The sequence below is a fragment of the Paroedura picta genome, chromosome 3 (genome assembly GCF_049243985.1).
Source record: "Paroedura picta isolate Pp20150507F chromosome 3, Ppicta_v3.0, whole genome shotgun sequence".
Classification (NCBI taxonomy): Eukaryota; Metazoa; Chordata; class Lepidosauria; order Squamata; family Gekkonidae; genus Paroedura; species Paroedura picta.
In genome coordinates this window covers 25,692,321-25,764,409 of record NC_135371.1, presented here as the reverse complement: position 1 = coordinate 25,764,409, position 72,089 = coordinate 25,692,321, and the positions used below count along the sequence as shown (strand labels likewise).

The following is a 72,089-nucleotide window of genomic DNA, read 5'->3' as shown; positions in this document are numbered from 1 at the left end:
ATATGGAAACAGATCTGCATATAAAGGCTTTGCAAGAACCATTTCTGCTTCTTGGCTGGTTAGAGAGTTGGGCTGCTTCTCCTCCTCTGTAGTGACTTCGTTTTGATCGCCTTGCCAACTCTGAGCCCAGTTCTGAAGTAGTCATTGTTACAGTGATTTGTGGTGGATGGTGTTGCCTTGGAGTGAGGATAGGTGGCAGTGGTGGCATCTAACTTAGATGGTTTTATGCACAGTTAGAGAAATCTATGGAAACAACCTCTATTAGCCACCATAGTGAGATTGACCAACTCCAGAAACAATGCACCATAGAACACCAGAACCTGGGGTCAAACAATAGAGGAGAAATTATGTCCTTTTTGTAAACTTCCCAGTGATATCTAAGTGACCATTGTTGCAGGCAGAATTCACAACTAGATCATCTGTTATGGTCTTATCTTACAGGACTTCCCTTGTGTCCTTTACACTCAGGCTGTGGGGAAAGACAAAGGTGGCTGAGAAAGGTAGATGGAAAATATTTTCATCTCTTGTGTTGTCATCTGAGACCTCCATGGTTTATATTGGTATGGCTTATGGTGACAGCTGACCCATAGAGTCACCAGGTGTCAGACATGACTGAATGGCTAACATAATCTTCATTTATGTGCTATGGACTGGGTCCATTCCACACAACTTAACTGTAGCTGAAGTCTTACAGTTTGTAAATGCTATTATTTTAGCGTTCCACATGATGTTGTCAACAAACTGTAAAACTCCCGTCAAACTCCAGCAACATTTGGAATTTTATAGCGATTAGGGGGGAATCCCAAAAAGTGGATTCCCCCAAAAGAAGTACGTCTTCTGAGCACAATCCGCAACACATCAGCAAAAGACATGTGCGTTCTCAAAATAGCGGTAGAAAGAATGTCCCTCCCTAGCTCCCGCCCCCAAGCTTCCAGAGAGGAGATCGCCATTCCTCCCCCCCATAAACCGTCGAAAACAACGAATAAGCAAGCGCGAGGCTTCTTCAGCTGAAGTTCCTTCACAAGCAATTCAGAAGTGCTTAACAGTAAAACAGAGCTCCCTTCTGCAATTGTCTTTAAACTTTCCAAGCACAATACAGCCCCCTGTTCGACCCTATCTGTAATTTCAGCCAGAAATTGCACCCGAGGGGGAAAAAAATTTTTTTTTACTTGAAGAGCATGTAAAAGATTAAGCGCAAGTTCCAATGCAAGTGAAAAAGGTCTTTCTGAGACAATGAATGAACTAATACTCATTGCTACTGTTGTTTTTGGGTTAAAAAAACTGTTTTTAAAGGGAAAGGGGCTTTTCAGGAGCATGAACACAACAGTTCATTGGCTGTTCTGTTTGACTGATGGCCAGGGATGGGCAGAAGCATGGAAAAATTCGCCTCCTTTGTTTCGATTCCGGCGAGACCGGAAACCTGTGTGTAATAAATACGCTACTGAGACTTCAATATTCTACTAAAATTGCAGGTGTGCGGAATGACGAAATTCCACTATTAATTATAGTGTTTCTGCATACTGCAAACATTTGGCAACACTGGTCATTGTGCGGAATGGACTCTAGTGGTCATCAGGGTAGAGTGAAAGAAGGAAATGTGGAACAAAGGATGGGGCCTGCTGGAAGTCTCCACAGAGAGTCCAGCACAGTGGGCAGTAAGTAAAGGATCCTACTAGCAAAGTATTTGGGGACCTTTTTGTACACTGGGTGTTTCAGCCCTTCTGGATCAGCATTGGGTCTTGGAGGGAAAGTTTGAATTTGATTGGGCAGTTCGGATTTAACTGCCAGGTGGGATAGTTATAAGAAGTGGAGATTTTGCTCACTGTCTTATAAGATGCAAAGATGTAGAAATGACAGTTCAGATCATTTATTTAGAGGACAAAGGACCCAGAATGCCTGATGGCTATGTCTGGGAAGGCTGATAGCTGTACGACACAGGCGATTTACCAGGTGGATCCTGCTGTGCATTAGGCTATAATAAAAGAAAAGCTTTTTACAAAAATGCAAGTTTAAAAAAACTTTGAGGCAACTGAGAGGAAAAAACGGCCTCACCTTCACAAAATAGGAGAGAAAGAAGTAATAATGACAGATTTGCCATTATTCTGTAGAAGATAATTTTTCCAGGGGAAATGGAGTGGCTGTTTTTCAAGCCATAGTGCATTCTGCCCGCTAAAGAATCTCCACGTTGCAAGCAAATGGGAATAAAGGGTGCTTTTGTACAGGCCCCTCAAAAAAGTCCCCCAAACATCTGTAAGGGGCAAAAGGGCCCTACCCAAAGGAGGGAGGGAACCAGATCACAGGTCTGCCAGGTTCTGCCCTGCTATCTTCTCTGGGACTTTGCTAGGGGAATTTGAGGAACAAAAAACACACCCAAAACAAGTACCTTGCTGCTGCTAGTATTAAGCACCCAAACACTAAAAACTGCACAGAATTTTGTTGTTGTTGTTTTTTTTTGGGGGGGGGGTGTTTTTTGTAATGGGAGCCAGTTTGGTGTAGTGGTTAGGAGTGCAGACTTCAAATCTGGCAAGCCGGGTTCGATTCTGCACTCACCCACATGGAGTCAGCTGGGTGACCTTCAGCTTACCACAGCACTGATAAAACTGTTCTGACTGAGCAGTGATATCAGGGCTCTCTCAGCCTCACCCACCTCACAGGGTGCCTGTTGTGGGGAGAGGAAAGGGAAGGTGACTGTAAGCCGATTTGAGCCCCCTTCGGGTAGAGAAAAGTGGCACATAAGAACCAACTCTTCTTCTTCTTCTTCTTCTTCTTCTTCTTCTTCTTCTTCTTCTTCTTCTTCTTCTCCAGACTAAAGAGTTCAGTTCCTCTGGAGAAAATGGCTTATTTGGAGGGTGCACTCCATAGCATTATGGTCCCTTCCTGGCCCAAATATCACTCCCTCCTAGCTCCACCCCCATAGTCTCCAGGAATTTCTTCACCCAGAGCTGGCAACCTTAATCCTATGGTACAGTAATCTTCCTGGAGGATTGAAACATGTGATAATAATCACCCATGAGAGGAACATTTTTCTGCATTCATGTAATCCTATAATAATCTGTGTTTGTTCAATTGCTTTTTAGCTGGTTATTCATGTTAATTTAGCAGAATGTACAAAGCGTTTTAGATAAATAATTGCAGCAAGTGAATCAGGAAGTAATTTAAACTGTCCCCCTCCTCACAACATGCACATATATATTCCCCCCTCTCTCTTTCTCTCTCTTTCTCTCTCTCTCTCTTGCACTCTGACAAATAGATCTTTTAAGTAGTTTTAATAGTATCTCTTTAATATTGCCATCAAAATTCACCAGAGTTCAAGAGCAGAGCAAATTTACATCTGTTAAAATAATGGAATTGACATTGATATTACATCATAGCTATTTTAAATATAATCATTCTTCATAACACCACCTTCCATGTCAGGGCTCGCAAAGAAAGGGCTTGATCCTGCTTCCATCAAAGTCAACAGCAAAGTCCCCCTTTCATTTCTGTGAGGACGGGATTGAGACCTAAATGTGGGGAGCAGAGCTGGCCTCACCTTGACTCTTTGGGCTTGACATTATTCACTGTTGCACTAAGGGATGTTAATTCCCTCTGCTTCAAGTAGATGGATTTCCTTGTTTTGGGTGATTCGTCCATTGAGTCAAAAGATCGCAGCAGTCCCGCTTCTGTCTATAAAAATACACAAGGCCACATATATTAGATTCCCCTCGGAAGAGAGAAGGATTGTTGAGATTTACCTTATCAGGATTTGGGGGGAGGTGATTGTCGAACCCTTGGATTGGCGACTGTTAGAGCATTTGGGTAGATGGTGAGCCAACTTTATACTGGCATTGCCAGTCGGCTCTTTGTCTGGGCAATTATTATTATATTTAATAATGCAGGAACTAGAAAAAAACAGCCAATTGGAACTATTTAGTGTCCCTTGACCCTGTGGCTCTCCCTTCTGACCTCCCTCAGCACTGTTCATGTGTGCATAGCCTCCTCTTTTGACCTCACTTAGTTCTCAACAGGTCCCACAACTGGCTAGGTGGATCTAGCCTGAGTTCTGTCCCTTGGTGAGGATGGATCCACTACTTTTTAAAAATAGATTTGTGCTTTCCAGAGAGTTGGCAACTGTATGTGCATGAAAACTGCAACTGAGGGATATGAGCACGAGCACAAGCAGTGCTAAGAGCACCAAGTGTATCAACAAGCAGTGTCAGCTGAGCCAGAGTGAGACAAAAGTGTAGGGCTCCTTTTGGGCTTTCCTGGGCTCTTGCTTACTACACCCCCCCACACACAACTAAAGTCAGAAACCCTACTTTAGTCTCCTGCCTTTCTTTCTACAATTGCTTAACTGCCCCTTATTTAATATCTACCGTAATATCAATTTGTGTGTGCGTGCGCGCGCATGCACGCGTGCATGTGCATGTGCATGCGCATGCCATCAAATGGCTTCTGATTTATGGCAACCCTTTGAGTTAATGATATTCAAAAGATATATCACTAACAGCCCTGCTCAGGTCTTGCAAACTGAGGGCCTTGGCTTCCTTGACTGAATCAATCCATCTCATGTTGGGCCTTCCTCTTTTCCTGCTGCCTTCAACTTTCCCTAATGGTATTGTCTTTCACACTGGTCTTGTCTTCTCATAACATGATCAAAGTGTGATAGCCTCAGTTTGGTCATCCTGGCTTCTAGGTAGAGTTCAGACTTGATTTGATCTAGAACCCACTTATTTGCTTTTTGGGGTGACCCATGATATCTGCAAAACTCCCCTCCAACATGATATTTCAAAGGAATAAAAGGCTGTTTCAGTGTATCTTAAGAGGTGTGCATGCACACCAAAGCTTATACCCAGAATTAAACTTTGTTGGTCTTCAAGGCGCCACTGGACTCAAACTTTGTTCTGTTGCTTCAGACCAACCCATCTGAATCTAGCTTTCTTCCTGTCAGCTTTTTTCATTGCCCAAATTTCACACTTATGGATTAATGACCTTGGTCAGCAGCAATGCATCATTACATTTAAGGATCTTTTAAACACATGATGCTGCCTTATACTGAATCAGACCATCACTCCGTTAAACTCAGTCTTGTCTCCTTAGATTGACAGTAGCTCTCCAGGGTCTCAGCCAGATGTCTTTCACATCACCTGATCCTTTAAACTAGAGATGCAGGAGTTTGAACTAGGGACCTTCTGCATGCCAAGCAGATGCTCTGCCAATGAGCCACAGCCCTTCCTGGCTGCCCTTACCATTGTCAATTGCCTTCTGATTTTTTGGTTGCATTCTCCCTTTGGGTTGATGACTGAATCAAGGAATAGAAAATCTCTAACCATTTCAATTTCTTCATCATCAGAGAGAGTTCCAAATTAGCCTCTTTAACGTTTATAAGTTTATTTAGGAAATTTTTGCCACCTGTTCAGGGACCTGCCTGAGGCAACTCACAAAATAAAAAAACAATAAAACCAAGGCATTAAAATATATGAATTGAAATCCAGCATTAAAAGCAAGGTTCGGCATGAAAACACAGGCCATTGACAGCTTAAAATAATGGGTGTGAGACTAAAATAGTCTTAAGAGATCAATTCTGGCCCTGCTGGTGGACTTCCTGATGGCAACATGGTTTCTCTTATGTTCCTTAATTAAAAGCCTGGGTGGAGAGAAATGTTGTGGCCTGGCAACTTAAGGAAAGAAATGCAGATGCCAGGTGAGTCTGAAGCTTTCTGTAAGTGAGGAGTCACTACCGAAAAAGCCCTATCTGTCACCTCTAAGGACAGAGACACGGAGAGCACAGCTTGTGAGGCAGAACTTAACTGGTGGGCTGAATACAATGGGAGGAAGCAGTCCTTCAGGTACCCTAGCTCCAAACCATTTAGGACTTTAAAGATAAGCATTAGTACTTTGAATTGTGCCCAGAAACATATAGGCAGTCAGTGCAGGTCCTACTGTGCATATATTAAGAAATTATTCTTTAAAAAGATTTCCCTCCTTTTGCACTTTGGTCTCTTTAATATGGAAAAAGATGTAGATAACTGGCTCTGATGAGTTCAGATTACCAATTTCCTGTATTAAGTTTCTAAACGTCTTTCCAGTCCTCCACCAGAAACACCTGCTTTCATGGTTATTTAGGAAACCATTTATTCTCGATGGTGGAGAAAGTCTTTTCAGGGCTAAAATGGAATGGGATTATGGTATATGGTTAAGGATATAAGGCACCATCTCTACTTTTTGGCTGCATCAGTGAATTTCTTGTTGCCATTCTTAGGCACAATGATCCATCTGGCCAGACTGAATATAAATCCTAGAATCTGAGACTTCTGCTTCTCTGAAATTTCTGCTTCATATATTTCAACCAGTGTGATGTAGCATTTAGAATGCTGGACCAGGGAGATCCGAGTTGAAATTGCTACTGAGCCATGAAACTCATTGGCTGAGCTTGGGCTAGTATTTTTCTCTCCCAGGCTAGATTTGTGTGAGTATTAAATGAAAGACAGATTGAACAGAATAGAAGGATAAAAATGTAATGTGTTGAAGTGCATGCCTTAGATTTGGATCCAGATCTAGCCATAGACAGCACCAGCTTGTCCCTAACAGGAATCAGGTTGTCATCTTGATTCAAGGATGTAACCCTCTGTGCAGCAGTCTGGATTCCTTGGGAAACACTCATGCACTACAGATAGTAAATGAAGTTAATTCCACTGTGCTAGTAATCCATGTGCTACACTGACCTCAACAAGGTGCTTTCAACTGAATATGTTTTTCCAATTCCATCACTAAGTCTTATTCTGCACACCAACCTCCCTGAGTAAGCCTAAGGACAGTTTTTATGACTTCTTGTTGGGTGTCCAGCTCTCCATTTTTTATTACAGCTGTTGATATCCACCCAAAATCTCCTTTGGAAATCTGGATGAACCTCAAAAGCAGCTCCCGTAGCTGTAACGTTCAATTAGTTGTAGTCAGAAGTAGAAATTGTGAAAACATCTACATGTGCTGTAGTAGATGGAATTGTATAGAGCACACATAGAAGAAGAAGAAGAGTTGGTTTTTATATGCCAAGCGGCTTACAATCACCTTCCCTTTCCTCTCCCCACAACAGACACCCTGTGGGGTGGGTGAGACTGAGAGAGCCCTGATATTACTGCTAGGTCAGAACAGTTTTATCAGTGCCATGGCAAGCCCAAGGTCACCCAGCTGGTTGCATGTGGGGGAGTACAGAGTCGAACCTGGCTCCCCAGATTAGAAGTCTGCACTCCTAACCACTACACCAAGCTGGCTCTTAGGGATAGGCAAGACACAAGTGTAGGGAGGAAACTGGGTAAACTTTACCAGAAATGTTGGGATATATGGGACCTCTGCATGAGGTCCTGGCAAGATTGCTGTTGGGTTGAGTGCCAAGAAGGAGAGGCATATAACCAACAGTATACGAGTGATGGCCATGCTGGCCTCCAGCCATGCTTGATTGCTGCTAACTCCACTTTGGAGGTGCAATTTTACATCACTGTGTAGAATCAGACCGAATTAATGTTACTGCAGAAATAAAGATTTTTGTTCTTTCATAACTGATGACATTGTATGTATGGGGGTTTATGGGAGAAAACTATTATAGGAAGCATATGAGGATCCTTTCAGCTGATCCGAGAGAGGCTGTACAAACCTTCAACAGCTATCTGGAGGCAGCTTTGCAGTTGATGCAAGCTAATAAGCTGAAGGTTAATCTTGACAAGACAGAGGCGCTACTGGTGGGTGGAAGGTCTGGTCTGAGATTGGATACAGGCCTGCTGCTAGATAAGTAAGTGGTAACTGTTGCCAGGAGTGCCTTTTACCAGCTTCAACTAGTTAGGGAGGTGTGGACTTCCCTGGGCAGAAAAGGTCTGTAGTGCATGCCCTAGTTATCTCTAGATTACCGCAATGTGCTCTGTGTGAGGCTGTCCTTGAAAAGTGCTTGGAGACTTCAATTATCATGGAATGCTGTGGCCAGAGAGTTGTCTGGAGTGGGTCATAGGGACTACATCATTCCAATTTTGGCCTATCCACATTAGCTTTTCATCTGCTTTGGGGACAATACTGGTGTTGACCCTTAAAGCCCTCTAGGGTTTGAGACCATCATACATGAGGGATAGCCTATTCCCTTACACAATCTACACAACCATTGTGGTCATCTGATGTCCTGCTTTGACTGCACTTGCCTCCTGAGATTAGATGAGTGGCAATCCAGGAGAGGTCCTTTAAATGTCTCTCCCCCCCCCCCCACACACACACACACACCCACTTGCTCAGGCAGTAGAGACACTCTTCATTGCCTGAGAAGGCAGGGGAGAGATAGGCATGTGCGGTGGGAGGGGGAATTTGGACCGGTTAGGAGTTGGCAGAATCTGAACCAGTGAAGGGTAGTTTGGGTGATTTGAATTCCGCTCTAATCGATTCCAGCCAAATCCAAAACAGTCCAATTTTTTTTCCTGAGCACATGCCTTCATTGGAAATCTCTTGTTGGGGAGCCTTGTCCGTCCCCTACTGTTGCCATATTCTACTAGCCGATGAAGTTTTTGTTTTGTTTTGTTTTGCTTCATTTAGGTGTCCCCTCTTATCTGCCCAAGGTGTTTATCATTGTTTTATGTTTTTGTACATATTTCCACTCTGGTTTTAAGTGTTTTAATGATTTTTGTTGTTTTAATGGTTTTTAAGATGTCACTTTATCATGTTTGTTTTTAGATGTTAACTGCCTTGGTAGCTCTTGCAAGGGCAGCAATGCAGAGCATAATTTTTGTGAAATAAATAAATCCATGAGAAAGCGTCCTCTCTGAATTTCCATCTTTCAGAAGCATTATCAGTTCTGCTGATGGGGATCCATCCAGTCATTTGCAGCTTTCATATATGACTGGCCCAGGGATGCCAGTGCCATTTTGCTCCATGACTGATAGATGCAGGCAGTGTCACCATGGACTCTTGTGCAAAAGCTATGCCCTCAGTTCATTGATTTATTTATTTTTAAAATGGGGAGAGTAGACATACCAAACAGTTGTTGTTGGTGATGGTGGTGGAAAGTACCATCAAAACGTAGCTGATGTATGATGACCCCCATAAGGGTTTCAAGGCAAGAGACAAACAGAGATGGGTTGAATTTCCTGCCCCAAGCGTAGCAACCCTGGTATACCTTGATGGTCTCCATCCAAGTGCTAACCTGGGCCAACCTTGCTTATCTTCTGAGATCTCATGGGATCAAGCTAGCCTTGGCCATCCAGGCCAGGGCACCAGCTAGTGACACCAAAATAATCAGCATGCCAGAAAGGTCAACTTTAAGATTGTGCAGCCTCTAACCTAAAGCTGATCACACATATCTTGGTGGTTGTAGTATCCGTTCAATTACAACAGCACTTATATGTTCACCATGGGCCTATGGGCCTGGTATGTTTGATGGATAATTTAAATGCATTTCTGCTTTTGCTGTCCATCCAGCAACACATTTTAGACCCCAAATCATTTGCAAAGTGAAAACAAAAGTCAATGGAAAACATTATAATTAATATTTTAATTTACAACTCATTAAATATCGGTGAAATATCATGACAGGGTACGAGTGCTGATAGAACATGACACTTGGTAAATAAATAGTTAATCTTCCCCCGCCACCCCCCCAGCAAAGGAATCATTTTAAAAAGCTATTAAACTAAAGAGAATGAGCATAGTTTTCTAGTAATGACTTCTCTTCTTCAAAATGAAATTGGTAAAAATCCCTGATTGCAGATCTATATCCCCAAAGGCCCAGGAGTTTGGGGACTTGCTGGGTGGGGGGAAGTAGTCATCTCTGCTTTAAGTCTCATCTTGGCATGCTTGTATAGTTGGTCTATTTACAGGTGGGGTTGCCTGCGAGTTTCTTTTTTAATTTAACATCTCGTCATTTTTGCTATGATGCTTCAAACACCGTTCTTCCCTTTGCTTAATTTATACATTGATATATGTATACACACATATGCTAAAGATAAGTTCAATTTTATTCATAAGCTCACATAATGATTCGGGCTGTGATTGTTAATAAAAATGCATTTCTAACCATCAAATTTGAGTCTATTATTCTAAGTTAATTGCATTTGCCCTAAAGAGACTTGAAACTGGCTGTCAGCCTATTTGTGTCAGTTTCATTTTATTCGTCAGTCAATCTTGTCGTTCCCTTTTTTTCACATCCCATATATTGATCAAATAGATTTGTTAGCATGCCTCTGCCGCTTTGAGGGGAGAAAAGTTTATGTTATCCATCAGACTTATTTGATTACTGTATTAGTTTGCATATTATCTTAATTGATATTTCACTCGAAAATAAATGCCTTTTCGGATGGTCCCATATGGTTAATATTAAATCGCCTAGTCCCTTGGATGTGTGGACGTGGGGGGCGGGGAGCCACAACAAATAAATGTAGCCAGTATCATTGTTTAAAGAACTGGTTAAAGGTTAAGAAACAATGGGAGGACCTGCAAGATATATGTGGGGGATCCGATCTTTAGGAGCTCTAAAGGGGGTCTGCGGAAATTCTGACATGGCATGATACTGAGGGGGGGGGGGGTCCAGACTGTCTAACTCCTCTTCTTTCCAGACTATGGCCTATTATGCATGGAGTGGAAGGTCCGCATTCAGGGTGGAATGGCGGCGACTAAAATCACCAATTATGCACGCCGCAGGCAGCAACCGGGCGCAGAGTCAATGTATGCCGCTGAAAAAGCTGTGTTAACGAAATGCGGAAGAAAGCGGAGCTTCCCGGGCGACCAGGGCGCAACCAGAAGTAGCTCCGGATTGGCGTGCATAATCAGCTGCTATGGGTTTTGCCGCCGTTGCTTTCCGTCCCGTGCGTAAGCAGTTTGCTTTGCTTCTTCCTCCTCCGCGTTCTCCATACCGCCATTTCAGCGGCTGTGCATAATAGGCCTATATGAGGTAGAGTCCCCATAATAGTAGTAAAGGAGGCTAACGGTATGGGTAGTGATGTCACTTCTGGAAGCATTGCAGGGGGTGTGGCCAGTGGACATCACTTCTGGGGGCAGTCAAAGTCTGACTGTTTTTTTCAGGAGCTCCTCCATAGATGAAAAGTTTAAAAGGGCTGGCCTAATCCATCATTATTAAAGTCATTTTCTCCCGAAAACATACCTGCTCCCTTAAATAGCTTTTGATTTTGCAATCCACCTTGGATCTCAGCCAGCTTGGGAGAGCTGGATTTATGTAATGGTTATGAGCAGCAGCTCAAGCTGGTAAGCCAGTTGATTCCCAACTCCTCCACGTGCAGCCAGTTGGATGACCTTGGGATAGTCACAGTCCTGTTAGGGCTGTTCTCACAGAGCAGTCCTGCCAGAGCTCTCTCAGCCCCACTTACCTCACATGCTGTCTGCTGTGGGGAGAGGAAGGGAAGGCGATGGTAAGCCACTTTGAAACTCCTTTGGGTAGTGAAAAGCAGGGCATAAAAAACAACTCTTCTTCTTCTTCTTCTTCTTCTTCTTCTTCTTCTTCTTCTTCTTCTTCTTCTTCTTCTTCTTCTTCTTCTTCCTAAAGGAGTAAGTAGATATTCATCACTGTAGCTTCTATTGAGTTTAAATTACAAAGCTACTTCAGACGTTACAATTTTCATATGCATTTCTAAAATGAGAATGCAAAAACATGTTTGCCTTGACGGATATCATTAAGTACACTCAAGAAGAAGCTGAGACTGGCAGTGGCCCATCCTGTACATATTTGCTGCCAAACCTGACTCTCTTGTTTAGTGTGTATGACAAGGCCACAGTATGTAGCCAAATTTGAGAATAAAAATCTAAAAGAGAATGCGTTGGCAAGATTTGACTCAAAAGACAGGTACAGTTGACTGTAAGATGTTGTTACAAGATGCTGAAATTTAGTAAGGGACACAAGGCCAAAAGAAGTCCTCGACAACTTGCTTTGGAGAAAGAAGATTACTGCAATCCTAAATGGGACTACTTGGATGTAAGTCCCATCAGACTTACTCCCAGGAAAGCATTCTTAGGATTGCAGCCTGGCACATACTTAACTAGCTAAGGATAAGGTAGTTCCTCACTTACCAAAATGGCTTAAGGAGTTTCTGAAACATATGTCTAGTGAAAAGGGCATTTCCCTAGAATTACAGTGGGTTAAAACTTCACTATATGAACAAAGGCCATATGCAGGTGAAATAGGTAGGGAAATTGACCCATGCTGAACGGGGAATGGGCTGATATTTTACTGTCCACCATCTTGTTATGCTAGGATAGGGAAGGTAACTGTAAGCCGCTTTGAGCCTCCTTCGGATAAAGCGGCATATAAGAACCAACTCTTCTTCTTCTTCTTCTTCTTCTTCTATGTTATTATTCTATTACGTTTTAGAGGGTATTTTAGGGGATTTTATTGTATTTTATTGATCTTGTAAATGGCTGCGAGACATTTGAGAGCAGCAGTATATAAATATAAATAAAAAATATAGAGGTAATAATGCAAAAGGGAAAAGAAGGGGCTAAATAACAATTATATTGTAATCAGCTAATAAATATCTAATTCTCTTATCTATACACTATTAACCATCATTGGCCCCACCTGTGGGCATCTAAATCTGTGGATCAGCCTAGGTGGAGGCTAGAAAGATTTTTCTGCAAGCTTGGGAGACACCCTAGGTTGGCAGGAACTCCCCAAATCTTAGTAAAATATATTGAGTGGCTTAAATTGCCCTCCAATAAAAAAAGCATTGTCTTACACCCACAATACACTTATTACCATTGGAGCAGAGGGTAGCCACCACTACAGGGAATCAATCTGGGTCAGGTTCCTTGCCCAGCCATGGAGATCGAGCACTCTAGGGGCTGTTCTGGGCACTTTGGTCACCACTCCAGGCACAGCTGCTGCAGTGGAGCACTCCAGGAGCTGCTCCCAGATATGGTTGCTGTTGCCACCAGGTGTAGGGTGAGTGGCAGTTCCCAGCAGCCTCCACTGCTGCAGCAAAGCCCAAAGCCTGTTCTTGGAGTCCTCTGGAGGGAGCAGCTGGGGGGGAGCAGTGACTGGAAGCTGCACAGGGTTTACTGAAGCCACTGTCAGCAATGATAGAGGCAAGAAGCCTTACCAGGCCTAAGGATGATAGGGGGGAAGCTCTGGCAGGCCATTGCTGATTGAGTGTGGCTACAGCCCTAAGGATAGCAGCAGAGATGGGGGGGAGGTTCACTTTCCACAAGCATTGTAGGTCCTCACTTTTTATGGTTTATTATCCTAACCTAGCAAATTCAGTCAAAATTTCACATAATCAATGATCTGAGTGTTTGGTCTTGTGTTCTGAAGCCATATTTTTTAGTTTTCCTGTTAATATCAGCTTGATCTGCAGCAAATATCAGGTGATGTTATTTACCTCCATGTCATGAAAAGCTATAATTGCCCATTTCCACACATTAAGTCTCCATTAAAGGACAGGAGTCCCAAGTAGGTATAGATTAAATAGATTGGTTCAGAGTAGTTCAGCAGTGAAATAGGCTGCATAAACAGGTGGTGAGCCCCCTCTCATTGGCAGATTTCAAGGTGGACAGATACTTATCATGATGCTTTAGGCAGATCCTGCATTGAGCAGGGGGGTTGGACTAGATAGCCTATATGGACCCTTCCAACCCTCTGATTTTATGGTTCATATTATGCCTTGGTGCACTCATTTACAAGTATATTTTTGCAGTACTTGTCTGTAGTTATTTATGCTCCAGTTTCTAAAAGATACTTCAGCTTGCAAAGTCCCAATAAAGGTCTCTTCTTTTTGTTTAATAGCATTACTATGGGGAACATTGCTTTCCCCCCATAATTCACTTTTTTCCCCCATAACAATTTATTCTTCTTTTTTCTCTTAAAAAAAGAATTCCTCTTTAATTTCTCTTTGATTTATTTTTTTACAGTTTTCTGTTATAACATGTAGTGTACTCCTTTTATGAATTCAGCCCTTATTTGGGAAGAAGAAGAAGAAGAAGAAGAAGAAGAAGAAGAAGAAGAAGAAGAAGAAGAAGAAGAAGAAGAAGAGTTGGTTCTTATATGCTGCTTTTCCCTACCCGAAGGAGGCTCAAAGCGGCTTACAGTCGCCTTCCCATTCCTCTCCCCACAACAGACACCCTGTGAGGTGGGTGAGGCTGAGAGAGCCCTGATATCACTGCCCGGTCAGAACAGTTTTATCAGTGCCATGGCGAGCCCAAGGTCACCCAGCTGGTTGCATGTGGGGGAGTGCAGAATCGAACCTGGCATGCCAGATTAGAAGTCCGCACTCCTAACCACTACACCAAACTGTAGTAGACATTGCCTACCTCTAAGTATGTGCAGAGTGAAATCCTGAAATTTTGCAAAGCCTCTTTTCCTGTCCCTTCTCTCTTTGAATTTCTCTTTTAATTCAAAACAGACCCTAAGCTCCTAAAAAAGAAGAAGAAGTCAATTGTACAGTTTCAGGGAGAAAGTCAATAAAGAGGAATTCAGAATTTCTCTTTATGTTATTGGTTAGGTCTTGCCACTCTTAGCAGCATTTCCACAGCAAGTGTAGCTTTGCTTCAAGTCCAATGTGATAGAGGTGGAGAACATTTGAATATTTGGCAACATTCTTTTTTCAAAAACCAGAAACAACACCATGGAGTTTCTTCTCCTTTCATGGCTTTGGTATTCATTCAGAAAATCCTGTCATAACATTTCAGATAAATCCCCCGTAGTTTCATGCATGATTTCATAAAACTCACTTTTATCTCCAAAACCACCAAACAACACAAAATTGATGTGGATTTGTGTGTGTGTGATGTTTAATTTAGAGACCAAGCTTTGGGTAAAGGTGCTCCTGCTTGGATTAACTAATATAAATTCTAATTAAGAACAGGTGCAGAGAAACAGTACATCCCTCGGTCTTCCATAAGAACAAAGGAAAAGGGGGGGGGAGAGAGATGATTGCTCCATAAAAGATATTTCAAAGACCTCCCACAAAAGAGCTGGCCAAATTAAAAAAAAATCCTGGTAAAGAGGCATGAGAAACAAACTGTTATACAACTGAGTCCTTAACAGACCTTCACAAGGCATTCACATGAAGCAAGGGTTTCTCCTCCCTTTGGAAGGCACAAACATGAAACAGTTCCAACATAACTGAGCATAAAATCAGAAGGCAAGAGAAAAATATCCTTCATCTTTGCGATCTGAAAATGCCATGTTTCCAGCAAAAGTGGCAACAAGAAAACTTGTCAAAAGTTTTTGTCAAAACTAACCTTGGTCTTTCCTAACTCTTTGAAAGCCAATATTAGAATTATTTCCATCCCATGACACATTAAAATGACCTGCTACACAAGGGAGGAGTATCTGGTGATCCCATTTTGTTTCCCTTAATTCATCTTTCCACAGGTTGGCACCACAGAGGGTGAATTTTGGGGGTAGAGACAAGCTCTTCAGCATCATATGTGTAAAATATGTGTAAAATCACTTCTGGAGCAAAACCAGAAGTTCAACCATATTGTTTGGGGGGAATCTTAGAGCACTCCATCAAAATCACTCCTGGTTTTGCACCAGAAGTGACACAACCCGCACCCCCCATTTTCCCTGGCTACCCTCTCCAAAAATTAGGAAGTCTTCTGAAACAGCTAAAGATCTGCCATCTGTTGACTCCACAGTCAGCTGCTAGGCAGATTTACATTACCAGTGCTCATTGGCACTTTGGGAATAGGATATTCGGATAAATGTGCTGCTGAGAGCAGAAATTACATCATAGAATCATAGAGTTGGAAGGGGCCATACAGGCCATCTAGTCCAACCCCCTGCTCAACGCAGGATCAGCCCTAAGCATCCTAAAGCATGACAGACTCTGTTCAGATATAGTACAAAACCATGACATTTTAACTATTGTACCTCTGTGAAATTGGGACTTAGCTTGCAGGTGATCACTTAGATCCTCATCTGCCTCAACAAATGACATCTCTGTAACTGGAGAGCACATGAGGTCATTTCTCAGTGACAAGTATCAAGACAGGAATCTATTAACACATCACCAAAAATGGTAAGGAAGACTTCAAACCATGGTTTCCGATTCAGGTAGGTTCTAAAATAGCCAATTGATCCTAAAATAGCCATAATTAATGAATTGGTCCTCATTTAGACCATCACCATACTTGGTTTAATGAAACCGTAATTTCACATCACATCTGGATTGAGCTATAATGTGCAATATACTTCATAGACAGCTGTATATCTCATGCCTCAGGTCAAGTTTAAAATTTGTCACATAACCTTATTCAATGGGCCATTTCGCACGGCTTCAAAGTAGCAGGATGGTTGCCAATTGGAAACGCTACAAATTTGCCATAACCCACGACGTCGTACACAATCTGCAACAGTCCTGCAACCGACCCGCAAAAAGCGCTTCGTTGTAGCGCTTCTAGGGGAATCCAGAAAAGTGGATTCACCCTCCGGATAGCGATACACTCCTGCAACCAATCTGCGACAATAGCGCCACAGACTTGTGCGTTACCATTGTTGCGGTTTCTTCAAAGTCCCTCCTCCCGAGCCTTTCCTCCTAACCTCCGGCGAACTGTCCGCCATTTTTTTTCTCCGAGCGAGCGGGGATCTACGAGGCAACGAGACAGCGACTGGCTTTCAAGCACGATCACTTTCTGAAATTCTGCCCGGACACCACAATAGTTTTTCAAAAGCACAGTGGCACACACCGTCACGTTCCAAACATTTGCCCAAAGCTTAAAACCCCGTCTACCTTCGGCCAGTACTAGCGGAGTCAACGTACGGGGATCATTTTTAAAAACTTTCCTCTGAGCGTGCCAACGAACGTTCGCCGCTCGCAGTCTCCTGTTTAGATTACTGGGGTTCAATAGATATGATTCGAGGTGATACCATGAGGGGCGGTTTATGTGTAGTGGATCTTTGTGTGGTTCCGGGTGCGTGGTTGTGCTTGGGTGCGGACAACCCCTTCCATCGGCGGCTAGACCTCCGGCAAGCGGAGTCGCCGTCCGCCGTTCATTTTAAAAAACTTTCCGCTGAGCGTGCCAACGAACGTTCACCGCTCGCAGTCTCCAGTTTAGCTTAGAGGGGTTCAATAGAACCCCTTCCATCGGCGGCTAGACCTCCGGCAAGCGGAGTCGCCGTCCACCGTTCATTTTAAAAAACTTTCCGCTGAGCGTGCCAACGAACGTTCGCCAGTTACATGTCATTGATTTATGCTTTGGTTGGTGAATATTATTGGGGAACTGTCGCGTACCGCTGCAGTTGCTCTCGGTTTTACACCGGCATGCGTTTTTGTAATGGCGGACATTTCACTAAAATGGCTCCCGCTGCATGTTCAAACTGCTCTTCCCGCGTGTGGACGAATCAGCGCATGCGAGAAGTCAAACAAAAGGCGCTAATCTGGCCATTAGGAGCAGATCCTGTTCCCGCGCGAGGAGTTTTGAACGTGACATGTGACCTAATGTGGCCAATGTGCGTGTCCCCTACTGCCCTCTACCAATCAGGAGCCGGCTAGTCCCTTTGTCTTTGTGTGCGGGAAGGTATATGATCCGTTGCACCCTGCACCTCGCACCACCATTTTGCTCAGCTACTAGCGAAAGCACCATGGAATCCTCTTCGCAAGCCTCGTCCGTCCCTGCAACCGGCCGTGGCCCAACTTGGAGGGACGCGGAGATCAGGGACCTGATCGCGATTTTCTCGGAAGAGAAAATCCAGGACGCCTTCCAGTCCTCGCACAGGAATAGGGAGGTCTTCGAGCAAGTGGCCATAAAAATGCGTGCCCTGGGCCACAACAGGACCGGCCTTGAATGCCGGTCGAAAACCAAAACGATGTGGGCGGAGTACATGAGAGCCGTGAACCATAATAAGGGTTCCGGCAACGAAAAGGTGACCTCCCCCTACTTTGAGGAGCAGCGCCAGCTGTACGGCGACGGGGAAGGAGCCGGCAGGCCGAAGCGCGTCGGGAGGAGCCTTAAGGTGGTTCGGAAGCCGGCTGCCCCGGTCGAGGAACCACCCGCTGAGGAGGATCCCGGCGAGGGCACCTCATCCAGCTTTCGGCCTCCACCACCCGTCCAGCAACGAGCCGCGGAATTGGTCACAGTGGACCTGATGGCCATCGCTCCTGGGGAGCCAGAGGAGGTTCCTGAGCAAACGCCCCTTGCCTCCGGTAAGTAATTTTCTTTTTATTTTATATTTCATTTTGAGCAAATGTGTGTTCTGACGTTTGGGCATCGTTTTCTCGTGTGTTCGTTGCAACGCATAATATGTTTATGTTTGTGGATTGCTTTGGGTGACTTTTTAAAACGGTTGTGTTTAACCAACAACCCAAACAGTTTTGCAGCATGCCTCAGCCATAGGCCTTCTGCAGCGCTCTAGCCACTACTTTGGGACCTTGATGTGTGGTTCAGGTTGTATGCTTGCTCCTTTTTCACTATTGTATGCCTTGTGTTCGTTGCAACGCATGCTATGCTTGGATGTTTGTGGATTGCTTTGGGTGGCTTTTTAAAACGGTTGTGTTTAACCAACAACCCAAACAGTTTTGCTGCATGCCTCAGCCATAGGCCTTCTGCAGTGCTTTAGCCACTACTTTGGGAGCTTGCTGTGTGGTTCAGGTTGTATGCTTGCTCCTTTTTCACTATTTTCTGCTCTTGTCCACAGAGACACAGATGCCTGGGACGGTGGTCCTCGAGTCCCCTGCAGCGGTGGCAGAGGACAGTGATTCTGGGGCGTCCACAAATGTTGGTAAGTATCAGTTGCAATAAGGGGGGGGGTTTAACTGCTTTGTGCTTTTCTGTTTGTGCAGGGCAGCAGCACTGCCAAGAGACAGAAGAGAGTCCCTCAACGTTGCTGCTTTAGGGTTTGAAGCTTGCTTTGCCACACTTTGGTCCTAAATCATGTTCTTTTTTCCCTTTTTTCAGATTTCATACCCGGGACGCAGGAGGAGGAGGAGCGTGGGGTGGCTGGACCTCCCGCCGTGCGCAGGCGTATACAGATACAAGATGGTGAGCGTGCATGAACTGTTCCTTTCGAGCCATGGCTGCAGGACAATGTCTGTGTGCAATAACTGTGTGCTTCCTTTTCATTTTTGTGCTCCCCTGGCATTGTTCTGAGTCTTGGTTTAACATGTAACCAAGAAAGGCCACCATGGGCAAACAAACAATAACCATGTGCTCCCCTGGCATTGTTCTGAGTCTTGGTTTAACAATATGTAACCAAGAAAGGCCACCATGTGCACCAGGGTGGGTTTTGACTGTCTCGATGTTACTAACAGTTCTGTTTCTCTTTTTTTGCCAACAGAGGTCCTTTCAGAAGACGACGAGCCAGCCGGCTCACCACCTAGGGGTGCTCTCCAAGCTGAGGAGAGGCTGGCCAGGGAACGCGGCAGGCTGCGGCGCGTCTCCGTCCTGACTAGTGTGGGAGAAAGGATCCTGGAGCACTGCCAGGAGGAGTCCAGGCGTGCCGCTGCCGCAGACCAGGCGATGCTCTCCCTCGTGGCCCAGGAGGGCAAAAAATTCCGTGCCATCCTTAGAGACTCGAACAACTCACTATGCGAAAGCGTGGAGGAGGTTCGAATGATAAGGAGGCTGATGGAGAGGGCGGTCGCGGTTATGGAGGCGGCCACCCCTCCTCAGATTACAGTGCACGTCCCCCCCCACCCACACCTCCCCCACCACCTCCAGCACCCACCCCACCCACCCCCTCTCAGAATGCCTCGACCCAAACGAGAAGGAGGACTGTTCTCGGGAAGAGAGTCGTTAAACCCGCGGACAAGTTCTCCCCCTCCTAGTTTGGGCCAGTTTGTCTAGTTATCTGTGTTTGGTGTTGTCTGTTAAATAAAGTTTATATTTTTGACTCTGTCTCTGTGTTCCCTCTCTAGTGATTGTGCCTATTCTGGCACCGTTGTGTGGGTTGGAGGTTGGAGGGTGTTTTAAAGGTTAAAGGTGTTTTAGGAGTTTGGGGTGAAAGGTGTGCGAGTGTAAGGAGTCACACTGGAGTCTTTTTCAGGAAATTTACAACAACATTTTATTTTCAGAAACAGTTCAACAGGGGAAAAAAACAAGGGAATGTAACTTGGACCCCCCCCCCCACCACCCCCACCCTCCAAGAAAGCCAACTTTTTTTTAACAAATTCAAATATTTAACAGGGATAGAAAAATGGGCAAAGTAACTGGGAACCCCCCCCAACACCCCCCACCCCAAAACACAAAAAGAAAACAAAACTTAGGTCCCACTGCTCCCCTCCCCAGCCCCTTCCATCTCCCTCACTCTCCTGCACAACCGTCCCATGGTCCCCCTAACTTTGCGGCGGAAGAGGTCTTCGTCCTCCTTCTTCTTAACTGTGTGGGGAGGGAGAAAAAGTACACATTAGTGCCACACATATTTTCCAATTTTTTTAGTTTACATGCATACACTTTTGAGTGGCCTTAGCCACTGTGTGAGAAGAGTTGGGCAGTGGGGAACATAACCTACGTTCTTCCGCCTCCCTCCGCTGCCTTTGCTGCTCAATCTCCCCTTTCAGCTCTGCCACTTCTGCCTCCAACGAAGTAACCCTGGCCTCCATGGCACGCAGCCTTGCCTCCATAGTTTCTGCTATAGAAATCAAACAAAGAATTTGATCACACTTCAAATGGAAGCATCACATCAGGCTCCCATATGGCTCCATGGGGGTACACACACATGGGTCTCCCTCACAGACATAAAACTCTCACCTGCAGCCTGTCCTGAGGTGGAAGGTCCCTCTTCCTCCCCCTCCTCACGCTCAGGTGCTTTTGCCATCTTGGATGGTGATTGTGTGGCTGGACAAAGAAAAAGAGAAATCATAAGTAAAAGCACACAAACCATAGATGAAACACAGCTGGTGGACACACCACAGTTAGAGTCAAAGCGCATAACCAAAGTGGTTCTACAGTACTGGCAGGCTAAGTCAGAGGGGGTTGACAGCATCTAAATACTTTCTCGAATTTCATTGGGGACAGTAGGGGAAAGAGGCAGCTAGTCATTCCATGCATGTTTAAGGGCAAAACACAACGAGGGCAGCACTCACCCATATGCCTCCTCATTTCCAGGGGGGGGCTTCCCAGCCTTCTCCCATATTTTCACCATCTGGTCATGGAAGACCGTCCTCCCACTTGGCTGCGGGACCCCCCCCCCCCACTGTTCCAGACTGTTGAGGAAGTCCAGCTTCACCCTCTTAAATTTTGTCCGGACCTGCTCCCAGGTCCGGACATAGCCCCTCTCCCTCAGCTTTGATGCCAACACCAGGTAAGCACCCTTGGTGTGGCAGTGGGTGCTGGCCATAAGGCGGCCAACACTTTTCGATTGGAGCACCAGCTCCAGAAGTGCCTCAGCCTCGGCGCGCTGCCAGAAGGAGCCCTTCCGTGGCTTCGGCATCTTCGGAATGACGGTTAGGGAACGAACGTGCGTTGCTCCGATCGACCACCCCTATTTTAAATGTATCAAAGCTGCCCACCAATAAAATTATTCCTTGGAACATAAGTGGATTGATCCTCCGGTTTGACAGGGGTCGCCAATACTTCCTGGATACCCGCCTCCCTGAACTTTCCCCATTCATCGCTTCCGTATTGTGTGTGTCAATTTCAGTGGGGAGTTAGCATTTAGGGCTGTCAAAGTGCTTTTGGACCAGAGAATCCCCGTTTTTTTGCTGGCTAAGTACACAAACCGCACAAGACAAGGTTAAACAAAGAACACAAAACTTTATTCAACAACAGAGTAGGAAAAACAATTAAACACGCCTCCTGTTTCTGTAGATGTGGGTGGCTATGGCGTCCCGAACCTTGCACCCCTCAGCATAGATCCTTTTTCTCCTTGCTTCAGGGATGTCTTGTGTGTCCTCAAGGACTACAGGATCAGGTTCATCCACAGGGAAGGGGATGTTATGTCCCTTGTCCTCGCATATGTTGTGCAAAATGACACACGCGATGATCAGCGGAGTCACATTGTGTATATGCACATGGAGTCGGGACATCAGGCAACGGAACCGGGACTTCAAACGTCCAAAGGCACGCTCCACTACATTCCTTGCCCGGGAGTGACTGAGGTTGTAGTGGCTCTGCACGTCTGTCCTTGGCCGCTTGTAGGGAGTCATGAGCCAGCGTCGTAATGGGTAGGCTCCGTCCCCGAGCACCAACGCTGGCACACGCACGCCCTCAATGGTGGCGGTGGGGTTTCCTGGAACAAAGACCCCTTCGTCCATGGCTTTCCTGAGGTTAGATTCCCTGAAAACAAGGGCATCATGCCTCCTGCCACTCCACCCCACCTCGGCATCGATAAACCGGCCGGAGAAGTCCACAGTTCCTTGCAGGAGAACAGAACAAAAGTCCTTCCTGTTCCCGTACTCCTTTATGCTTCCCCCGGGGGCACGGATAGGGATGTGGCTTCCATCGACGGCCGCAAAACAATGCGGGAATCCAAGCCTGGCAAACCCGTCCATACTCTGGAATAAGGGAAAGAAAAGAATATAAGCCATGGCATGTCAGCGTGGGGTGTAGCGCGTCTTCGTTGCTGACCTGTCAAACAAGAAAAAAAATTTATAGGGCAAAGGGGATAGAATGACACTCACCGCTCCAAGCCGGTCTCCGAGGCACACGACTTTGCTGAACAATTCCGCCTCCATGGCGAGGCAGAACTCCTTAAGGATATCGCCAGCCGTAGTGACTCCGAGTCCGAATTGCTGGGCTACTGTCCGGAAGTACTGAGGGGTGGCCAAGTACCACAATGCGACCGCCACCCTTTTTTCCACTGGCACGGGGCGCCGCATGCCAGTGACTTGCCTCTCCATGCGTCCACGTAGAGCCTCCACGAGTTCAAAAAATGTCCCCCTAGACATTCTAAAGTTGGCAATCCAGTGGTCATCATCCCAGCGAGCCCACACAAAATTTTCCCACCAGTCAGAGGATCTTTCGTCCGCCCAGAACCGGGGGGGGAAGCGGACCTCTGCCAGAGCTTGCCAGTGCCTCTTTGCCGCCATGGTTGCCCGTTGAGAACGTCTTGTACTGCTGGTCATCGCTCTGGCAATACGTTCTCGGTATTCCTCTGAAGCAGCCCTCCTATGCTGCACAGTGGTGCGGATACGCTGGACCACCGCAAGCATCTGAGCCAACAATTGAACAATAATCTTCTCCATTGCAACGTTAACCTGTGCTGCGGGCAGTAGGCTACGCAAACAAAGAGAGGCCGACCGCGTGTCTGCCCAGGTGCATATAAGCAGGTAACCTGTGGGCGTGTACTGTGGGCGGGGATTAACCTATCAAACATATCAATGCATCAACCTCTGGTTCATAGAAAACAATAGAAAACACGTTCCGAGTGCGCCAATGATTTGACGATAACGCGTTGCTACGGGTTTTCCTGGGTTTTTTTAAAAAAAAGGGAACCCCGACAAGTCCGGCTTTAGGGTCGAGGTCAAAGGTGTGCCCGCAGTTTGATTGACGGGCACGGGAGGCCAGAAGCGCTAAAAAGGGACCTCCTTTGTAGCGAAAAGACGGAGAACTGGAAGCCTGTGGGTTACGAAAGTGACGAGAAGTGAAAGTGCTAAATTCCGCAAAAACCGCAGCTGTGCGTTACGGGCACAGCTAGTTACATTTCGCTAGTTGAAGTAGCGATTTCGCTAACAGCAACCAAATAGCAACTTTGAGCTCTGTGCGAAATGGCCCAATATATTCCCTCCCACCCTGTTAAATGGAAATAACAATACATACAACAGACACGGAAGGTTTTATTTAACATCTCTAATGCTTGGAAGTAGGATGGAGAAGTGTGCTGATAAGAATAAATATATCAGAAGATAAACTGATAAAAGAATGGAATAAGAAAAGTCATCTCTGAGCTTGCAAGAGAATAACAACACAGAGTTTGGGTTTAGGGGATTTAACTCCTCAAACCCATGCACTGGCTAGATGAAGAAGAAGAAGAAGAAGAGTTGGTTCTTATATGCCGCTTTTCTCTACCCGAAGGAGTCTCAAAGCGGCTTATAGATGCCTTCCCTTTCCTCTCCCCACAACAGACACCCTGTGAGGGAGGTGAGGCTGAGAGACCCCTGATATCACTGCTCGGTCAGCTTTATTAGTGCCGTGGGAAGTCCAAGGTCACCCAGCTGGCTGCATGTGGGGGAGTGCAGAATCGAACCTAGCATGCCAGATTAGGTCAGTGCTCCTAACCACTACACCAAACTGGATGCTCCAAGTACTAGATGGAAAATAAAAATGTGCATGGGTGGCACTGTCCACATGGATGAACGTCATGCAAAAACACCTGCAAAACTGTGTGGTGTTTCTATGAACCAATATTCTCCCTGCCAGCATTTTCTGCTCTGCTCAGGCCTGATGGCTGGAAAATGAAGCCCTTCCCAGATTGATTAGTTATTGTTGTTTTTTTAACTGGATTGGAAATTACATCAGGGAGGAAAGAGTGATTTAAAAACTAAATAAATAAAAGCTTCCTGTATACTTTTTTTTTCAAATGCAGAAAGACATTAATTTAATGTGACAAGGACACAAATAAATGATCCACTATTCTACTGGCAAGATGCAAGGGGTGATAAAGGGAGAAGAATCTTTGACAGGGGCTCTGAACTGCAGCCGCATCCACAATTTTCCAGGGAAAGAGGAGGACTTTACTAAATGCTGATTCCTTCTCCCTCTGAAAATTTTGATCCTGATTGTCACTGGACAAAGTGGGGATTTGCAGCAGAATCAGTTGAAATTGCAGTGGACCACTGAGTAGCTTGGAACTTACCCTCAAATTAGAACTTTAATCACTAGTAACAAGTATGCCAGAGATCAAGTGACTTAACTCATGCTAGTTTGTGACCTTGTATTTTCACACAATATTTATTTCACCAAGGCCGATTCTGCATGGGGGAGGGGAGGGGAGGCCAGGTGGGCACTCATATGGCAGTGGGGCCAATCCCTGCTTCCATATGACATTGCTGCTGGGCTGGCGCACTTTAGGACTCAGTTGCCCTGTGTTTAGGGAACACTAATATTTTCTATGTTCCCTTAGCTGCTCTGGGGGCCAATGGGACCTAGCATGCCAGTGGGGACAAAGCGCTCTATGGCGCTTTGCAGGACTGCGGGGCTGATTGTGGCATTCTTTTCTTATTTGCAGGAAGGTGGGATTGCATTGTTACACAATCCCAACTTCTGGCAAATAAAAAAATCCCACCCACCCTTTCTGTCGTGGCTGCATCATCGGGAAGCAGAAATCCAGGGCAGACCCGGGTCTGTCACAGTAAAAGTTCCCCCATTGAGATACAAGAAGCAGTGGAGCATTTTGGTTCACCACAATGCACGGCCTGCAGCCCACAGTGGTGCCGCTGGTGCAGAATCAGCCTGTGCAGGACTTTTATTTCCCAGCTGTGCCTTTGGTAAGGCAGGGCACAGACCAGGGGTGTCAAATATATGGGCCATGAGCCAGAACCGGCCCATTCAGGGCTCTTATCCAGCCTGTGAGCAGCTTTATTGCCAGTTTTCAGATGTTGTGCATTTTGTCCCTGTATGTCCCTGTCCCAGTGCTGGGTAGTGGAAGTGGGAGGATGAGCATCGGGGAGATAATGTTTTAAGCATGTTTGTACTTTGAGTATAAAGCATTGTCAATTGGGTTTGCCTGTGCCCTTTATAAAGTGTGCATCTCCCATACCTGGCAGGATATTTTATGGTTCACATGACCTGGCAAAGTGACATTTATGTCAGCTCTGGCCCTCGAAACAAATAAGTTTAACACCTCCAGCATAGCATGGACTAACCCTGACACTCGCTCATAAACTGAAAGAAGCCAAATATACAGAAAGTGATACGGAAGTTGCTCGGGCTGTATTTTGGGAACGTTCTTCCTCCCACTCCAGCACACGCACGTGCGCACACACACACACACACACGCATGCACCTCTTTTGTTCTGTCAGTCTGAACAGAAGTGCTCATGTGATGTAATTTAGAGCGGAGCTTGCTTTCACTCTTTTTTCTTTCTTTTTCTTCTTCCTTTTTTTTTTTTTTTTACGAAAAGCTTTCACTCAGGAAAAGCTTTGGGAGCTCTGGGGGTATAGCTTAGCTCGAAGAAAGAGAGAGGAAGCAAGTTTGCATTGACAGCTTGATCCCAGAGAGAGGTGGCTGGCTGCTTGTCTAACAGGTCCTCTGGGTCTTGGTGAGGCAGAGACAGAGGCACGAGTCATATTAAGTGAGCGTGTGTTGCCAATGTTAAAGGAACAATTACCATTATTCTGCATAGTTCACTGTTTGCTGCTGCTATTCCCTTCAATAAAACCTCTTTTCACTTGCCAATTGGAGCTTGTCATGTAACAATATTTCTCATGCACAATACACAGAGTAAAATGCCCTTGTGTTTCTAACACATTTTGGAGTCGTGAACAATAGTCATAGACTGACGGGGGGAAGAGGGGGAATCTGGCGTTGAATATGGAGCAGATGCTGAAAGAGGGAGAGGAAGAGAGGATCCCTCCTCAAGTGAGAAAAAGGGTAGAGCTTGGCCTAGTTTTGATCTACGCAAAGGCACCTCATCTGCATGAGTTTGATAGGGCCAGAGGCTTAATATATCTCTCTTTTTTAAAGTCTGCCGAATTTGTTGCCAGGCCCCAGGTGGGGCCTGGAGATCTACAGGCAATCTCCCAATGGCAGAGATCAGTGTGCCGGGGTGGGGGGGTTGGAGTTTTGGACAGTGGACTCTTGACCATTTCTGCATGAGTCATTTTCATTGGCTCACCCTCTCTTTGTTCATGCTTCCTCATAATGTCGCCTCCCTCCTGTGGCTTTCCTAGGGCTGGTGCAATTCTGCCTGCCGATTGCCCTGCAATAAGGAAACACAGATGACTATTATCTCAGAAGACAATGAACAGCAAGGCACAGCAGGGATGTCAGGAAGGGAAAATTCAGGCTGTCCCTCTCCCCACCCTCCCAACTACCCATCCACCCCTGAACGTCACTTTCATCCTCCTCCCCCTGCCTTTTTTCCAAACAACTTTTTCAAATCATGAATTATGTTTAGGTGGAGGGATGACCAGAGACCAAGAGGAACCGTAGCCCAACAATGTGGAAGGGAGCTGAGGCAGAGAGGCAGAGAGGCAGAGAGGTGGCTCGGCTCACTGCTTTTTCCTTTGCACCACTGTGCTGCTCCATTTGGAGCCATGCTGCAGAGCTGAGGAGAACTGGTGGGACGCCCGGCCACTTTTTGACTCACCATTCAGCGCTGCTCAGATGAGCAAAGCCCACACCATTCCCTGCCATCTTCCCCACCACTTTTTCCTTTACCCCAGAGCCACAATGTGGAGCCAAGGAAAAGCAGCCGCTTTCTCCTTTACCTTGCTGTGCTGTGTGCAAATCGAGCTCAAATAACGCTTGGCTAACTTTAAATCATTAAAGCTGAGTCATAGTTCAGCATTGCTACACAAATCTTGATTTTTTTTTCTAATTTTTTAAAAAGGTTTTTTGGTTGGGGGTGTCGCCAGGATGCAATAAAGGTGATTGGTGGCTGATGCCGTGTCACAGTGATTGACAAGCTATCCATGTGGCTATCCATAACACAACCATACCTGCCTACTTGCCACCAAAAATGAGCTGGCTCCCACCAGTTTTTCCACTGACAAAAGACAGATGAGGGGTGCCTGTGGGGTTCTGAAAAAGTTGTGCCAGAGATCATGGGACTCCATGGATAAAAGCTACATGAGAACGGCTGGTGCAAAGAATAAAACAAGTGGGGTGAAATTGAAAAATGTATAGGGTCCAACTCAAAAATTTTAAACCTTCTCAACAGTCCATCAAACTCTGTTTAATCTCCATCTTTTAGCTTATTTTGATATTTTCACTTCCCCTTGTCTGCAAGTCCTCCTAATGGACAAGTGTTGGCTGTTTTGTATATTAAAAGTAGCAGAGTTAATAAATGATGAGAACAGGCATGGCAGTGTTAAAATATAATAAAGTATTTTACTAGAACTACTATGGTACGGGGACTGGGAAATAAAATAAGAAATTGCATAGGTTCCTATGGCTCATGATGGAGCTCTTAACACTAGATGTTATATGGTAGAACTCCAAGATGGATCTCTCTCTCTGCCTACAGCAGTTTAGAGAACAAAGGAAGGAAGGAGAATTCTTCTTCTGTTTACAGTTGCTTAAGTGTGGACAAGACATGTAAACAAAAAGTGGCGAAGACTTAGTAGCAGCCACCATTGGCAAGGCAGAGGAGCGGGTGGTGGGAAGACGTGCAGGAGGAGAGGTTCTGTGGTGGCAGGAAGGGCGGGCACTGCCTGAAAGTGTCATGCTCGCCCCATTCGCACCTGGGCGTGGGCTCGGGGTGCCTTAAAAAGCATCACGTGGAGGAGCCCTGCCTCTTGCGCAAGGCTCACCAGCTGAACAGCTTCTCTCCCAACCACCCTGTTTCGTTGGCTGTTAACTTATGTCTGTATGGCCACTGGATAATGTCTTTATATTGTATTTTGTCACAGCTGGCGGTTTTGGCATGGGATGGAGCCTGTTTGGGGGGAGTTCAGTCTGTGCATTGGATTGCCCAGGTTGGGGACCTCCCTGTGAGGTGGCAGGTCTGCAAACAGGGCCAACCCAGCTGGGGAGACTTGGGGCTCGCAGTGCCAGGTAGCCCGTGGTGGGACCGAGAAGGAGGTGGACACCTCTCCTTGGCACCCCAGGGCTTATAGTGCTGGGTAGCCTGGGGCGGTGCCAAGGGAAGTGGGCGCTTCCTCTTGGCACCCTAGGTGAACACTTCCCTATGGTGGGAATCTAGGGTCAGGTTCCTGGTGTGGGAACCGGGTGGATCGCAGGGCGCTACTGGCTCTTCCCGTGGAAATCATATGACCCACTTTTGCCTGTCCCCACTAGCAAGAAGTGTCAACAAACAGTTAACCCTTTTCTGATAGTCAGTGGCTGATTCTTGCTAAAGACGGAGTCTAACAAGAAGCTCCCAGTAATGATATTTCCATGTTTTGTATGACGATCAGGTTGGGAATGTGGAAACCACAAGGAACACTCAGCTTGGTGGGTGCGGGGGAGAGTGGAAGAGAATGACCTCATGAATAGTATTAAACAAAACATGAAACAAAATATAGGCCCATGGCAGACTCAAGCCTTCCACGGACATAACTCTTTTGAGGACTGCACTGTTGAGGGACAAGGACGGTGTCAAAGGTAGTGTATAGACATATCTGTACATACTCAGAGTGCATGTCCCAGATACCCTACAACTTCATAGAAGGTCCTTAAGAGGCAGTCTCAATTTGTATCGGAAGGTGGCCATGTTGCAAGTAATGTAAGACCCTGGACCTCCTGCTTTTGCTATGGTAGCTGTCCATGTGCAAGCAGTTTAGCTCCATTATGGAGGCACATGCAGCAGCAGAAATCCTCCTCCTTCTCCTCCTTTTCCAAATCTATGCTTTTAAAAAATTCAGATATTTTTCTCCTGACTGCTAAGCTTTATTTTTTTTTCATAAAAAGGTAATTTTAAAAGAAGAAAAGGAATATAAACAATATATAGAGACTCTTGACACTCCATTGCTTTCTTAAATGGGAATAATAAAAATTTGCAAATGAACAAAAGAGTGGGAGGAAGCTATCTGATTTACAATGTTTTTGAGATAAAGAACACTATAAAAAAAGATCAATGTGAATAATAAAGCATTGTTAACTGAGTCATGACATTTCTATTCTCAGGGAAAATTTGAAGAGTAGAAGTCTGCAAATGAGCACCTTGTGCCATTTTCAAAGTGGGAGGAAGACATATCATTATAATTTTTGAAGTAATGAGAGTTTTATTTAAATTGTAGGGGGGGAAATTATTGAAAAAACATATATCGACATATCAATATTACGTAAATTGCTTTAATTTTATTAAACTGGCTGTGGGAGACAGAACCTTTTTCTTTCGTTTCCCTTTCCTGCCATCCTTCTCTCCCACTTTTTCTTTTACACAAAATCGGGCTACAAGATGTCTTCCAGAGAAAGACATTTCTTTATTAAAGATGGAGGGGGGGGGAGCTGCTTGAAGAAGATGAGACAAAATCGCTTTGAATGTCAACACTACCATATATTTATCCCAATAATTCCAGTAACTGAGGCCTCTTGAAGACACATAACTGAAATAGTTTTAACCTCCTGTGTCTTGACTGCCTTTACACGGAACACTTTTTCATGCCACATTTTACTACGGGCAAAATTAGCATATCTTTTAAAACGCGTGCCATATGAAAGTGATAATGGCATACATTGTATTCAAGATACATTTTCAATGTTTTCTTTAGGTTACAAGACAGGGAATTAATTTTAATATGTCCCCTGCAGGGCGCTTGGCTCGGCGGGTGCAAATTTTCTGGAGGTCCCTGGCTCAATGGAGGTTTGCCTGGCCTTGACCATGGACGTTGTCTTCTTGGCCCCGACCTAGTGGAATGAGCTCCCGGGACAGCTGTGTGCCCTGATGGAACTTACAGTGCCTGTAAGATGGAGCTCTTCTGCCAGGTCTTTGGTTGAGATCAGGGCAATCAGATCTGGGTCCCTCCTGAGTTGAGATGATCTTTCTCCCCCCCACCACCATCTTCTTCCTTGAGATGGGCGTTGTCTGTAAATGGGGTTGGTGGTAGGCATAGTATACACCGCTGAGAAGGGTTTTAATGGGTTTTATTGGGATTCTTATTGTGGGACTGTGTTTTGTTACCCGTCATGAGCCGTCAGGCATGGGAATGGCAAGCTATAAATATAATAATAAATTAATTTTAAAAATAAAAGGATTAATCCCATCCATAGCTCTTGTTTTATACTAGCCCCACCCCCATCCATTATTATATGTACATTTGTGTATACTACCTCTAAGGAGACTTTTTAAAAAAAGCTGATAAAGAATCATAGAGTTGGAAGGGACCTCCAGGATCATCTAGTCCAATTCCCTGCTCAATGCAAGAAATTCACAACCCCCCAATTCCATGCCCAGATGATGCCCCCCAAACCAGAATCCCTGGCCAGTCTGGCCTGGAAGAAATTTACCAGCTGATCCCAAAGTGGCAATTGGTATTTCCCTGGGCATGCAAGAAAGGACCACAACAGCTACAGAAGGGGGAAAGTGTTTGGTTGCTACAGCTTTTAGGAAAAGGGGGAAGAAGCACTAAGTTAATACGGCTCAGACTCTTTGAGGCCAGGGGAGGACTGGGTATGTGTTTGTGTGTGAAGTCATTTTTTAAAAATCAGGGATACTGAAAGGTGGAATAAATGATTGAGAAAGGGAGATTAGGACCAAAGGTTTCAGGAGGGATGCTAAATGATGATGAAGGCCTGAAAGGAGGAAGTGAAGAGGAGATAGGGAAAAGTTAAATGCCTGATTCTGACTGAAGAGCATTGTTTCGGTGCCCTGATGGTGGGAGTAGGAGTTCTGAACTAGAATTAGAGACTCTCCAGTCTAAAAAGTGGCTTTTAAATCTTCTTTGTCATTTGACTGTGGATTGAGAATTATAGTACCTCATCTCAAGCTGTTTTGAGAGGACACCATTGATGTGTTTCTTCTTTGTTAAGACTAATATTAATTTCCCTTTTCATATAGCTCTGCCTTTGGTGTGCTATCTAAATATACAGAAAGGAGGTAGGGATGAGCTCACCAGGAGCTTATGATTGAATCTCCTTTGCTCTGTGACAAGGCGACTCTGTTTTGCTAGGTCATGAGAACCATTGAAGGATCTAGTGCTTTGCTAAAATAAAACTAATTCACAAACACTGGTTATTCTACTCAGTTTTAGGGTGATCTCCTATCCTGACCTTAAAGGATGGGTTCTTCAGGACACCACTGGAAGCTTGTGACCCATCATTACTTGTAGGAATCATCTGCAGAAGTTTGGAATGGACTTTCCTGGGGTCTGAAAGAACTGCTTGGTAGAGGGGCAATGCAGGAAAGAATATCAATGCCTTCTGCAGATGGATCACTGGATCCAACCCCTTCCAAGTAACACATGTCTTTCATGCAAAAGCATTGTCGAGATTATGTTTTTTTAAGACTAGCAAGACAGCCCATTGCAAGCAGAAATATAATGGGTGCTAGGACCCAGGGGACACTGGGAGGTGCAGATCTGTGCATGTGTGTGTGTGTATGTCTATCCCTCTCCCTTTCGCTGCGTGTCTCAGTGTGCCTTGCAGCAGAAGGCATAGCAGGTAATTAGGGCTGGTTTGTAAGAGGAAAGGAGGGCTGGTGTGCAGTTTGGGGCAACTCTCTCTGTCTCTCTCTCTCCCTCCGTTGCAGCAGAGGTGGCTCTCTCTGTGTCTCTGTCAGCAGCTTGGGGCAGCTCTCTCTGTGTCTCTCTCTGCCTTCCTCACAGCAGGAGCGATAGGAGGGAAGGAGGGTTCATGTTTGGTCTGGCAGGGCTCTGTGTGTCTCTCTCTGTCTCTGGCATGTCTGAGAGGAATGTCGCTAGCATTTAGGGAGGGAGGGCGGGAGCTGCAGGAGCAGGGCCAAACAGGGTGCAGCCAGCATTGCTGGCTGCACCCTGATTGGCCCTTTTCCAGCTTGGACAACCGGACACGTTCCACCCCCCAGGCTGTTTCACAAATATATAGTGGAACCATGGATAAGGATGCTGGGACAAGCTTTTTGCATTACTGTCTGTATATATTCCCATAACTCTCCTCCCCCCTCTTCCACTATTCTGTATTGTATCATCTTTTTTTTGTTCGTCTGTTCTCTTTATTCTGCATTCATGTTAGTGAAGGAAAATATATCCAACCATTCATGGAACATATTTTGAAACAATTAGAAACTAGCTTAGCTTAATTCACAGTAAAATTCAAATGTATCATGAATAGGAAAAAAATATTAAGAGTTGCGGGGGGGGAATCATTTTTCCCTGGTTCCAGACCAGTTAAAATATTATAAAGCCCTTGAGTCTATTAATGTTTATGGCTTACAGCAAGATAGCATTAACATAAATACATGGGTTATGGTTCATCTACACAGGCTTCAGGATGGGAGCCAAAATATTTGGCCCACAGTTTATAACAGGTTCGCAGAAAAATGGATTTTCCACCTCTTTGAGAAGGTGGACTCAGTGATCCCCTTCTAATTTCAAAGACTGCCACCAGTAGCAATTCCAATTAGTCCAAAGCAATGTGAATTTCTTATCCGTCACTGTAAGTCAAAAGCCATCAGGGTTACATACCTGAATGATGTCAAAAGTGATCCTTTGTCTATTTATAACCTCATACAATTTCCTGTTCTTACATTACCAAAATAAATGCTTTCCAAACCACAAAAGATCCTATGTCTCCGCCGAAGAAGAAATGGAAAGGAGTTCTGAACAGAAATCACAACTTGTATTTCAGTTCAGCTCACTACCATGGGATTTCTGCCCCTGGGACTCCAAGCACTGTGCCAGGATTGTTGAGTTCATATTTTTATATCATGCCTAATACTGGGCCAGGGTATTCTATCCCCCCCATTAAAATGATGTTTATGTCCAAGTGTATGGAATCCCAAAGCCTCCAGGTTGATTGACTAGCTTCCTGTGGGTATATGGCTCAATGTGGGCATGCTTCGTTTATTTCATTTATGATTAAGATATTTATGTCCCACCTTCCCTCTTAGTTCACCTCCACCTTAGTTGACTTGGAGATACATGGTGCTTCTGTAATTGCAATTAGTATGGAACAAGACAGCACAAGAAAAGAGATATTTAAGGAAAACACGATAATTATACTGGGAACAAGGAGACCAGGGTACAAGGCTAAGAAATTCACCGGGTGACTCTAGGTCAGTTGAATCTATCTCGTAGTTTAAACAACCGCACCAGCTCTTCTAAAGATAGTATTGTGTATCATGCTCTGAACTGCCAAGGAATAGGTGCAGGATAAAAATGTAACAATGGTTATTTACAACCAAGTGTCACCATTTTCAAACAGGAATGTTCTCGAATGTGTGTAGTTGGGCTGGGGGCTCAGAATCTCCCTGGCAAAGACATTATGGTCCCATCCCTTGGCCAAGGTCTCATCTCCTGGGAAACAATCACCTACAAAGATTCATGTTGTTCACAAGCTGCTTTCCTTTTGGGAAATAAGAGGTTGGGTCAGACACCACAGTGGTGAAACCGCATCTCAGAGGCTTTTGTGTTTTTTGGCGTGAACAGAGATTGCAACTTTCTTTCATGCTGCCTTTTGCAAAATCAGAGGAAATGATGCTAGCTGGGTCAAAAAATGTCTCACCTGCAGACAAATGTTCAATGAAAAAAATAACAGAAGGCCACATCAAGAGAAGCAAAGAGATGGAGAAAATGGTCCAGTGGGGAAATGGTTCTTTATTCCAAAAATCTAGACCCATATGTGTTTTGTGCCAAGTGTCCTCAGGAGGTTTTACACATTTTTAATGAAAGAAAAAAGAGAATTAGGAAACATCACTATTCCTCTTCACTATTTCTTTAAAACATATCAAATAATCAAATCAAATTTATATACATAAAATCATGATCGTACACCTTGACAAAATGCTGAAGTTTTCGAAGCCTCACATTGGTGGAATCTCCCCCTTTCAGGGCCAACTGCTGCTCTTGCTCAGGATTCCACCACCCCCTTCCCTTCAAGCCGGCTGTGAATTCATGCATGTCTCTTCTCTGACGCTCTCTGAACATTTGAGGCCTACCATGCATGGTTGTCATGCAGATAAAACTTGACATTTCAGATCTCCAGGCTCCATCTGGAGATTGGCAACTCATAAAGAATGACACCTCAATACTATTTGCTGATGGTGTTATTGTTTGATTTTCCTCCAAGACAGCTCCACCAGCTCCCTTCCTCTGCAAGTTCTCCCGATTGTAATCCTGAACACAGCCGATCACCCAGGTAAGGTTCGGTTGTCAAAACCATATGATTTTGCCATGTCCGTATTGCCTGCATTGCTTGACCTGCCTTGCCATGGACAGTTTTGATCTCATAACCATATTTTATACTTTTAACTTGCAACGCTTGAATCATTTGACCTGCCTTTCCGTGGGTCCTATCTGCATATCACTGTGGTCTTTGATCCTTTCTGAGCATTTGAACAATTAGCATAGGTGTGAATGCAGCTAGCCAACCTGGGGTTTTATGAAGGGGTCCTGGATTTGAAGCTGTGGGAATGTCCATCTTTTCCATTTCTACAGACTGCTGTGAGGTTCTGTCAATTACTCCCAATAAGGAGACTTCATTGAAGGAAAATCTCTTTACTGAAAGAATAGTGAACTGATTATCATGGGGCTCTTGCTAAAACTAAAGATTCTACCTCTACAGCCCCTCCCCACCCAATGGCTTGTCTCATCCATCATCAAACTGAGCCATTTAAAATTTAAATCCCTGCATTCTGCTCATGGCAAAAGCAGATTCAAAGCCATGAGGAGCAAACTGGAGGGCTCCTTTTAACCCTCTGGTTCTGCTCCCCCCTCTGGGAGCCATTTAGTCCTTTGGTTTTGCTCCCTTTTGCTTTGAAATGGGGGGGGGGGTGCAAAATTGGATGGTTAAATATAGGGTGAAGGTCCTCCCAGAAGGCTTTCTTCCTTTCTGCTGGTCATGGCTTTACCTGTTCAGATAGCTCAAAGCTGGGCCAATGAGGAGACTTCTCCCTGTGGGTTCAGTTCCATTGGGTTCCCTTAAAGCAGCTGCACAAGACAGCCCAAAGCTGGGCCAGCAAGAAGATTTCTTCTTTCAGGTTCAGCTCTATTGTGCTTCCTTGTGCAGCCCCTTTAAACTAGGCCACAAAAAACAGCCCAAAGCCCAGCACTATTTAAACCCTTCCTTCTGCTCCCTGTGGGGAGCTAAAAGCAAGGTTTAAATGGTTCCTAGGCATTTAAACCCTGCCTTCTGCTCTTCATGAAACCTTCAAGGAGCTTACCACAGTGTTTAAAAGTAGCTTCCAGCATTTAAAAAGCTGCTTTCTGCTCCCTGCAAAAAGTCACAGGGAGCTGAAAAAAGGGATGAATGGCTCCAAGCCATTTAAACCAAATAGCTGAGCGGCAGGGAGCTCCCAGCCACTCAACTTTTTCTCATGAACAGCAAAAAGTAGGGGCCCTACTCTCTGGTCTAGATCAGTGGTCCCCAACCTTTTTATCACCGGGGACCACTCAACAGGCGGGGTGGCTGGGGCGGGGAGGGAGGCACAGCTGTCAACATGCCAGCGAGCGTAGGCATGGAGCTCTGAGCCTTCACATGTGTGCCTGCCGGATCATTGATGAAGTAAAGGGCTGGGGGGGGGGGAAGAAGGAGTCCTTCGCAGCCCACCTCCAATTAGTCAACGGACCACATGTGGTCCGTGGCCCACAGGTTGGGGATCACTAATCTAGATGAACTGCCACAAGCCACCATGGATTGTGCGAATATTTGTGGAAATTCATTCGTCATCCGTGCACTTGTGCCTATCTCTGACCCTAACAATATAAAAACATAACAATATTAAATGATAAAAAATGCATAAAGCATCTGCATTAAAATCTATCTAAAAACAAGGAGCAAATAATTCAAGTTACAATAGATCTCAGTCTTCAAGCCACTTTAACAGGGTATGCAGTGACAGCAAACAAAAAAGAAATCTACAAGTACCAGATGCTGAAGACAAACCACAAGGGAAGCAATCTGTCAAGATTATCTGTTTCTAAACTTCCACTAGATATCTGGTTGAAGGAAAATGCTTAGCCAGCCTCATATTGAAACTTTATTATTAAGCCACATTACCAGAATACAGGCCTACCACCGAGATTCTTAATCTTTTAATGACATTAGGAATAGATTTTCCTTTAGTACACAAAAATGGTGCGTGAAGGTCAAAGTATCCTTATGTGCAATAGTACTTCACAGCATTGAAATGGCAACTCAGAATTTCTAGTGAGTTTAGGGGAATACGAACAACTGGTAAAAAACTGTCCCTTTTGGACTATTTGTATGCTTTTCAGGATTTCTTATGGTCTTTTTGCTGTAGAATCATAGAATCATAAAGTTGGAAGGGATTTCCAGGGTCACCTAGTCCAATCCCCTCCACAATGAAGGAACTCACAACTACCTACCTACCCACAATGACCCCAATTTCATGCCCAAGTAATCCCTCCACCAAAAATCTCCAGAATCCAGCCAGGCCTGAAGGAAATTAATCAACCCATAGCGACAATTAGCAATTCCCTGGGTATGTAAGGAAGAGCCACGAGACAAATACTGGCTCATCCCTTCCTGCCCACCCACTCACAATCTGCCTAAATTCATAAAATCAACATTTCTGTCAGATACCTATCTAGGCTCTGCTTAAAAAATTCCAAGGAAGGTGAACCCACCACCTGCCAAGGAAGCCTGTTCCACTAAGGAACCAGGAACTTCTTTTGGATGTTTAGTCAAAATTTCTTTTGAATTAATTTCATCCCATAGGTTCTGGTCTGACCTGCTGGGGCAACAGAAAACAACTCTGCTCCATCTTCTATATGACAGTCCTTCAAGTACTTGAAAATAATTATTATATTACCTCTTAGTCACCTTCTCTCCAGGCTAAACAGAGCAAGATTTCCTCATATGACTTGGTCTCCAAACCCCTCACCATCTTTGTAGCCCTCCTCTGGACATGCTCCAGTTTCTCTGCATCTTTCTTCAGTTGTGGTGCCCAAAACTGAAGTGAGGTCTAACCAGAGCAAAGTGGTAACATCACCTTGTGTAATATGGACACTATACTTCTTTTAATACAGCCAAAACTCCTGTTTGCCTTTTTAGCTACTGAATCATGCTGCTGACTCATGTTCAGTGTATGGTCTACTAAGACCCCCAGATCTCTTTCATACGTACTACTGCCAAGACAAGTCTCACCCAATTTTTTGTGATGCATTTAATTTTTACTATGTAAATTTAGAACTGGATTTGGTCCAGAAACTCAATCATACCACAGCACTACACTGCAAATACCATGCTCAGCCCCTGGGCACAACTGATGAGGTCATCAGGGGCTCCGGTGGGAAGTCCCAAGATGGTCATGGTATTGTTGTGGATTTTCTAAATTTGCAGAGTTCATCTCCTTGTTAAATCAGCACACAGGCTAACCCAACAGCAAGGTTTAAATGGGAAAAACAACAGAGGCTCATTTCAGATTTTAGTCATGAGAAATCAACATTCCTCAGTTGATGGAGTTCCACTGGAAGTACTTGAGGAGGTGTATTTTGGGGACACACATTTCTTTGTTGTCCAGAGTTCTGAGGCTAGCTGCATGTTATCAGATGTTGGAAGCTAAGCAGGGTTGGCCCTGGTTCATAGTTGAGCAGGAGATCAACAAGGGTTGCTACACAGAGGCCCATTATGCATGGAGTGGAAGGTCCGCATTCGGGGTGGAATGGCGGCGGCTAAAATCACCAGTTATATACACTGCAGGTGGCAACTGGGCGCAGAGTCAACGTATGCCACCGAAAAAGCCACGTTAGCGAGATGCGGAAGAAAGTGGAGCTTCTGGGGACCAGGGTGCAACCAAAAGCGGCTCCGAAGTAGCCGTGTGCATAATCAGATACTCTGGGTTTTGCCGCCATTGCATTCCATCCCGTGCATAAGCGGCTTGCTTCTTCCTCCTCCGCGTTCTCCATGCCGCCGTTTCAGCGGCCGTGCATAATAGGCCAGGGGCAGACAATGACAAACCACCTCTGAATGTCTCTTGCCTTCAAAGACCCATCGGAGGTTGCCATAAGTTGGCAGCAACATGGAAGCAGTAACAAACAAACAGGCAAGCAGACTTCATTCTTGAAAACACAATACACTGTAAGGATTCACAATACATGACAGCGATAAGAGCTTCTATGCCTTTTGTAGTGCTCCTTGCAATGCATCCCCACCAGCCATGGTGTATAAATGCATGTGACTATACAGATCAAGACCAGTCTCTCTTTCTCTCTCTCTGTATTCCCGGAAGCATGATGATCCTGTGCAGTCTTCCCCTTGAGTAGCATCATGCTTTATCTAGGTGGTTCCTTGAAAATTCCTTTCCCTAGACCATGCTGCAGAATTCTTGGCAATTACTTTTAATGGCCTGCACACCTTTCTGTAAAAGCTATGATAGACCTGAATGTGATGAAATTTGACTTAAAGAAAGAACCCTTCGTCATCTGTTGAGTCATACCAACAGAAATGTGAAGGAAATAGGATTGATGGCTGAAGTCACAGAGCTTTCTTGTTCTGTACTAGCTTTTTAAAAAATGTAACTGTGCTCTCAGAATCTAGCCCCTTGGCTTTGACATCCTGCCTGTGCTTAATTGTAATTTAATTTGTGTTTCACTCTCATTTAAACGTATCATAAATAATACAAATGATGCCTTATGTATTTTAAAAGCCTATTGGTCTTCATTAATTCCCCACCACCACCACCAGCCTCAGGTGGGATATATCATACCAATATAATGCCAAAAACTCCACAGGAAAAAACTAACCACATGATTTCATGCTGGCCCAGCATAAACTTGATTTCTGCAGACACTTTCTGCAAGCATTAAATTGATAAAAGACATAATGTAGATGGGCCTGTGGCTGAGCTGAGGGTAATTGCATAAAAATGAAATGGAGACCTATAATTGTGCCCCTCTTTCTTCTCGACAACAATGTGTTCTCGAAGGCAGGATCCTGCTTGTCATAGCAAGTTGCTTGTTATGGTGATTGTACCAGGACTTGATCTTGCTGTAACAAGGCACGTATAACATTACTTAGTGGAAACACTTTTCAGAATAGGAGTCTGACAGTAAAATGCACTCTATTTTCATTTCTGAACAAACAAAAGAGTCCTTGAATGACAGCTTTTTTACCATTTTCTTTGAGGGTGGTTTAATGGGGAACTCAGGTTAAATCTGTGCCTTTTATACTTCTAGTTTTGATTTCCTTTCCTCTTTTCCACTTGAAGGGAAAAAAGCTCGGCTGGATACACAGAGCAGCCTATGGATAAAACAAATGTTAATCTAGCATTTGCTGATTATTTCTTCCCATTTTCTCCATCTAGTATAATTGAATACTTTTGGGCATTTAGTGGTCCATGATGGGGATTTTTGAAAGTTGGTTCAGATTTAAATGTTTTTTAAAAAATGTTTTTTTTTTTTAAGTCTTGCAGTTGAAAAGTCTGTTTAGTTAAATTTCTAGGAGATGAACTGGTTATTGGTTTAATATTCTCTACCATGCAATCAAAATAATAAAAGCAGGGTCTCGGGGGGGGGGTCTCGGAGAGTGAGCCTGTAAGCAATAGCACTAAAAAGATCTGCATTAAGATCAAGTTAAATTGCTTAATGTGTAAGGAAAAACCAGGTGACAAGCTTGAGCACCTGACTCAATTCTATATTTATCTGGTCCACTCTCTGGACTTGTTTGGGGTTCTCTGTGAATTTGATCCCAGCAAGCCACAAATCAAATGGTACTTATTCAACCTTTTATCTTTGACCTTCAGGACAGTGACTCACAGAGCCAAATATGTGTCCTGTCTATTTATTTATTTATTTGTTTGTTTATTTATTCCTCACCTCTCCCCCGACACCCGAGGCGAGTTCCAAACATATAAAAAAAAAACCCTACTAAAACCATACAAATCATCTAGGGCAGGGGTAGTCAACCTGTGTTCCTCCAGATGTCCATGGACTACAATTCCCATGAGCCCCTGCCAGTGTTTGCTGGAAGGGGCTCATGGAAATTGTAGTCCATGAACATCTGGAGGACCACAGGTTGACTACCCCTGATCTAGGGCATCAGCATTCATGGCTGTTAAGGAGTTTATCATCATTAAATAGTACACAGTAAAGTATAAAATATATTTATCATCAGAGATGCTGCATTGTCTACTCACAAGTGTTCAGGTGGATGCAAGAGGAAGACTCCAGAACTGAGACCAGGATTTTACCCTGAGACCAGGATTACGCTTATATGGCTCTGCCACTACTTAACATAGAAGATTGGAGCATTACAAAACTGAACCACATTGAGTTAAGATTTCTCTGTTGGGGGGGGGGCATAAGAAAAGCCCCCTTAGGTCTGTCTCAAGAATTAAAGTAATTGTCACAGCTGGAATGTTTCACAACCAGTCAATTTGCTTTAAAATCTCTGTTCATTAACATCATGTAGCTTAAACCTCCCCTCATTCTTTTAAGTCAGTAGCAGCATTTTCAGTGGATTGAGTGATAGTAGGGTAAAAAATCTTTTAGATTAAGGGCCTTTGTTTGTGGGCAGTTGAACTGAACAATCAAAAAGTAAACCTCAGAGGAACCCCAAACTGAATATCAAATATGACGAGTTTGGGGTCTTACATGTGTTAAGGGTATGGGATGTATGGTAAATGTTGAATTTCAAATCATGGTAAATCAATGTTGACAATATCTTTCCCACTCTAGAAAATCAGCTAACAATTAAGGAGGAGAAACCAATGAAAAGTATTGTTCTGAGCTCAGTATCAGAGTTTAGCATCACAGATGTGCCATCCAAAGACACCACCAAGGAAAGAAAGCTGTCTGAATCTTGTACATCTACATTATCATCACTTGAGAAATGCAGGACACAGTTCAGCTATCTTGAAGACAATACATCAGTCCATGAAAGAGACAGCAATGGTAGGTTTTGTAAACTAAGATGATTCCTAGAAGTAATCTAATGTCCAGTACAGGTATTTAATGGCACAAACAGAGCAAGGGGATGGGAGAGAGGGAAAAGAAAAGAAAATGTATATTTTTGGCCTACATCTATTGGGCTCAGAACAGTTTGATGCTGAATTACAGGATGGCACAGGGCCAACCAGAGGAACATGATCCTAGTACCCTGTTTAATTGCATTTGTGCACAGAGCAAAAGACAATCAAAACAATGAGAAAACTATTCAAAAAGCAGGCGACACTCTGTGCCAATCAAGCAAGGCAGGTTTGGGATTATTACAAAGGGACTGAAAATAATAATTTTAAAAGGCCAATGTTGTAATGTCCATTTAAAAAGCCATAGTGTGGCCTCATTTAGAATGTTGTATATGATTATGGCTGCCATATCTTCCAAAGAATATTAAAGAGCTGACAAATATACAGCAAAGAGCAACCAAGTTGATTAAGGGAGGGGGGCATGGCAGATATTTAAATAATTACTAGCAATAAAGCCCATTGTGCAAAAAGAAATACAGCAGGCTCTAGAAAACTGTTTGAAGATTGGAAGTGAGTCTGAAAGAAGTTTGTCCATTTTCCAATTTTCTCTTAAACTCAACCAAGTAACATTGGACTTCTTACAACCCTGATAGTGCTGTTCTGACCGAGCAGTCCTGCCAGGGAACTCTCAGGCTCACCTACCTCACAGGGTGTCTGTTGTGGGGAGAGGAAGGGAAGGTGATTGTAAGCCACTCGGAGACTTCTTCGGAGAATGAAAATCAGGGTATAAAAACCAACTCTTCTACTACTATGGTGGCAGCTATGATTATTATGGTGGTGGCAGTTGGCTGGAGCAAACCCAGCCATCATGAGTGGGACCTCCTCCCCAGCACTGCCTCCATTTCCCATGTTCCTCTTGTGCTCCTGGCTCAGTGCAGCAGTGGCCCTTGCTTACCCCTCCACCCACCACTGACAAGACTGCTGATTGCTTGGTACGACCCCACCAGCTTCACAAAACTTACTGCCACTCCCTGAATGTGATGCAACCAGCCAGGGTCATATCTGCACTGAACTTTTTATCTTCTATCAGCTCAAATTTAAAAGATCAATCTTTACCTGATTTGATTTCCAGTCTGGTGTCAATTGGGTTAATTTTTTCCATCTGAAACTTCCTGTATCCACTCTATAGTGACACTACCTTCCTCCTGGAATATCTGAGAGTGGATATGATCTGCTATATTGGATAAAGGTGTTCTTAAAGCCTGTTTTTCCTTGTGCGAATGTTTACCTTTAGGATTTTCTCCCCCCCCCCCTTTCTTCCTAGCCTGGCTGAGCCTCTATACATGCAGCGAGAGGGAGTGAGACAGAGAGAGATCTGCACCTCCCAGTGTCCCCTGGGACCTAGTGCCCATTGTATTCCTGGTTGCAATGGGCTTTCTTGCTAGTATATAAATAATAATGAAAGTGGGTATGAATGGGCCTTAGATGGGTGTGGTCAGGCAGAGTGCCTGAAAGAAGAAGGCTGGGTGGTAGTGCCCAAATGAAGTTTTATGCAATAGCTCCAAGCTAGCTACTTCATTTTTGTTGATAGTCCACAACACATGACCAGTAACTTCTTCCTCTGGGGCAGTTAACCTCACTCCACTGGGTGCACTCATTCTTTCCCATTTTCTGCTTCTCCTCTGATTCTAGCCACTTCTATCTTCTCTGGACCACTGTCCTAACAGTATGGCTCAATAACTGGACCCGGTCCAACTGATTATGGTCTGGCCTTCCTGGCCTTCTGCACCACTCTCTCCATAGGCCTAATGGCACACCCTCACTCCATACCACAGCTTCTAATCAGTCTTGACCTGCCATAGATTTGCCCAGAAACACCTCCCCCCTCCTCCCCCCCAGGGCTTGATGGATTTCTTGCCGACCTGATCTGACCTTTCATCCAAGGGGTGGGCCCCTGGAATTTGGTGGGTAGCCCCTGTCCTTCACAGGTGACACAGTGGGTAAGACAGAGTGTTTCAGAACATTTCATATCAAGGCAATGTCATGCAAGAAGAATTTGAGGCAAAAATGCTGAAAGCAGATAACAGATCACAGATGTTTTCAGGAATATTTTATAAAAGCTCATCAGGAAATGGAAACACATTTAGCAGAGTTGAAAGCTGATACACGAGTTTTTGTTGTTGTTGTAGATTTTTGGTTGAAGTCATACGCATGATGGTAAGGGAAAGCATGCCATGAAAAAAAGTTTGAAATGAATGGAGATAGACTGTAATTGAATGAATAAGGGAGCACTTATGCAAAACTTGTGATGCTCGGTCAAATCAGTAATTCTGGATGTGAAAAAACTATGTAAATGTAATTGGGAAGCTAAATAATCTAACCTTCTTTCCAAAATGCTGGGGAATATAAAATAGATATGGATATGTAATGGAAGGGGAAAAATGAAACTAACCTGGGTATATGGAGGAACAGAAAGCCAATGGCAGTGAACATCTCCCGATATGTAGATGCATTGAAATGAGAGTATGGAAAACTAAGCCCCCCCCCCCCCCAATTCTGTGGAAGGATGAAAAACTGAATGACTTTAGAGCAGACACAAGCAAAGGAATCCTAAGCAAGAGATACACCCATAGCTCCAGTAGCCTTTGAAAGGTTATTGTCCTCTCTTCATGCGTGTGTGAAGTACAGGCTTGAGCAGTGGATGGACACAAGACTGCTGAGATAAATTTGCACTGAGAGAAGTACTTACGTAAAACATTCACTGTGGCAAAGTTTGGAAGATCACATCACAGAAGACTGAAGGGAGGGATAAGTGGTGCTGCTGCTACCTCAACTGATCTCAACGGCTTCCCTACATTTCGGTTAGTTGCTGGTGGTTCCCAGAACTGCTTCCCACCATGCCCTTGCTCACAGAAACCTGTTTGGTAGACCTGCTATTAAGGTGTCCTGAACATTGCTCCCCCTTAAAAAATGGAACTGGAAAGACAGTGCTGTAAAAAGAACTAATAATTGTGTCAGGAAAGCTTCCTCCACCAGGTCCACTCATGCGCAATTTATTTCTTTATTCATTTAAAACATTTATGACCTGCCTTTCTCCCTTGTGGAAGCAAAACTAAAGCAGGAGGGGCAGGACCCAGTGAAGAATCAAACAGAAGACAAGTAATAAGGCACCATAATGGTTTAACAATTATAACAATATAATAAATAGACTTCTCCAGAGTCTGTAGACTTCAAAAGTTCTTTAATGTCAGAAAAGTCCCAACGCGTTTCGCCATAAGGCTTTAGCAAGGGATATTCAATTTGTTGTTATGTCAATAGGAGCTTCAATACTGAGGAATAATTTCTTAACAGAAAGTAGAATTGTTATAGCTTCAGGCGTTCCAGACATGTCTCGGACATTAAAGAACTTTTGAAGTCTGCTGACTCTGGAGAAGTCTACTTATTATATTGTTATAATTGTTAAGCAATACTGGTATCTCAGTACCCTATTACTTGTCTTTCTCCTTTGTGGGGCTTGAGGTGGATTACAAGATGAATCGAACATTATAAAACACACACACAGAAACAAAAATTATTTTAAGAAGCATTTAAAGGTAAAGGTAAAGGTATCCCCTGTGCAAGCACTGGGTCATGTCTGACCCTTGGGGTGACGCCCTCTAGCGTTTTCATGGCAGACTCAATACGGGGTGGTTGGCCTGTGCCTTCCCCAGTCATTACCGTTTACCCCCCAGCAAGCTGGGTACTCATTTTACCGACCTCGGAAGGATGGAAGGCTGAGTCAACCTTGAGCTGGCTGCTGGGATTGAACTCCCAACCTCATGGACAGACAGCTTCAGACAGCATTTCTGCTGCCTACCACTCTGCGCCATAAGAGGCTCTAAGAAGCATTTAAAAGGTCATAATTTTTTTTAAAAAAAACTCCAATTAGGAGTGCCAGTAATTAAAAAAGCTAAATCAAGTGGCTTCATTAGAAGGAAATGGGAAGAATATTTTACCAGAAAAGCCAGCCAACACTATAGGCAGAGTGTTAGACCCAGCCATCTTTTCCACTCAGCCCTGCTCCAATCCTCTCCTTTCCACAACTCACATGACTTTTGTCCATGATCCACAGACATAGCATTTTTTGCACAGTCAAAAAAGACTCCCTACTTCCTTTCCCACCAACTGAAAAGTTAGCTGGATCCCACCCAGGATTTCCTACTTGTGTTTCACGTTTGTCTGAGTTCATTATTTTATTGACCTTTGCTTGGCTTGGCTCCCTCTAACTCTCGCCTCTTCCCCCATACTTATTCCTGTCAGTTACACCTGGCTCCCTTGTAACATTATGCAAGGTCCACAAACATTCAAGCCTTCTGTAATCGGGAAGTCGATGACTCCTTGGTTGTCACAAAGGGATGTATTTCAATTTACACTGTTTCTGACTTTGATTTTAAACATTCAAATTCCAAGGGCATGAAATGCCCCACTGCAACATCTGGGATGCTTTTGTTGCTTGGATGAAAAGTTGCTGATATTGCTGTTTAGAAGACAGCAGTAGAATGGATTGTCATCAAACAGTGCTGGAGTGTGTCACATCTGTTCTGTGCGGGGCGGAGGGGGGTGATTGGGGGGTCGTCACCGAGAGAGGATGAGGGATAGAATCAGGCTCAGCTGAGTTGGGGAGGTTGACCCACCAGGCAGAGAGAACCCCTGTTTCAGGCGGGATCTCGCTGGGTGGCTAAACCTACCTCACTAGCTGCTAGGGGAGGCAGGGAGGGGAGGGGGGGTTGGGAGGGACTAGATTAGAGTGGGACGGGTGGGTTAGGGCGGGTGAAGTGCAGCTAGGGAAGGAGAAGCTAGCTTAGGAGTAGTAGGATCCTCTCTCGGGGAGCGGAGAGTGGGGCTATGGATGGGGAGTATTTTCCTGGGGGGGGGCCCAAACTGGGGCCAGGATCCCAACGATCATGGGCCAAGGGCGTTATGGCTGGGGGACAAGGTTGGACAAGAGAAGGGTTGGGAGCGCTGGTGTCCCATTTAGGGCCCGGCCGTGGAGACACGGCCGGCGCTCTGGGTGCGCTCGATTCCCTTCTAACCTCCGTCCCATCCCCAGAGATGTGAGGGTGGAGGCTAGGGGAGAAAAGGGTCCGACATTGGTCTTGTGCAACGCAAGGTCAATTAAGAACAAAGTTGCAACTTTGCAACACTTCTTCGCTGAGTCGAAGGTGGACCTTGCGTGCCTGACTGAGACCTGGGTGAAGGAAGGAGAGTTGGTGGCCTTGAGAGATCTGGCACCCCCAGGCTACTCAGTCCTCCACCAATCTCGGACCCACAAGAGGGGAGGGGGGGTGGCAATCCTGGTCCGGGAGGCTTTCGCCTACAGGGCTCTCCCGGGGCCGGAAATCGGGGGAGTGGAGTGTGTCGGTATTGAGTTGGGCTTGGTCGAGAGCTTGGCTATCTGGCTCGTATACCGTCCGCCCAACGCCCAGCCAGATGCCCTGCCCCGCCTGCTGGAGGCGGCGGCCGCCTGGGCGCTGCAGTTTCCCAGGCTTTTAATCCTGGGTGACTTCAATGTTCATGCGGATGCGCCGTCCTCAGGACCTGGCGGAGACCTGGTGTCTTCCATGGCAACGCTGGGGCTCTCGCAATTTGTTACCGGCCCTACCCATCACACCGGCCACACACTCGATCTGATTTTTGGTGCTGGGATAGAGGTGGTTCTGGATGCAGCCTTGGCTGTGCCGTGGTCAGACCACTACGCCCTGCGGGCTCGGCTCAGGATACCACCCCCTCCCCAGTTGGGCGGTGGGCGGATTTTTGCCCGCCCGCGGAGACTTATGGATCCGATTGGATTCCGGAATGCTCTGCGGGACCCGATGCCTCCTGGCGACTCACTAGCGGCTATGGTGGAGGACTGGCAGTCCCGCCTGACGGCTGCCATAGATGAGATCGCCCCTAAACGTCCTCTCTGCCCTCGACTCAAACGGGCCCCCTGGTACACAGGGGCGCTCCGGGAGAAGAAAAGGGAAGTGAGACGACTGGAGCGAGTGTGGCGGAAGACTCGTGACGAGGTTACAAGAACATCTTATCGCACGCTTATGAGGGCGTATGAGATGGCGGTGAAAGTGGCTAAACGAGAGTTTTTTGCCACGGAAATCGCGTCCGCAAGCTCTCGCCCGGCCCAATTATTCAGGGTAGTTAGATCACTCACCGCCCTTGAGGGGCGCCAAAATACTAGACAACTGGCACTTGGCTGCGAGGCATTTGCGAGCCATTTTGCGGATAAAGTCTTGTCACTCCGTCGCGACCTTCCCGCCACAATTAATACAGTAAATGAACTGGAGACCTGTTGGCCGCCTTTGGTAGTGAGGTTTGATGGCTTCAGGCGGCTCTCTCTTCCCGAAGTGGACAAGTTGCTGAGTTCGGTCAGGGCGACCACTTGCCCCCTTGATCCCTGCCCTTCCTGGCTCCTCAAGGGAGGCGGCCAGGGGATAGGAGGCCAGCTCAGAGACATCATCAACTCCTCCCTAAGTTCAGGGGAGTTTCCTGAGCGGCTAAAGGGGGCAGTGGTTCGCCCTCTCCTAAAAAAATCAACGCTGGACCCGCAGGACCCTGCCAACTACCGCCCAGTATCGCATCTGGCGTTCCTGGGCAAGGTGGTGGAGAGGGCTGCGGCTGACCAGCTCTCGGCATTCTTGGAGGAAACTTCGGCACTCGATCCATATCAGTCTGGCTTCCGTCCTGGCCACGGGGTGGAGACGGTGTTGGTCGCCCTTTTGGATGATCTCCGTCGCCAGCTGGACAGAGGCGGGTCGGCCGTGTTGGTCCTTCTGGATCTATCGGCGGCCTTTGACATCGTGGATCACGACCTTCTGATCCACCGCCTCGCCGGCACGGGGATACGGAGCACAGCCTTGCGCTGGATACGCTCCTTTCTCCAGAACCGGACCCAGAGGGTTGCGGTGGGGGAAGAGTTCTCGCGTCCCTACGGACTCCCCTGTGGGGTACCGCAGGGCGCAGTCCTCTCCCCCACGTTATTCAACATCTTTCTACGCCCTCTGGCCCAGCTCGTACGGAGCTTTGGGCTGGGTTGCCACCAGTACGCTGATGACACCCAGCTCTATCTCCTCATGGACGGCCGCCCAGACTCCCCCCCGGAACCATTCGCCAGATGTTTGGAAGCAGTGACTGAATGGTTCGAGCAGAGTCGCCTGAAACTCAACCCCTCCAAGACGGAGGTCCTGTGGCTGGGAGGCAGAGGGCAGGACCAGGCAGCGCGCTTACCCACCCTGGCAGGAACGCAACTTACTATCGCGCCCCAGGCCAGGAATTTGGGGGTGACCATTGATACCTCCCTGACTATGGAGGCTCAGGTCAAGAGAGTAGCGGGTCAGGCGTTTTTCTATCTCCGCCAGGCCCGACTACTAGTGCCCTACCTGTCCCCTGACCACTTGGCTACAGTGATCCATGCGACAGTCACCTCCAGAATAGATTTCTGTAACTCGCTCTACGCCGGCCTACCCTTGTCTCTGATCCGGAAACTCCAGCTAGTGCAAAACGCAGCTGCTCGGGTCCTCACTGGCACACCTTGGAGGGCCCATATCCAGCCTGTGCTGAAGCAGCTGCATTGGTAGCCAATTGCTGCCCGGATCAGGTTCAAGGTTCTGGTTTTGACCTTTAAGGCTATACGCGGGTTGGGACCCACATACCTGAGGGACCGCCTACCGCCCTACATCCCCCGCAGGGCTTTACGCTCAGCGGGGGAGAATCTCCTGATCGTTCCTGGCCCTAGAGAAGCGCGCCTGGCCTCGACCAGGGCCAGGGCCTTTTCGGTCCTGGCCCCTACCTGGTGGAACGAGCTCCCGGGTGAGCTGCGGGCCCTGCAGGATTTACCAGCTTTCCGCAGGGCCTGCAAGACGGAGCTCTTCCGCCAGGTTTTTGGTTGAGGCCGGGGTCAGCGAATGAGTGCCAACATTCCCCCCCCCCCAGACTTAGCATCTCCTCCCCACCCTCCCTGCCGCTCTGATAGCAGGGGTGGGAATAATAAGTTCCGCCATGTTGGGATTGTTTTAAAGTCTTTTAATGGGTATTTTAATGGGGATAGGACTCCTGTGACCCGCCACGAGCCTACGGGGAGTGGCGGGATATAAATCCAAATAATAATAATAATAATAATAATCTATCATATTAATGATCCTTGAGAACTAAGAAATACTAAGTACAGATCAGCACAAGAAACCACAATGCTCCAAAGCAACCATTAGGGTAGGATCTATTATATGACTGATCTTGCACAATAACCAGTACTCTCTCATATCTTCCTGTAGCAAGAGAACTTTAGCTATTGTTAATGGAAAGGGCTTCTCAAATGTAGATGGTCTCTTCCCTGAACCACTGAAATCAAACAGTAGCAAAGATATTATGATAACATGGCCAGTTTATTAGCCGAACTAGAGTGTGTCCAGAGGAGGGCTATGAAAATGGTGAAGGGTTTGGAAACCAAGTCATGTGAAGAAAGGTTGGAGGGAACTTGGTCTGTTTAGCCTGGAGAGATGACTAAGAGGTGATATGAAAACCACCTTCAAATACTTGAAGGGCTGTCCCATAGAGGATGGAGCAGAGTTGTTTTCTGTTGCCCCAGAGGGTGGGACCAGAACTAATGGGATGAAATTAATTCAAAAGAATTTTCAGCTAAACATCCAGAAGAAGTTCCTGACAGTTAGAACAATTCCTCATTGGAATCAGCTTTCTCAGGCAGTGGTGGGGTCTCCTTCCTTGGAAGTCTTTAAGCAGAGGCTAGAAAGTCATCTGTCAGAAATGCTGATTTTATTAACTTGGATCGTAAGCAGGTGAGCAGCAAGGGATGTGCCAGTGTGGCTCTCTTGTGGACCTCTTGTGGCCCTTCCTTACATACGTAGGGAATTGCTGATTGTCACTGTGGGATGGTAGATGAATTTCTTACAGGCCAGGGTGGATTCTGGAGATTTTTGGTCAAGGGACCACTTGGGCATGAGATTGGTGTGACTTTGAGTGGGCAGCTAGTTGTGAGTTCCTGCATTCTGCAAGGGTTGGACTAGATGACCTGGAGGTCCCTTTCAACACTATGATTCTATGAACTACCCATATAGTCCTAAACAGAATTATGCGTCAATGTGGTCTGAAGGCTGTCACTCTTTTTGGGGATGGCGCTGTTAGATCTAAATGTTCAGCAGCTACTGGCGTATTCATTTGCTTAGATATATTTATATTCCACATTCCTTTATTCCTTTATTTAATATTTGATTTATATACCGCCACTCTTGGCTAGGCTGGCTCATGGCAGTTTACATTAAAACATAAAAACATTATTAAAAAATCCCCTAAAATATGCTTAAAAACAACTTGCAATACAATCACAGCCACTTAATGCTGTGTTACCCCACTTCACGCAACCCCAGTGCCTCAACTCCTCCGTTCCCAGTTTTAATGCCCAATCACTGACCTCCAGCAATAATTGCCCAGGGGGGGGGGGAAACCAATGAAGAAAGGGAGGGCTGATCTTATTACCCCGGTCTCAGCCCAGCCTCAACCAAATGCCTGGCAGAAGACCTCCATCTTACAAGGAGCTCGTTTTTCCCCATTGTGGTTCCATGGCCTCCTGCTTGCAAATGCAGGATGGTAAATCTTGCATTTGCAGCCCTCCACATGGGACACCCCTCCCGTGTTTTCCTTCTGCCTCACTATGGCTTTTTGCCTCGCAATGAGGCTGCAAGCTGATCTTTTCCCACCGCTCATTGTCTTGTCAATCATAACAAGCCACCAATCACAGCACAGCAATTCTCTCGTGGACTTAAACTTTCTTCTCCCCTGAGCCCCAAAATTATTATTTTAAACAAAGGCACTTCTGCATTGCTATGCAGTAATGCCACAACACAGATGCATATTTATGGGATTCGTGTTCTTTTGGACTTTATTTCTGTCTGGGTGGATTTCTAAGATGCTGAACATGGTAACTGGAGCCCAAAGTGTCATTTTGTGTAAATGGTTGGCTTAAAAACAAAGTGATCAGATCCCTGTATGATCAGGAAAAGGTTGCTCGATCACCCCTACCCCTTTCCCAGGGCTGTGGACAGTTTGCAGAAGATTTTATTTTACCTTTGACAATGTAGCTTTGCAGTCATGTTGCAGCATGGACTGAGCCATATTTTTAATTACTTGGAGCAGGAAATAGAGAGGGGAAGGTGGGTGCAAGGGTGGGACAATGCTGCAAAGACTATTGCACCTTTCTCCCTCCATATGGGCTTGCCCCTGGTTGCTCACTGGTTGCTCACCGATTGGTTGCGATATAAACAGTGTCAAATCCACTTTTTGAGGTTTCTCTCATCTTGAGGCAAATCTGGGCAATACACGAGCCAGTCCCTGGACAGCCTTGGGATGCAGACAACGTCATGTGGAGGAGACTCTAAAACCCGCCAGCAACCAGAGGCTGTCCAGGGGCAGATTCGTCATGTGGAAAAGGTCTGTTTTACAACACTACTCCAATGCCTCCATTTTTAAAAAAACAACCTTGTCATGTATGTTAGGGTGAAAGAGTACCTGGCTCAAAGTCCTTCAGTGAGTTATCATGGCAGAGTAAGGATTCAAACTTGTCTTCCCCATCCTAGCCCATCATTTTATCTACTGATCTACATTTTATCTATTCTCTCATGCAGACATACATATTTACCAGCTGGAAAGCGACACTTCTTGGGTAGTGTTGGACTCCTGGACTCTTTCACACTCTTTCACTTTGACCTAATAGTTCATACGCACAAGGGGTTAGAAATGTTTATTCTTCATCAAATGAGCAGACAGATCTTCTAGATATGAATTCCATAGATGTAATCGAATGCTTGCTCCAGGTCATAGTATAGTGCACTTGATTGCTCATGACAAAGGACAGCTGCAAATGCTCTAGCTTTAAGTAGCAGTAAGTCTGTGAGTGGGAATAATTTCAGGGGACATTTACCAGGTGGCATGCATGTGAATATGCACACACATACACGAGAGAGAGAGAGAGAGAGAGAGAGAGAGAGAGAGAGAGAGAGAGAGAGAGAGAGAGAGAGAGAGAGAGAGAGGAGAAACAGGTCAACCTACCCAAATAGGGGTAGATTTTTTTAAAATCTTTTCACTGACCATTTATGCACTGGGAACTTCACTGCCCCAGCTCCCGTGCAGGAGCACAAATCAGGGGTGGATGAGGTGCATCAGGCCAAATGCTCCCCTGCGTGGGTGCAGGAAGAGGTGGAGCAACCTTCCATGACTAAAACTCCAGCCTGCAGCCTGGCATGAAATCTCCAGTGCGTAAACGGTCACTGAGATTTATAAATGACAGGCACAGGGTAGGAGGGCTTTCCTCAGCTGCCATTTTGAAAACCCCCACACTGCTGTACCATTGAGGGGCCTTTGTTGGGAAACCCTGGTCTACTCACACTAGTAGTGACTCTCCAGGGTCTCAGCTAGAGGTCTTTCATAACAATCACTGCCTGGTCCTTACAACTGGTGTCCTTCTGTGTGCCAAGCAGAAACTCTACCAGTGAACCACAACTCTTTTCTGCTGACAACACAATTCAATGCGTATTTACTTAGAAAGAAACCCTATTTCATTCTATGCAGCTTTTGCTTAGATTAATGTATATGGGAATATAGCCTCTATTTGTCTTTAATGAAACATAGGCGACACACAGCCATTAGGCGGAGGTCAAAAAATATTTTCTAAACGCCACAGAATTGCAATGCAGGCAGAAGCTAAATCTGGATGTCACAAAAAAGAAAAAACCCAAACAGCATTTTTCATTGAAGCCAGCAGTGTGGGATAATGAATGACACAAACCGAAGGACAAACATAGCTGTCTTTCCAAAAACGGTTCTATTAGCATCAGCCCAGAAACATTAGTGGAAAATCTGACATAAATATGGTATATTTGGATCAGATCCTGTTTTAGGAGTTGGCAGTGTACATCGAGCCTCGCTTGACAAACAAGCCACCAAGAGTGTGGAATTGTAGAGTGAAGTCAGCATAGCCACATTATTAAATCTGGTTCTTTTGTAACCATCTACTGATGGACAAGGTGAGGTCATTGTTCGTATTGAGATAAATGCAATCATGCTTCTCTCTTTTTGGATGAGCAGCTACAAAAACAGGAAGGCTGAAACTGCTTTGCTGCAGTTTATGGCTTTTTAAATTTGCAAATATATACACGAATGCATAGAAATGAACGCTTAATTGCTAATATCTATTATTTATATACATTCCTCTCTTAATAGATGGGGGGGACAACACTGACACATGCAGATTTTGCAAAAGGGTTAATTTCCATTAGGACAGTTTCACAGTGCGTGTTATGATGGGGATTTAAGAGCATCTTTACAGTACAGTATAGTCTATGCACTGAAACGTTACTTTATTATTGAAATGTTGTACTTTTTTTGTGTGGCCCTTCCCCCAGAATAATGGGGGGAAGCTTTAAGAGCAATATCCATTCTCTGATTAAAATTATGCAGATGCCAACGAGGTTAATAAACTGAAGACCGTGCATATTATTAAGGAAACAGATCTTCTGTTTCAAGAGAGAGCTGAAAAGATCCCTAATTGATGAGTAATTTCAGATTTGATATTCCTTATATCTCAGTGCAAAAGGGAGAAAAGGGGGAAATTTCATAAATATATGGTACCTAAAAGAGAAGAGCCTTAATTACACCATGGACTACTGGATAAAATGATTACATTTTCTACACTGTAAATTTCATACAATTAAATGCAGCAGTGTCACCTTATAAAATGTTTCAATTTGATAATTATTTCAGTTCATTTACTCGGAAAAAAATATAAGCATGAATTTACTAAGTATCTCCCAAATCTAGTCATTTTCATTCTCCAGGACTGACTTGGAAGTTACTTGTGCTTGTCTGAACTTAAATAGATCCCTGACAAATTTAGATAACTATTAAAATTGATAATATTATGGGTGATAGCTTACTAATAGAAATTAATTCAATGCTGTGCTTCCGAGTATTATTACCTGATGCTGTAAAACTACATTTTAATGCAACATTTCGGGTGTTTAAGGAAGCTTTTGCGTGAGTTTGAAACTATCTGGGGATGAACTCCTTGTCTCATTTTGTCGGTCCTGTTAAGAGAGCTTTGTGAAATATGATGTGACTTCTATACGTAAATGCACATCAAAGGGTGACAGATGACAAGTTGTCAAGTAGTAACTCACCGTGGCATGCATCATCTCTCGGTAAAGGAGTCGTGGTATCATCCTGCAAGCTGGGAGAGAGAATGTTATGAATTATTTGCTTATTCGGTTTACAGATAGGGTATAGATGATGAAGAAGAAAAACTGATTTTTTATACTCCACTTTTCACTACCCAAAGGAATCTCAAAGTAGCTTACGATAGCCTTCCCTTCCTCTCACCAAAACCAACACCCTGTGAGGTAGGTGAGGCTGAGAGAGCTCTGAGAGAAACTGCTTTGTGAAAACAGCTTGAGCAGAACTGAGGCAAGCCTAAGGTCACTCAGCTGGCTGCTTGTGGAGGAGCGGGGAATCAAACCTGGCTCTCCAGATTAGAGGAACACTGTTCTTAACCACTATACCAAACTGGCTTCTTGGTGTAAGGTAAAGTTCTCCTCTTCCTTGGGCGGATAATACAGTTGATCAACTTATCAAGTGGTTAGCAATTGTGTTACGTTAACCCCACAGCCTTTTGTGGATGTCACAACTGTGCATGACAGGAGCGCATGCTACTTGAAATTCTCCCAGTGTGCACCATCACCTTTTCATCTGACAACATGCAAGTAGCACGGGCTGAAGCTGAAAGCATGCATGGCGTCATGTGCAGATGAAACGGTCACCATGCATTTGGAGAAGACTGTTGGTAATATGTGCTCCCGGTATGTGTGGTTTGGATACCTCCAAACATGTCTGGAAAAGATTCCACTGATCCAGCCAACAGTAAGATGAATAACACAAGATCACATTGATTCAGTGTGTTAAGTGATGAAAAACCATCCAATGTGCACTGTATCTGATTATGTAAAGTGCATGAGCCCCTGGGCTGATTCTATCCAGGGATTCTTACCCTGTGGGGATGCCATGGCTTTCCCTTTCAAGACTGATCAAGAAAAACCCCTGTTGCTCCAGCTTAGAGTCTGAGGCACTTTCCAAAGTGACTGCAGGTGCCTTTCATGTTTTCCTCAGTGTAATGGCACTTCCAGTGATAGCGGTATTTGTGTGATCAGTTCACACTATCACTTTCTGTCAGTCACAGTTCTACAGCTCTACAGCAAATCTATGGATAACCGGCTTCCTTTCCTCTTACTTTACTGACAATATTTGCAAATTAGAAAGAGAGGGAGGAAATCTGCTTTGAAAGTACATTATCCAACATATTTAAACATAGCCGACTGTGGGCATGCTGCAGAAATGCCCAAAGTATTTGATGTCTTTTGTATGAGAAAGACCATTATTTTTAAAAAATGTCCCCAAATCTGACCACTGTGCCCCCAAAATGACTTCTTCCATGAGTACAATAGCACACGAATAAAGACTCACGGGACCAGTTATGAATACTTCATCTAATGAATGACTGCCAAGACACCTGGAATATTGTAATGCAATTATGCACTATTCGTTACTTCTTGGCATGGCTTGTTCTTCCCAGTATGGATTATTCCGTTCTCCTTTTTCTCTCTCACATATTTTCCTCATAATTTAAAATTTACAAGCATGTGATTAAAAAGCCAAGTCTGAAGAAAGATTATATGGTAAAGGATTTTTTTTTGAGGGGGGGGGGGCTTGACTAAAGCTTGACAGGCTGGCCACAATGTGTGGATTCTCCCCTCTATCTGAAAGCCAAGGTCAATAGCGCTCAATGATCTAAATAGAACTTCTAAGAGAAGAATTCCCATTTCAACACTGGCACCTAACACCTGAAACCACAACATTGGCCATAAGAAGAGCTTCTCATTATTGATACCAACAGCATATTTTTTTTCCCCAAACAGCAGTGTAACAGGCAGGAATTCAGCAAATAAAGCCTTTCCCCCATTGCTGCCTATACATGAGCAGTACAGATAGAGACAGACAATAACATAAATATGAAGGACAACACCAACTCCTGAGCTAGTCCAGGAGCCACTGGGTGAGCCCACTCAAAGCCCTAAGTTTTGAAGAACATTCTGGCAAATCACCTGTAAACTGGAAGAGAAACAGGAGCATGTCCAGAACCAAAGTGGGTGCAACTGATTAATTCCTAAGCAACATACCCTACCCTCTTCATATGATGCCCACTTGATGAATTGAAGTGAATAGTGGGGGGGGGGGGGGAGAGAGAAAATGACAGTGCTGACTCCAACCCATCCAGGTATTCTCTGCAACACAAGCTCAACATCTGAAGTGTACATGTCCGGTCACCATCTCTGTGATGAGAAGCATTTGAAAAAGCAGCTTTGTTCCCATCCTTGGATAAATTTGAGGTTTAAAAAAAATGTTTACAGTCATGGGAATGGAACCTACATGAATAATGTTTATATACATATGAACACAATTGTGTGTAGGTCAAAGTGGAACCAACTGTTGGAATATGCAATAGCCGTAGTGTACATGATTTAAAAATATAAGAATATCCAGTAGGGGGCATCAGAGGAGACATATAGTTAGCATATTTAGATTAGGAACTTCCTGATATTTTTCAAATAATCTCCTCCTGAGTCCAGATTGGCTGAGCCGGAGACTTCCTGCTCCTTTGAGTACACTTCCTACCTCTTTCCCTACACTTAGACAGTTAGGAATCTCTCTCTCTCTCTCTCTCTCTCTCTCTCCCTCTCCCCCCCCCCCCATCTACTTACACATTTTGTTTCTCTTCTCAATAAAACCGGGTCTTCACACTCTTGGATATTTAAATTCTGCCAACACCAACTTGCTTACTCTCCTTCCAGCGTCACACACATCCATTTCAATATGTGGATGTCGTCTAAGAAGGGCTAAGTGGTCTGAGTAGATCAGTAACCATGACATAGCCTTACACTGAACCATATCATGGATACATTTAACTCAGCATTGTCAACTCTGACTGGTGAAAGCTCCCAGGGGCCTCTATATTTCCAAAACCTACTACCAAACATCCTTTTCAAGAGGGTATGTTAGGAAACTTGGAACCTTTCTCCTGTAAAATGTGTGCTCCAGAGCCATTGCCTTTCCCTGGTGTACTAGTACATGCATGGCTTAACTTTGTGGCTGCCATTCAACACACTCAAGAAGACTTTTCTATTCCCAAGACTGAAATAGACATTAATGTTATTTTTCAGAAGGGGAGGGGGAATCACAATTTTTCTGAATTTTAGTAGTGAACTTTATGATGGTTGCACAGAAATAATGTCATGGAATCCAGGACTTAATCTGAACTGAAATAGAATTGTATTTTTTTCATTATCAGACCAAAGTGGTCATATTTGTACAAACCATAAATACAGAGGGCACAGCTTCTGGTACAAACTAGGTGTCTTTGGAGAATGATTTTAGTCATCTAATGTGGGAAGGGGCTGTGGCTGAGAGGAAGAGCATGCAGAAGATCCCAGGTTCAATCCTCAACACCTCCAGTTAAAGAACCATCTGGAAGGTGATGTGAAAGATCTCTAACCAAGACCTGGAGAGCCATTGTAAGTCTGTCCATTCATATGACACAGCCTTACACTGAATCACATAATGGCTCCATTTAATTCAGAGTGGTCTCCTCACTGAGTAGACTGTGAAGAGCTCCCAGAGGACCTCCACAAACTGGCTGAGTGGGCAGCAATATGGCAAATGAAGTTCAGTGTTGGCAAGTGACGGGTGACGTACACTGAGATACCAACTTCAAGGATAGGCTAATGAGATCTGAACTTGCCGACAGGGAAAAAGATCTTGGGGGAATAGTGGAGAGCTCACTGAAGCTGTCAAACCAGTATGCTCCAGGGTGAAAAAGACAAACTCTGTGTTAGGGATTATTAGGATGGGTTTGAGAATAAAACATCCAATACTATAATTGCCCCTTAGGGATAGGTGCAAACCTAAAAAAAAAAACTTGGTTCACAGGTTTCGGGTGATCCCTGAACTAAACTCCAAACTGAGCCAAAAGGACCTCACTCAAACTGAGTTAGTCCAGTGAGTTCGGTTCCTCCTTTAGGAGAAAGGGAGATCGAAGCTGGCAAAATATATAAGTTTAATGACTCACGGCCATTTAAACTTAACAGCTGATGGGTGAAACCAACCAATGAAATAGCTTGTAGTCCTTTAAGCCTAGCAACAGGATGGGCCCACCAGTCAGCTACTGCTAGGCTTAAATGGCTAGCAGCCATTTCACTGGTCTGCTTTGCTCCCCAATTAACCAATGAAAAGACTGCCAGCCATTTAAACCTAACAGGATGAATGGAAACCAATTGATGACAGCTCAGCTGCAGACTCCACTCTGCTCAGATTTAAATAGCCTCAAATAGCTGCACTGAATGGGACAAAATTCCAGTAAAAGTTGGGGATGGTGCCTTCCCTGAACATCACTTCCAGGCTCTGAACCAGTCCAACTGTCTGCCAAATTTTGGCTTGTGAGCTAGTTCATGCTCATCTCTAATGCCCCTGTATAGCTCTATGACACATCTTCATTTGGAATACTGTGTACAGTTCTGGTCACCATATCTAAAAAAAAAAAGGACATTGCAGAGCTGGAAAAAGTACAGAGGAGGACAGCCAAGATGATTGGGGGAGTTGGAGCACCTTCCCCATAAGGAACGTCTGAGGATTCTGAGACCTTTCAGTTCAGAAAAGAGACTTCAAAGTGGAAAGATAAACGTTTATAAAATTATGTATGGAGTGGAGAGAGTTGGCACAGAGACATTTTTCTTCTTTTCCCAAAATACTAGAACTTGAGGCAATCCAACAAAACTGATGGGCAGTAGATTCCAGATGGACAAAAGCAATCAGTGCTTTACACAGAGAGTGATTACAATGTGGGATTTGCTGCTAGAGGATATAGTGATGACCACAGGAATGAACAGCTTTAAAAGAGGATTAAATGGATTCATGGAGGATAGGTCTACCAATGCTACTAGCCATGGTGACTGAGGGTAACCACCCTTTTCAGAGGCAATAATCCTCTGAATCCCAGAGCCAAGAGGCTACATCAGGGGAATGCCTTGGCTCCTAAGACTTGTTGTTGGCTGTCAAAAGGAAACTGGTTGGCCACTGTATGAGACAGGATGCTGGACTAGATGGTCTACTGGTCTGATCCAACAGGACTCTTCTTCTGTTCTTATTATATTGACCTTGATGATCTCATGCTTCAGTATAAGCTATCATATTCCACATGTGGTAAGTGTGGAATGCTATATGCTTATTCAGTAGGTATATAGGAACATTCTTAGATCTATTCTAAGTGACTCACTCCTTGCTCTTTTTTTTTTGAAAACAGATGAATGTGCCACGCTCATCCTGGCTTGTTTGTTCTGCCAGTTTTGGGACTTTCTGTTCATGTTGCCTGATGTCTGTGAAAACTGGCTGATGCAAGTGTGCTGCCCTTCCCATAAATACCACCAAACCTCAAGCGACGACCACAGCAACGGCGACTGCAGCTGTGACTGTGACATCGATTGCAGCATCCTGGAATCTTGTCACGAAACCAGTGAGTGTCTGGAACTAGCGCTGGAGATCTCTCAAGTCTGTTATCACTAATGCTGAAACCATGGACCAAATTCCCAGGAACCTCCTTGGCTGAAACTGACAAAAGAGTATATCCATTTAAACAAGGGAAAAAAACCACACACACATACAATACAATTCATAAAGAGATCATATTTGCCAGCCAAGGCTGGGTAACAGCCTTAGATTATCCATCTTAAACTTCCTTTGTAGCATCAAAGAGAAATTCCTGGATTTTGTAGGGTTTCCTAGTGGCTATCCATGGGGAGGGATGGTGTAGGAACATGAGAGAATTCTGTGTATAGAATTCTAGATTGTGGCTGGAGAGGCACCTTTTTTGAATACCACAAAATATGGTTAAAAAAACCCATAGATACAGGTTTTTTTTAAAGTTACCGAGTCATAATAGCTGGATGAAGCCTCCATCTTCACAGCACATATCCCCTGGAAGTCAGTAACAGGGAGTTGGCATCATGCCCTGCTTGTGAGTTTCCACAGATTTCTCTCTAGCGGTTATGTTGTAGGATTTCAGCTCAAGACGGCCATTCTTCTCTTCATATGCCATGGATTCAATTTATTTCCCGCACTTTTGGAAACCTTCAATGATGCTTCCCCCACATCCATATGTACAAATGAAATTCAATTGTTTGTCTTCCTAATGGATACACACACACACATTGTTGGTTATTAATAATGAATGAAGATCTATACTTTTGTAATTAAACATTTATTTATGTAGTCTCTTAAAACACACACAGATGGGCAGATGTTTGGTTTAGGTCAAAAAGAAAATTAAATGAATTAGAAGCCTGGGTAGTCACACTTACAGCAGATTGATCTTTAAAAAAAAAAAATCTCAAGCAAATTTTAAGAGCATGTGTTGGAAGTCTGCAGCACTTTTCCATCTGATCCTTTCCTTATGTGCTAACCAGTTAGGCATGATTTTTGCTTTGTAAGCACTGGCTTTATCAGAAAAGGAAAGTGAAAGATGAGAAGGAGAGAATCACCCAGACTCTTTCAGCTCATTTGTTTGGTCACATATAAGCAGGAGGATGTAAGATGTTTTATACTCTCAGGAAACAAATACATTTGCAGAAATGCATTGAATAATCTCTTTTTGTTGTTAAAAAAATGGCAGTGTTTAGTCTGGAGAAATTTAATGTAAACTGTTACTATTATTATTCTTAATGAACATCCTATTCACAACAAAAGCAGATACATTCAAATGCTAAAATAGTGTGAAATATGCATGCTGAGCAAAAGAGAAATACAGATGCGGTTGTTTAGAATGTATGAATCTGGTTTGCTTAAAGCAGAATCTCCAAATCTCTCTAACTTGCAATGTAAGATTTCAGCAAATGGTAAAACCTAGGTCAAATCAAGGCAGGGGTTACTAGCCCAGAGTAGGGCCAAACTGCACAATCCATGTAATAGAAGTCCAGCCAAGGGTCTCCTAATCAAATTTGTAATATGTATGACCAGGGAGCCTCTTGTGGCGCAGAATGGTAAGGCAGCAGACATGCAATCTGAAAGATCTGCCCATGAGGCTGGGAGTTCGATCCCAGCAACTGGCTCAAGGTTGACTCAGCCTTCCATCCTTCCGGGGTCGGTAAAATGAGTACCCAGCTTGTTGGGGGGTAAAATGGTAATGACTGGGGAAGGAAATGGCAAACCACCATGTATTGAGTCGGCCAAGAAAACGCTATAGGGCGTCACCCCAAGGGTCAGACATGACCCGGTGCTTGCACAGTGGATACCTTTACCTTTATGACCAGGGAATTCACCTTCAAAAGCTCTGTTGCTCTTAGGAGGCTTCAGCCCCTTCACATGTTCTCCATTATATGACCCAAGTACACATGAAGTCCCACAGTGGGGTGAACAGGATCCCTTGGGGTTGTTTCCACTGAGAACAGTGGCTGAAGCCCCTCTTCACCCAATTTAGCCATCTTGAGACCCCCCCCCCCCCCACCTATCATATTATCATGTTTGGGCCCTGGGATCAAATGGACATGGGACTTGCCTGTGGTTTCGTCCCACGCCTTCCACTTCCTTTTTAAAGTTGCCTTCAGACTAAACCAGTTCTCAGCTAGAACACTCCTGTCTTCAAGCTCTCCTTCAGGAAAAAAAGAATGATACAGGACTCAGTTTCTCTGTGCAGGGGACTGGATCCATCCATTTGTTCAGCTAAGTACAAAAAATAGAACAGCCTTCTTCTGGAGGAGGATTTTCCCCTCAGTGGAAGTTGAGCAGAAAAGGAGAATTATTGGAGCAGCACTGGTTTCAAACCGCAGCTAAGAAACCCATGGGCAAGTTTTAACTCCAGACACACACACACACAAAATGATTCCAGAAATACACACTACTGTGCTAGAGACATTTTATAGTGTATTCCTAAACCCAGTCATTTCAGCGGACATAGAAAGAAAGAGTCTCAAAGCAGCTTACAATCGCCTTCCCTTCCTCTCCCCACAATAGACACCCTGTGAGGTAGGTGAGACTGAGAGAGCTCTGAGAGAAACTGCTCTGTGAAAACAGGACTGTGACTAAGTCAAGGTCACCCGGCTGGCTGCATGTGGAGGAGCAGGGAATCAAACCCAGCTCGCCGGATTAAAAGCTGCCGCTCTTAACCACAATACGAAGCTGCGTGTGTAACTTTGCGGAGGATTGTGTTGTAAGTTTTTTAAAAAAGTAAAATGATGCCAATTATAAAATTTTGGGGCAGACAACTATTCTTCTTTTTCATACCCTTTTAAGATCAATGCACTAAAAAGCATTCCAGATGAGATTTAAATAAATGCATGAAAGATAGCCCACACAGCTTCCCCCCATACTTCTTTGCCGGTTCAATTGTGTGGACAGGGGATAAAATGAATCTGTATTGATTTGCTAGATGAAAAAGTTCCTATTCTCTCTTCTTTAAAGAAAAAAATAATAAATGGTGTTTTTAAATTGTGGCGTTTGGGTTCATTTTGCTGGATGGAGACCTGTCCTCTGAGATCTAGTTCTAAAAAAGGGCTTTGGAAACTATGTGACAGTCACAAAGAGTGTACAGCCTTCCTTTCTACACAATCTTCAATGGAGGAAAGAACACCTTGGCAAGCTGTTCTGGGGCCTGATTAGAGAGAGAAGTGAGATATAAATTTAAAATAAGCCTCTTGCGGCAGTGAATCCCATACATTAACCTGGTATTTTGCTTGACCCTTTAATGAAAGCAATTTCAAATAGTGTGAGGGTGGGCTGAGGCATTCTTGTCCCGTCCTCCCCAAAGCCTTTTCAAGTGCTAAAAGAACCCTGAGGATGCAGGTATTTTATCACTTGAAAAGGTGCAAGGAGGAACAAGAGTGCCTCAGCCTGCTACTAGCAAGCCTAGTTAGAACAGAGTGGCCAGCTCTGGGCTGGGAAAACGACCAGGAGAAGCAATGATCACGTGATGAATGCCTGCTGGTGTTCTAGAAAGTGTACGTACATTTAATGGCCAGAACCTCTTGCTTGATTTTGCCTGGAGGAATATTTAAGGCAAGATTGAAGAGGTTGTTCAAGAAGAATTGTAAGAAGTCTTGCTCTATAGGAATTGTTGCAGAATCGTACATGAATTTAATTTTGGCCAGCAAAAATTGATCAGGGAGTTATTGCACGTTTCTGAGCTGTCATCAAATGTTGCCTAAAGTGGGATAAAAGGAGTAAAGGCAAATTGGAGGATCCTACTTCGGCAAAATATGTTGAAATTCTGAATACTACTAATCAAATTCCCAGAAAATTTGCAATTTCCATCCAACTGTCTTTGCACAGAACTGTTGGTGCCTCGAGCACCAGAATTTCGAGCAGACTTTTTCAACCTTTTGACTACAGAGGAACCCCTGAAATAATTTTTCAGGCTGTGAGGAGCCCTGGAAGTGATATCAGATGGCCACGCCTCCCTGCCACGCCTCCAGAAGAGACATGTCTCCAGAAGTGACATCACCACCCGCATTAACGGGCAGGCTCAAAGAGGATGGGAGGGAGAGACAGGAAGTAAGAGGAGGTGGGAGGAAGCATACAGGCTCTACTCCCTCTCAGGCACATAAGCCATGTAAGAACTCACTTGCACTTGAGAGGGGGAGCAATGGAAGCAGCTGGTTTCCTAGCTTGTGGCAGAGTCCATTAAGACAGGTGGGGAAATGTGAACCCCTCTCCAGAGCTCTTACAGATCCCTGGAGGTCTCGGGACCCCTGGTTGGGAATCCTGAATTTAGAGGGATATTTGTTTATGAAAATTGCAGCAACTTTCTCTTCCCTGTACCCCTGCTATTCACTTTTGACTCTACAAAGAAAATCTTTTGTCTTAAAACTTTGCCCTTCGCCTCCTCAATAATCTCTCTGAAGCATCAGAAATGCCCGCATTTGGAAAAGGGATACTGCAAAAGCTATATAAGGACAAATTGTGTGTGTGTGTGGGGGGGGTGTTATTTAGTAGATGCTTTGGCAAGACAACATTTCCTCATCCTCAAATACTGAATCACTTAAAGTGATCATAATACACAAAGCGATGGAATTGTATAAGCAAACAAGAAAAATTACCATGAGCATCAATAGATAGTCACATTGAATATTCTCTCTGTTTTGCTGTGCACTTTTCCACTTAGAAACAGAAATAATGGAAGGAGAGAGAGAGAGAGAGAAGGAGAGCAGTGGATATTATTAGATCAACTGTATAAAAAGGATTCCATTAGCACATCACAGATGAGAAATGAAAGGATTTACGTCCAATATAAATATGATAAAACTGTGCAGTTAAAGTAACATATCCACTTCAGAAGAAGCTCGGCATTGTTAACAAAGGTGGAGGAAGACGGCTGTAATTTTGTTTTATACTTTAAAAAACACATGCTTTGTCATGTGCAGTATTTATGTTGCTGGGGCTGAATGCATTTCTGTTTAGTGGAAGTAAACAATTTGTTCTTCCTAAAGTAAACTTCCTTGTTCATCTCTGTTTCAGTCAATTATCCCCATCTGTCTCTGGAGCATATGAGATGGTACAGTCATGTCACCTACGGATCTTCTTAACATGAGTGCTGGACTTCAGTACATAGCAAATTCATTTATTTATTAATTTACTTCATTTATACCCCCTACTTTTCTCCTCAGTGAGGACTTAAGTGACTTACATCATTCTCGTCTCCTCTGCTTTATTCTCACAATCACCTTGTGAGATCAGTTAGGCTGTGTGAGAGGCTGCAATCAGCCAGCTACTTTGTGTAGCAGAGCGGGGATTTGAACCTGGGTTTCCCAGGCTCTGGTCCAGCTTCCATAGTCCTGGATCCTTGTCCAGCTCCAAGATCCTAAAGTGCAATCGATTGAATGTTAATTTTATTTGGGAAACATACAATATTATACAGCATTGCTTAGTATAAGGAAGTATGTAGAGAACACATCACATATATCCAAATTCAGTCTCATAGCTTCATTATCTCCTCCCTTCAGATGTTTTTTACAGTACTTATAGTGGTATGCGATTAAGGAGATAAATCCCCCTGCTAAAAACAATAACGATTCACCAAAAATGACTCAGGAATTTCAAAACAATGGAACAGGAGGAAAACTGAGCTATGTATTTTGTCCAGTCTTTGATACCTTCTCTCCTTTAGGCTGAGTTTTTCTTGTGCCACAGAAGTCTGAATATCAAAGAAATTGGTTCTATCTCCAGCCATTGGCTGAGATACTCTGGAATCATGGGATGGTCATTCTGATCTCTAAAGCAGGGGTCCCCAACCGCCGGGCCAGGGAACGGTCGGTACCGGGCTGCGGCTCCTCCTTGTCCTCCTCCCTGGCTGCTGCCTCGGAGGCTGCCCTGCCACTCTGCCATCGGCTCACCTTTGGTGCTCTCCAGTGGCCGCCATGACTGGGGCTCCCCCTCGGCATGGCAGCTGTCAGGGGCGCTGGCAGGAAAGCAAGTGGAGCAGAGGCTCAGGCAGCAGTGACGTCCCTCAGCAAAAGACTACCCCCCCCCGCCAGGCCTCAGTAAAATTGTCAAGCGTAGATCGGTCCCCAGTGATATAAAGGTAAGGGACCACTGCTCTAAAGCATACAGCTATGAACAAGATGGGGCTAGGAGCAGAAGAGGCTTCGAGGTTTATTAATATTTCAATTTATAGGCTATCCCTCCCTGGTAGAAGGCTCGAGGCAGCTCATAACACATAATAACATTAAAATCATCTTAAAATATAAAACAATTTAAAATTCATTTCCATGCCAATTTCTGCTTCCCAAGCGCCCCCCTCCCCAGTGCCTTTTTCATCATCTCATCTACAGGCATGATGGTATTCCATTGGCATGGGGGGACTGACAGGGGAGATGGGAAAGAAAGGGGGGCATAGAGACAGGGAGGAGTTAGCCTTCATTTCATCCTGGCTTCTACCATAGACCTGCTGGAAGAATGCTTTTTATAGGTCTTGAAGAACTTTGTTAGTCTCTACTGGGAACTCATTCCAGCAGACAGGAGTGAGGTTTGAAAAAGCCCTGGCTCAGGTCGAGGCCAGTTGAATTCCTCTGGGGCCAGAAATACAAGTTAGTATTGGCAGAGCATATTGCTCTTCTGGGGGCATACTGGGAAAGGAGGTCCTAGAGGTTTGTAGGGCCCAGACCATGTAAGGTCTTGAAGGTTAACACCAGCACCTTGAACTTGATTTGGAACTGTACCAGAAACCAGTACAGCTAGTGCAGGGCAGGTCGAATACGTGCCCTCCAGAGGGTCTTCATAAGTGCCTGTGCAGCCGTATTGGAGATGACCATTGCATAGGTCACTGGCTAGGTCTTTCAAGACCAGATAGGGAGCTATTAGCTTCACTTGACAAACGTAGTAAAATGCCTGGTAAGCTACATTCATGACCTAAGCCTCCATCATCAAGGAGACATCGAGGATCACTCCCAAATTCCTGATGGAGCACAATGCTGAAATTCCCATTGTAGTCAATGGAGGAAGGGGATTGGTTGCCTGAATTGATTGACAAGCAATTAAATTCATTTTTTCTTGCGAAGTAATCATAAATTATAATTCCATCTCTGAATCTGCTCTTTCAGGCTGCCATTCTTTTAAACAAAGTTCCCTGTAAAGTGTACACATCATGAAGCCATCATTAAGTGATAGAAAATAGGAAAAAAACAGTTATGATCTAAATGGAAAAAAATGATGTTTTTTTTAGCCACATTGAGCCAGTTGTAAGCAATCCCACACACTTGTACAGTTCCAACACAAAAAAGTCCATAATATTCCAGAGGAACAAATCCAATTCTTAGTCACATTCATTTTCATACAAGGGCTTCAAACCCTATTCCAAAAATCTCTCAATCTCATTAACAGCTCGAGTTGAAGCATGAGACCCAGTCCCCTTAAATGGTTATTGAGCTTCCAGAGACGTTAAATGTAATTGTCCATAGACAAGCCCTGATCCGCAAACACTGAAGTAATGGAAACGTATTCCACCTTTATGAAAGATATACTGTGTAAAGTTTAACATGGCATACTGTATAGTCCAATGTGATATTTTCCCTCTTAACAAAACCCAGCTGGAAATAAAATTCACTTTGGTGGCCTGGTTAGGTTTTCTTTTAAGGCCTGTTGGTAAATATATTAGTGCCCTTTCTGCTGACAGTGGTATTAGCCTTGTGTTAAGCAGATGGAAATGTTCAAAAGTGTGAACACATGTTTTTCTACAAAGGAACACAAAGCAGTAGAGTCTTTGCATATATTCTAAGGCTGCAGATCTCAGAGCTCAAGGCAGATATTCTCCTGTGATTGGTATCTAAAGGAAGTCAGTTCTGTACACTCATAGACCATTTATGCACTGGGAACTTCACTGCCCCACCTCCTGTGCAGGAGCACAAATCAGGGGCAGATGACATGCACCAGGCCAAATGCTCCCCCATTAATCCAACCTGCAGCCCAGCATAAAACCTCCAGTGCATAAACGGTCATACTGAGAATTACTTCAAGTACCCAAGTCCTGAATCCTGCTCTTGAGAACAGGCTTTCAGATATGAGACTATGTCAACAGAGAGCTATTAAATGGCTTGATTGATACATGTTTCTTTGAGATCAAGATAGGCTTGCCTGCTCCAGGATGGGGAAAATCTGGAGACTTTGAGGGTAGAGCCTGCAGGGGTTGAGGTTTGGGAAGGACTTGAATGGCGTATAATGCCATACAGTCCGCCTTCTTAGTAGCCATTTTCTCCAGGGAGATTGATCAAGCAGAATATGAAGAAAGAATGTAAACCTTTCATGTCTAACCTGAGGAAACAACCCACAGTTGCTTTTTTAAAGTAACTAAAGAATTTATAGCCAAGGTAGGGGGAAAGTTCAATCCTAAGGAAAATGTAGGATTGTGACAATACACATTTTTTACTGCAGCACCCTAAGGAAGAGAACAGGGAAGTTAGGATATGCATAACTGCTCCATTGGGAGCCACATCATTGGATCAACTGGCTCATTTTTACCTCCTCTAACAACAAGAGCAAAATTATACCTTTTAAGTCCATTGGAATCTATAGATTTAGAAGAGTGTAGGTACTGTTAACCCCCAGTCTTCATCCCCACTAATGAATTCCTTAAAGCTCCATACGTAAGACCTTTACTGGCATAATACAGAAAAAAGAGTCCAGTTTGACAAGATAGTCCTTAAAGCTTGTTCCAAATAGCTTTCTTCTGTAATGTGTGTGCTCTATTACCTTATTTAGCTTCTTAGTGTGGACTAGGGTTACCAGCTCTGGATTAGGAAATACCTGGAGACTTTGGGGGTAGAGCTGGGAGTGGGTAGGAATTGGGATGGGGTGGGACATCAGTGGAGTAGAATGCTTTGGAGTCTATCCTCCAAAACAGCCATTTTCTCAGTCACCTGGAGATGAGCTATAATTTCAGATGGTCTCCAAGTCCCACTAGCTACTAGGCACTCATACAAATACATGCCCCAACCTTTACCTTTACCTTTTTACCTTTTTCTACAAGCAAAATGTCAAAACATGTAAAACGAGTGTTTCTGTCTTCATTCTGCTGAAAAATAGGAGGAATCACAAAAATGTGTCAGTCAGTAGTGTCTCTTTGGACAACATCGATGCTGTTCTAGCCCTGACCCAAATAGCCCAGTTTCATTAGTTCTCAGAACCCAAGTATAACCCCTTTTTGGCCCACACCCAGAGGTTCAGAAATTCTAATACAATTTAATTAAACAATGCAAAGAACATTACAGAATACAAGAAAAGGTCAAAATGGTCCATTAACAACTAACATAAGCTAGAGTCTTGTTGAAGTCCTACTTATAATTCATCCTGCACAAGTCATGGCACCGTGAGTTCTGCAAGCTTGAGGCCTTGGGTGTTATCCAAGACTAGAAACTAAGCCCGCTGTAGTGCGAATACAGCGGGCACTAGGAAGGCATCGCGAGGCCAGACCCGAGGCCTGGTCTAGTAGTCCGGGCGGTCGCGGCCTACCTGGTTCTGTGGGGCGTCCAGCTCCAGTGCCAGCAGCTGCCAAGTGACATGGCGAGGTTCTGGGTGCATCCGGGTGGAGTGGCTGGTCGCGGCGGCCTGTTGTGGGGGCAGGGCCGCCGCTCCGTGAGACCGCGCCGGGAGCCACTGGTGGCAGCGTGGCACAGCGTGCGAGGCGTGGCGGGTGCTGCCAGATCGACGAAGGGACCATGGCTGGTGGCTGCAGGTGGCGGCGCGAGCCACTCCCGGTCGCGCAGGCTGGCAGCGAGGCTTGCGATTGCTGGGCGCGGCTGTAGGTGGCAGCGCTGGGATGGGCATGTTCGTGAGGCCCTCCTGGGCGTGGGGGAAGTCGGCGATCTGCGGCGGCGAGGTAATGGCGGTGGTGGCTGGCAGCATGGGCCCGAAGTGGGAAGGGGGCAGATTGGGAGGCGTTCCATGGATCCCGCATTGTCAGGGCGGTGGGAGAAGGCAGCCAGTGATGTTGCCTCCCCCCCAATGGGCAGGGTCCCAGGGGTGGGAAAGGAGCATGGACTTTGATGCGGCGTCCCTGCTCCTTTCCGAAGATGGAGGAGTGGCGGTGCTGGAGGACTGAGAAAGTCCCCAGCCGACCAGGCGAGGCCAGGCCAAGCCGCCTCCCCATTGGTGGCTTGGCCGTGGATGGACACTTGGAGTTTTTATCCTGGACAGGGCCCGCCCTAACTCCTCCCAAACAGCCCTTCGCCTTTTATTTAATCCGCTCCGCAGGAGCGGTTTAAAGATGCCACAACTGTTCTCTTCAACAGGCAGGAGTTCTTCCTACTCCCATGGGGAATGATTTCTGCTCTTTTCCTCTAAGTCAGGGAAAACATTAGTTAACTCTTCCAACAGTTATAAGTTCCTTTAGTTCTGTCTCAGCTATCTTTTCAATAACTAGCAGTCACCAAGTTCTTAGCCTACAGACACCAAGACTTACTAAGGTCTTGGAATTCAAGAGAACCTTCAGTTCTCCTCTTGTCTTCTCCATTTCCCTTTTTAGTTAGCACACTCCATTCATTCCACTACCTCTACCAATGCATTACCATAAGGCTTTGCTTGGTATGCAAACTATTGACAGCTTGTAGCAAAGCTTTCTGCTAATTAGGTCTGGCCCAGAGACTCTTTACCAGCAGAGGCCTATATTCAGAACAGGCATGTATAAGCAGGGTTGGCCCTGGAAATTATTTGGGTGGGAGACAACGATTTCAATCCTAAATGAGGTTGACAGTTCTGGGTTGGGAAATACCTGGAGACTCTGGGGGTGGAGCCAGGAGTGGGGAAGATTTGGGATGGGGAGTTTAATGGAGTATAATGCTATGGAGTCCACCCTCCAAAGCAGCCATTTTCTCCAAGTTATCTTTAGTCTGGAAATTAGCTATAATTCCAGGGGTTCTCCAGGTCCCACCTAGGGACTGGTATCCCTAAAAGATTTCGGATTATAGCAATATAGACACAACTTGACTGCAGGGCCCCTAAGCAGAGGCAAACACCTTTTCTTGCCTTGAAAACCTCACGGGGTTGCCATAAATTGGCTGCAACTTGGTGACCAAAAAGAAAAATCTGTTCTAAAGGTATCATATCACAAACACTTCATGCCTGGATCCTCTTACTGAAATACCCACTTTACACCTTGCTTCTGTGAGGCCACCACTTCCCTGGAGTTGTAATTCAGAGGATCACTTTCATATTATTTGATACTTCTAATTCCTTCTGTGAATTTTCAGAAAGTTGCCTGATTTCCAATGGGAAGTGTTTAGAGATATGTAAAAGGCACACTTACATCTTTCTAGATGTTTTGGTTTCTAAACCAGAGTGGTTTAATTTTACTATTTGTAGAAAGGAGGCCTCACATGAGAAACCTTTCCTTGTTAACACCTATTGAGGCCTCCAACCAGTTCCTATCTTAGGTCTTTCCTCTAACTCTATAATGTCTAGCTTTGCATGTTAACTATTTTAACACTAGACTTGATGATTGAATTCAAGTTGAATATTGCAGCTTTGGAATCCTGCTGTAATGCCGCTAATGGCCGTACTAAAATCCTGTATGCTATCAACGAATGCATGGCATTTTTACTTTGAACATTTTCATTGTTCTCCTAATTACTTCAGTAAGAATTACATATCTAAACCTGAAATAGCTCAACATTATATTTTAATCTCCCCACCCCCACCCCCCATCAACCTTCTTTATTCTCATGGTATTTTAGAAGTATCCTTCTGGGCCTTCTTCAAATCCAATCAACCACACAAAAGAAGTTGGTTTGAATCATTAACCATATAACTAAGAGATCTAGGCTGCAATCCTAAGGATACTTCTCTGGAAATAAGCCTCTTGAATAATACGAGCCTACTTATTTCCAAGTGAATTTTAGGAGTGTTCCCATATACTAGAAATGATTCCAAATTCAGCTTTTTGTGTTTGCTGATAATTCTGACTCAAACTATGCA

At 44.8% G+C, this 72,089-nt stretch overlaps 1 protein-coding gene across 1 annotated transcript; it reads left to right on the top strand.

Moving 5' to 3' along the window:
- The first annotated feature begins 34,705 nt into the window (after positions 1-34,705).
- MDFIC2 (MyoD family inhibitor domain containing 2) lies at positions 34,706-60,837 on the top strand. The gene is made up of 3 exons (XM_077331357.1): positions 34,706-34,771; positions 41,272-41,487; positions 59,944-60,837. The coding sequence occupies exons 2-3, from the start codon at positions 41,304-41,306 to the stop codon at positions 60,201-60,203; spliced, it is 444 nt and encodes a 147-aa protein (XP_077187472.1). The 5' UTR covers positions 34,706-34,771; positions 41,272-41,303; the 3' UTR covers positions 60,204-60,837.
- The last annotated feature ends 11,252 nt before the right edge of the window (positions 60,838-72,089 follow it).

Bases quoted from the DNA above. Each gene is read 5' to 3' on its own strand.
- MDFIC2 (XM_077331357.1), top strand. From the start codon at position 41,304: ATGAAAAGTATTGTTCTGAGCTCAGTATCAGAGTTTAGCATCACAGAT. The intron at 41,488-59,943 runs GTAGGTTTTGTA...TTTTGAAAACAG, and splicing joins CCATGAAAGAGACAGCAATG to ATGAATGTGCCACGCTCATC.